Raw genomic sequence first — 70,099 nt, forward strand, 5'->3', positions numbered from 1 at the left:
AGCCTTCTCCAGCAAGCAAGTTATAATTAGGTATGGTTTGGCATTAAGGTGCTTAAAAAAAAGCTGCTTATTTTTAAAGTTTTTATGTTGAAGGTGTTTGGTAAACTAAAACAAAAGGGGATTATTTTGGAAGTTGCTGTGATTGACAGCTGAAATCATCAGCAAAACTAAAGCAGCTAAATGCTGCTTTGGAAAACTGGCTTTTTTTCAAAGCACGCAGAGCTACAGTGCATCTTTAATGAAACTTTCTAAAGTCCAATAACACCCTCGAACCAGAAACGGCTCCATCTGCCATCTTCTCTAATCACCAAACCAGAAACGGCTTCATCGATCTCCATCGTCCCTCGAACCCAACCCCTTCTTTGCTTCAAATTGATTTCTCTCTCTCCTACGAGACCCGATGGATTTGTCTCCATCATCTGACGCATGAACCCATAACTTTAATCGACTCAATCTTGTTCCTCTACACAAGAAATGGAAACACAGAAACCCACCAGACTACCAAAACCAAAACCGATAATCGCAAAAAAAAAAAAAAAAAAAAAAAAAATCATAAAACTATCATTTTTCCTCTGCTACTTCAAGAATCTGCAAACAAAAAGAACAACAACAATTCAATTTCTCCTTCTTCAAAGTTTACAACTTTGAATTTGTTTCAAATAAAAAAAATAAAAAAACGAGGAGGAGGTGGAAGAGATAACCTTAAGTCGCTGCTTGCAGAAGGAAGAGAGGTTGGACTGGAGACAGTGAGAAGCTTGTCGTTGTCATCGGTCAATCCCTCTAAAACCCTTTCATTGCCACTACAGAACTACAAGATCATTTTGCTGAGGACGTCGTCGATATGCTACATCGGTTGTTGATATATGAAGGACGAGATCGATTCGTTTGATAACCAAAAGGATGAGATTAACGAAAGCCCGCAGAGGATTGGAGGGGCGAAGCGAAGCAGCCTTGCTCTGATGGTAGTTGCCATGTCAGCTAGATGAAGGAGGAAATTAAAATAAAAAAGATGAAGAATGAGCAGAAAAAAAAAATAAAGACAGAAAATTAGGGAGTGGGGGAGAGTCGGGAGACTTCTACATAGATTATTAACAAATGAAGATGGATAAAAGAAAGATAAGAGAATTCTAGAGAGATTATTAATAAATAAAAGACATAGATTATTAATAAATGAAGATGGATAAAAGAAAGATAAAGCTGGTTTATTATTTTACATTTAACATTATACTCATTTTATACCATTTTTGGTCATTTCACACAGTTACAGCTATTTTACATAAAGATTTAGCAAATACTATAATACTGCTTTTTTTTTTTTTTCCAAAAGCACTTTTACAAAAAAAGTTTACCAAATACTCTGCTGCTTTATTTCATAGCTACTTATTCTCACAGCACAGTAAAATCATTTTTTTTTTCAAAGCAGAACAATACCTAGCTTGCCAAATATAGCAAGCCTTTTAGCCAAGGCTAAATCTTTTTAGAACCCATGTGGCCTCAGTTATACATTAAAATATGTATTTTAGAGGGCTAAATTATAATTCAGGCTATGGTTAGCCTTCTATCAACGAAGATGACTTGGGCACTCTTTTTTTTATTTTTATTTTTATTTGTTATATATTCTTTGGTAACAATATAAATATTTTTATCTTAACAAATGAAAATTAGCATATGATCGTTCATGTAAGCAGGCGTGAGCAAAGTGTCGATAGAAGCAGAGACAGGGCAGCTGGAGGTGTTGGAGATGGAGTTGATTCCATGAGATTGACCATGTCATTGAGGAAGAAGCTTGGCCATGCCACCATACTAAGTGTTGAAGAAGTTAAAGGAAAAACTGACGAGAAAAAGTCAACTACTTATCCAATAACTTGGACATCAAGCTATATCCGATATCCACAATATCCTCTACACTATCACGTAGTTCATGATCAATATCCACAAGAAGCCAATTGTTCTATTATGTAATTGTTGTTGACATTGAGTTTGATGATTAATCATCGTTCCTAACCAACATTCACGCACCTTACCTGTCAATATATATTTAAGAGAAATAATAATGTTTAAGTTTACACCACATTTGATATAAAAATATGACAAGTTAAAAATTTCAAGAGTTTATGGCACAGATCTACAACGGTGATGTTTCACCTTGATCTCACTCTCACTCATTCGTGACAGGAATATATCATCGTTATGTGTACCTGAAATACTTTCGATGTAGGTTTTTTTTCTTTTTTTTCGAGACAATTGTGCTTCTCTCTATTCCTTTGTTGACCAAATGATTTTGGGGTTTTGAGATTTTAGCTTGTGGTGGTAATGTTTCTATGATCGGTTACATAAAACTTCATCAGGTAATTTTGGGGTTGTAGTAATGTTTTTGTAAGCGATCTTGCAACCACAAAAAGCCCACCAAAAAAGCCCACCACAAATCTAAGTCTTTGCCTGGATTGACTCGCAAAGATGGCTCCTATGTCGTACGATATGTTCTTCAGCAATACCATAAGAAATAACAGGACACTTTAGTTCTTGACCAAATGCGCAGACTTGTTCCAAACCCTGGAATTATTATTATTATTTTTTTTTTTTTGTCTCAGTTATTGTGGTTGTAGAGCTTTTTAACAAAACTGTTTTTGTTATTCTGTGAGAATAAACAGCTATAAAATAAAAAAATTTAGTTGGAAAACTTTTTTCAGTAAAAGTGCTTTTAACAAAAAACAGTGTCTGAATATTTGATAAACTTTTATACAAATTGATGTGAATAAGTTGGTCAGGCATAATGTACAAGATGAAATGACAAAAATTGCGAAAGAATTTACTATTGGGGGAATATTAGCATAAATTGAAAGTTTAGGATGCTCAAAATCAAATTGAAAGTTCAGAGCAAAATGGAACAAGGTCCGAATTTCAGGAGATTCAAGGGCTCCTGCTAAGAGAAACTGCTCCTGAGACGCATCGTATAAGACAGACAATAAACTTTTATGCAACAAAAGCAGGATTCTTAGTCCTGTTAATTCGATACTCGAAATGTTACGTCCATTTCAAGGCATATCTTTCATCAATCGAAATATCCATCATGGAATACTCCTCTCCTCTGTAACGATTAACAAACCCGACATAACTTACTTAGAACGACAATACAACCTTCATGAATCTAGCGCAGCTTTCCCTTGTCATAAGTAGCTATGTTTTGGGGCTCGCACTCTGGACTAAACAATCGAACCAGCAAAGCAGTGGATGAGCTCACAGATACCGCTCCACGAGCCGCCCACCAAAGACTCCTCGGAACTGTAATTCTCGGACCTGCAAATCACAGAAACAACAACATACAAGCCCTGACTTTGTATAAATACAATAGAATGGATAGTATTTACAGCTACAACGAGGCATTCAACATGGAAAAACAAAACCATCCGAAAAAGCAAGTTTGTCTAAGGCTTAAACTTGGCATTGGATTATTATGATCAAGCACGTAACATTGAGTTGAATAGAGAAAGCATGTTGATAGAACAAACCGTAATGCAATCTGCAAAGGATCCAGAATCCCAACGATCCGCCAACAGTGAAAATACCGGCAGTCTGTTCCACAACTTTCTGCTACAATTCAGAGCTTCTTTCTCACACCTAGTAATGCTATTGGGCTTAACCCACTGAAAATTGTAACAGCCTAATTCAAAAACAAATTAAAAGTAAGCTAAAGTGAACAGCACCGGAAGCTTTTCATTTCCCTAACAAATACCATCATGCTTCAACCACTTGTATATTGCACAAAGCTTCTAACATTATGCATACTCATTAGTCACAAGCACGAAAGGCTTTGACCCAATAAAGTATAACCTGAAAATTTAAATCTATATAACAAATGTACGCTGTAATTGAAAATTATCTCATTGCGGCAATTTGTCGAACACCTTCTGTGCGCTCTTTCCCACAGGGCAGTTTAAGAAAAAGCTTGTATAACGCTAACACAACACAAATCCAATGGCATTACAGCGCAGGTGGTGTAGGGAATTACCTTTTTGGACCTTTGGGAGGAAGACAAGGCTGAAGACTGATCGACAAACAGACCACTTATCAAATACAATTCCCAAGCACAAGTTAAACCAGTGAAACCAAGAAAACTAACTTATTTTCTCAGAATCATCCTATTTTCCCAGAAAATTGAAATTTTCCATAGAAAAATCAAGAAAACGAAAAAGTAAAACCCAAACAAAAATGCAAAATCAAAGACCTACAGAGAGCAAGATCGAACCTGGAGCCTGGAACCTGGAGATGCAGAGCTTTGAGTTCCACTCCGTGGGGAAGAGAAAAGAGAGGCTACGGGAGAGGATGAGGAGGAAGGTTGCGAGAGACCTGGGAGAAAAAAGCAGCGGCAGATAAGATGGAAGAAGATGATAGAATTTTAGGGTTTGTTTTACGATGGAACGAGCTATCAACACATTTTATTTTACTTCTCACACAATCTTGATAATTTCTATCGATTGATCTTGTTTAATTCATACAGCCGAAATTACAAAAATATGTAAGAAGTAAAATAAGATGTATAAATATACCCTTTTATGATTTGGATGGTGTAAATATTAAAAAAGATAAAGAGGCATTTTTGTTCTAAAATTTTCTAATTTTGTATTCCATGAGTGGAACGAGTCGTTTCATGAGAAAAGTGAAACGGAAATTTAATCAAATTCGTTCTGTGGGACAACATGTCCCCATGTCTTTCTTTCACACATCAAACCTAGGACAAGCACGTTCCTTCCCACTTTGTTTTGTGTCGTTTTCTGTACTAAACGTAACTATGTGAATGGTGGCAGTTTTGACCATGGGACTGAAGGTATTGTCGTAATCAAAACCATGTTGCTGGCCATATCCTTTGCGTACGAGACGGGCTTTATAACGTCTACTGGAAGTCTGGAACCATCTGCGTGGTGCGTGACTTTGAACACCCAATTACAAGGCATTCTGATGAGGAGATGGAGGCACTAGAAAATCAAAGTAAACGTCAACTGGATTTTACTAAAGAATTAATTTGAGTAATCTCCGGTGTCGTTGGCTAAGCGTGTGGAAACCTAGGTTTTTAAGCTGGGGAAATAGATTGTCTCCTGTTGAGACTAGTCAACAGTAGGTAATGGTATTATTAAGCGGTTAGGCGGGATTTAGGTGGAGGCTTGAGCGGACTAAACGGATTTTAAGCAAAACTTATTATATATTATATAAATAAATGCATATTTATACTTTAAAAAAAAACATAATTGTATTGTGATCTATCAATTGTAAAATAAAATGACATACAAATTATAAAGTTTTTGAATGTATTGCAAAATAGGTAACAAGCATATATGAGTGTTCATCCAAGTATTTAACAAGTCCCTTACATTTTATTGACAAAATAAAATTCAAAAATTAAAGTTACTGACTTTCTGTCTAAATGAGAGTCGTGACGTAGGGGGCACCTAGGCAGGTTTAGGCGAGCTAGGTGGAAGCCTAAGTGGATTTAGGAGCACTTTCTTAATTTTTAAATGCCTAGAATCTAATCGGGACAGTGACTAGCCGCCTAGCACCTAGATAAGGACTAAGCGACGCAGAGATTTTTAGAATAGTGCTATAAATATAGCATAGCTTTTTGGTACTTTTTATTAACCTCTGAAGTGTTCAAGTACACGAAACAAAAATACCCAACAGAAATTCATCGATTCATAGAATATAGAGTTTCCGTACGGAAAAAAGCTAGATTTTTATACAATGGTGCAACAAAAGATAGTTATGAAAGTGCATTTGAGCTCTTGAAAAACTCAGAACCAAGGCCTTGATGATTGCTGCAGTCGCTAAAGGTATGCAAAAAATGTGCACCAGTCTTTTAAACTTAAGGCCATCGTCATCCATGATCTAAACGGATCCTTTAGTCCAGAAATATCTAAAAGCCATCTCCTGCAAGCAGGTTAGAATTAGAGAGCTAATTAAAGAGCTACCAGGCTTGCCAAATATAGCAAGTCTTTTAGCCAAAGCTAAGGGCTGGTTTGGTATTGATGTGCTTTGAAAAAAAAACTGTTTCTGCTTTGCTGTGAAAATAAGCAGCTGTAAAATAAAATAGTAGAGTGTTTGGTAAACTTTTTTGTAAAAAGTGCTTTTGAAAAGAAAAAAAAACAGTATCATAGTGTTTGATAAACTTTTATGTAAAACAGATGTGAAAAAAAGTTGGTTTTTCAAAGCTGGGTTTTGCAGCTTTTTGTTTTTGGTTTTTTTTACCCAAAACTATGAAGAAAAAAAAAACTGAAACTAAATGTTTACCAAACATAAAAAAGCTCCCAGCATTTTTTTATAGTTACTTTTTTCAGAATCACCTCAGTATCAAACTAGGACTAAATCTTTTTGGAATCCATGTGGCCTTACCTATACATTAAAATATGTATTTTAGAGGGCTAAATTATAATTCGGGCTATGGTTAGCCTTGTATCATCGGAGATGACTTGGGCACTCTTATTTTATTTTATTTTTATATATATTCTTTGGTAACAATATAAATATTTTTATCTTAACTAATGAAAATTAGCATATGATCGATCTGTAAGCAGGCGTGAGCAAAGTGTCGATAGAAACGGGGACAGAGCAGTTAGAGGTGTTGGAGATGGAGTTCATTCCATGAGATTGACCATGTCGTTGGGGAAGAAGCTTGGGCATGCCACCATACTAAGTGTTGAAGAAGTTATAGGAAGAACTGACAAGAAAAAACTAACTACTTATCCAATAACTTGGACATCAAGCTATATCCAATATCCACAACGGACTTGGATTGTCTGTCCTCCTCATCTCATACTCTTCTCATCCCCTCCTATATTATATGGTCACGGTTAAGCCACATCAACATTTTATATTGATTTTTTTTATAGAAATAATAAGACAAAAAGCACTGAGAATATAAAATGTTGACGTGGCTTAACCGTGACCACAGAAATAGGAGGGATGGGAAGGGTATGGGATGGGGAGGGCAGACAATCCAAGTCCATCCACAACATCCTCTACACTATCACATAGTTCATGATCAATATCTGCAAGAAGCCAATTGTTCTATTATGTAATTGTGGTTGACATTGAGTTTGATGATTAATCATCGTTACTAACCAACATTCACCCACCTTACCGGTCAATATATATTTAAAAGCAAGAATAATGTTTAAGTTTACACCACCTTCGATTTAAAAAAAAATACAAGTGAAAATTTTCAAGAGTTTATGGCATAGATCTACAACAACGATGTTTCACCTTGATCTCATTCTCACTCATTCATGGCGGGAGTATATCATCGTTACGTGAAATTTATGTGTACCTGAAATATTTTTAATGTAGTATTTTTTTTCAACTTGCACTTGATAAAGGCATGCATTCAAAATAGGGATAATGATCAATCAGGATAAAATGCATGAATTCAAGACAATGTACGTAACAATTGTGCTTCTCTCTATTCCTTTGTTGACCAAATGATTTTGGGGTTTTGAGATTTTAGCTTGTGGTGGTAATGTTTCAGTGATCGGTTACATAAAAACGTCATCAGGTAATTTTGGGGGAAAGCTTTAGGATTTGTTTAGTAATCTACTTAAATCCAACTTTTTAAAATCAAAAATAATTTTCAAGTTTTAAGCTTTAAAAACTTGTTTGGTATGACTATTTTAAAAAATTGAACTCATGACTAACTCAAAAATATAGTATATTCTCTAAAAACATAAAAAATGAGTATTTAAAGTTTTTAAACTTAAACTTACTCCTTTCTTTTCTCTCTCCCCTCCTCTCTCACTCCAAATCTCTCTCTCTTTCTTTTCTTCTTTATCTCTCCTCTCTTTTTTTTACCTCCAATACACTCTCTTCATTCTCTCGGTTCTTTCTCTCACTCATCTTCCTCTCTATCTCGTCTAATCCTCTCTCTTCTTTCTCTTTCTATCAATCATCTCTTACTTTCTTTCATCATCTTTCTCCCTCTCCTGCGACCCCCTCTTTTTAGATCTCTTTGTTTAGTTTAAGTCGTAGGATTAAAAATTTTAAATCGCAAACCAATCAAGTTTTTGAGTTTTAAAGAAAATTATTTTCAAGAAATATTTTTAAGAAATGATAAAAAATTTCAAATAGAAATAGACCCTTAGCTTGTGGTAATGTTTTTGTAAGCGATCTTGCAAGCACATGAGATTTTTGGAGTGTCAATAACAATTCTCTTATATAAATTGATGTGAATATGTTAAATGACTAAAAGGGACATGGTAGTTTAATATGATATAATAATTGTCAAAAGAATAATGTTGGGATAAAGATTGTAATTTTTTTTAAATGTGTGGGGGTATACTTGCTATTTAAAAATTGCATTAAATGAGCATTGATTAATATGCTTTGAAATAAAATAAAATAAAATGACATTTTCTTTTAAAAGCATGGTAAACACTGCTTCTGTTTTTTTTACTGAAAATATGAGTATACCCCTTGAAATTCAATTTTGTTTAACTAAAACCCATCATGATCTCTAACAAAAACCCAATAACTAGGCTCCAACTAAGCAATATCCATAATTAAGTTTGACTTGGCAAAATTTGTATTTTTGGATGTCTAAATTACCCCTAATAACACTTACTTTGGGTTTCTCACTTATTATCTACATTTATTGTACATTATTTCATTCAATTAAATGTCTTCAAGTACCTTATGGGGTTTGGAAAAAAAAAAATTTAAATGTCATGATTCCTATGCATTTAATAACAAAAATTTACATGATGCCAATCTTCTTATATAGTTGTTTTCACATGATGCTAACAGGTAAATTAGTATATCGTACGAATATAAAAAAGTAATTTTATTTAAAATTATCAATATTATAAATATAACATATTAAATGATTTTGCACAACATATGTATAATAATAATAATATAAATTCCTAGTAAATTATGTAATGATACATGCGAAATAATTTACCTACAAAATAAATAAATATTTTTTATTCAAAATTAATTAAAGACCAATATTGTGCAAAAAAATATATATATGTATATATATATATATATATAAAATAATTTACCTACAAAGTAAAAGAATATAATAATAACAAAATGTGGCTATTATATATGTAATATCACATGAAAAATAATTTAACTACAAAATAAATAAATGTTTTTAGCCAATTGACTCAAAATTACTTAATTAATTAATCACATTTTATTTTACATAAAAATATGAATAAATTAATTGTACACACACACACACACACACACACACACACACACACATATATATATATATATATATATATAATTTTAACAAAATGTGCCTAATACATGTGGCATCCCACGTCGCCCAGGGGAGTGATCCTTATATGTATATTCTCATCCCTACCTAGCACGAGACCTTTTAGGAGCTCATTGGCTTCGGGTTCCATGGGAACTCCGAAGTTAAGCGAGAAGGGGGCTAAAGCAATCTCATGATGGGTGACCCATTGGGAAGTTCTCGTGTGAGTTCCCAAAAACAAAACCGTGAGGGAATGGTAAGCCCAAAGCGGACAATATCGTGCTACGGTGGTGGAGCGGGCCCCGGAAGTGATCTGTCCCAGGCCGGGATGTGACAATATTGTATCAGAGCCTAACCCTGGCCTAGTGTGCCGACGAGGACATCTGGCCCCTAAGGGGGGGTGGATTGTGACATCCCACATCGTTTTGGGGAGTGATCTTTATATGTATATTTCCATCCCTACCTAGCACGAGGCCTTTTGAGAGCTCATTGGCTTCGGGTTCCATGTGAACTCTGAAGTTAAGCGAGAAGGGGGCTAGAGTAATCCCATGATGGGTGACCCATTGGGAAGTTCTTGTGTGAGTTCCCAAAAACAAAACCGTGAGGGAATGGTAAGCCCAAAGCGAACAATATCGTGCTACGGTGGTGGAGCGGGCCCAAGAAGTGATTCGTCCCGGGCCGGGATGTGACAATACATACATGCAAAATAATTTACCAACAATGATTGTCAAACAAATAAAAGAAATGAAACATATGATGATAATAGAAGTATAAAGTAGATAATTTTATAATAATGAGGCTCTTATTTCCCACAATTATGGTGGATAATTAAATTCATTAACGCAATTAAAATGTTGTGGCACAATTGTAAATAGTTTGAAAATAATAAGTATTTGTTTACATGGCAATATACTTCAAATTTGGGTTTTATTTGGATGTTTAAAATGAGATAGGTTTTTGTCAAGAAAATAAGTGTTGCATTGGCTTATATCTAAAGTACCTTTTTTTTTATGCTTTTCTACTGTCATTGACGATAGGTTTTAAAAAAGAAAAACCTTTTTTTGTTTTACCAAACATATTTGATGTTCCAGATTTTTTTAATAAGCTACTTTTTTTAATAAACTGCTTTTTTTAAAAGCACCACAATCTCAAACCAACCTTTAGTTTTATAACTAAAAGCTTTCAACTTGAAGTCCAATGTATTCTTTGTTTTGTTAACACTAAGCTTTCAAATTGCATATGAAATGTAGAATGACCCAATCATTAAGTTAGATAGCACAGCCAACTTACTTATACGATGACTTGCCAACTCAATATCTTTCTCTTATATGTTAAGCTTTGCAGCTAAAACAGAGAATTAAATGCATACCGTGTCCGTATCTGACTTGCTACTAGTGTGAAAATCTTGGTTTCCAAGCAAATGATCGTTTGTATGTATTAACAACCCTACTTCATGATACTCGTTTTCGTAGGGACATGCACACAAGTCAACAAGAAGTAATATTGTATGAAGACTAAGCTCCTATAAATACCTTATCATCGGTTTCTAAGTGGCATCCAAGTAACTCAAGGAGAAATTGAGAGTAAACATTTCATAGATTCATAAGACTACTTTTCTGTTCCCGAACATGAAGGTAAGCTTTTTCATTTGTTCATATATATATATATATATATATATATATATATAATTTATATACTTAAGTATTTCGTTTCTTTACAGAAACAATTTCTTCACACTCATGTTTTTTTCATCTCTTAATTACTCTCCTTTAAAACTTCCCAAGGAGTGTGTATGCGAGAAAAAAGTGTTGGAAAACCACTTCGTTTTCTTTATTATTTTAAAATTAACTGATACACTTAAGTATTTCATTTTTTAGAAAAACGATTTCTTTACACTCATGTTTTTTCGACTCTTAATTATTCTCCTTTAAAACTTCCCAAGGAGTGTGTATGAGAGAAAAAAGTATTCGGAAATCACTTCGTTTTCTTTATTATTTTAAAATTTTCACCTTTTTAAAGCTAAATCAAAAGGGCTTCAACTATATGTGATCTTTATATATGCAGCAAAAGATAGTCGTGAAGGTGCAGATGAACTGCGAGAAATGCAGAACCAAGGCCTTGAAGATTGCTGCAGTTGCCAAAGGTATGCATCGTAAAAATCATCAAGCAATCGGGTGATATATTGAAATGATCATTGATCATTCATATGAATTATTGAAAATTACTTAATTAATCAACTACTGATGAATCACTGATTAAGCAGGTGTGAGCACAGTGTCCATAGAAGCAGAGAAAGAGCATGTGGTGGTGATCGGAGACAGAGTTGATGCCGTTGACTTGGCTAAATCATTGAAGAAGAAGTTTGGCTTTGCCACCATAATAAGTGTTGAAGAAGTGGGAAAACCGGAAGAAGTGGAAAAACCAAAAGAAGTGGAAAAACCGGAAGAACAGCCAGCTGAGCCAATTCAGTGGCCATCAAGCTATATTCACTGTCCACAGTATCCAGCTGTGCTGTACTACTATGATGGATTCTACAGATGGTAAATTAATAGCATTTCAAAATTGATATGGCGCAGTAGTTTGAATCGGCTCCCTGCAACAGACCTTAAGAATCATGTTGCATATGGTGCAGCACTTTTGTCCTTGTTGTAATTGGAATATAATCGTCTCTATGAAAATATAAAACAAATATTGCATCACCTTTAATTGTTCTACACGTTAGCGTATTCAAAGAGCAAAGTAGTGCATTAATGGCTTCTTCTTCTTTTTTTGGCATTAGATCTGGGTCCAAAAAATCAACATGCTATTAGGTTAAATTCAGTATTACATTTTCTTCACTTTTATTTTTTATATATTAATTTTACATTTTTTTAACTATTAAAATAACTAAAATTGTCTAATTCCATGCATTTTTTGTTTGTATTTTTAAACTTTGAATATTTAAAATTGGTTTATTTTTAATCTATATAATATTTTCTTAACAAAAATACTAATATACTAGCATAAACTCACCTCAAGAACATACGACCTAACTCAAGGAACAAATATGTAAATGGATAATATACTTATTAGCGAGATATGAAACCTAATTAAAGGGTAGATAAATACAATTAACTTGTGATATAGGTTGATTATAGAAATTAAAAATAAAATATATGAACGGGGTTTGAAGGAAGAAGAAGAAGAAGAAATAATATATATGAATCAGGGTTAGAGCAGGAAGAGAAGAAGAAGAAAAAGAGGAAATAACAAAAAGAAATAAAAAGAAATAATTAAAGAGATAATTAGGAAGAGTTTTAATTCCTACAATAAATTTCATCATTAAAGAGATAATTATTGATAATAAAGTAATCCTAAACTCAAGGGATCGAACCTATATTGACAAAATGAACTATTCTTAATATTGGCTAAAAAAATTGAACTTATATCAAATTTTCTCTTTTTTAAATATTTTATATGTACAACGATATTAGCGGTGAGGTTGAGTTAATCTACACAATAATTAACAAAGTATCAAACTCACAATTCATGAAAGCTGAACCTAATACTCTATCTTAGAATAAGTAGTTCCTAGACTAACACATGAGTCAGTAAAGATAGTTCTCTTCACTCTATCAAGGCCTAGATTCGAGTCCTGATGATGGTAATATTTTTAATGAGCGATCTATAAAAAATAAAATAAAATAAAATAAAAGCCTAAGACCCTATATGTAAGTCATCAAAAAAGCTTATGATATGTCATTGCCCTAGAATGAGGTAGTGTATCTTCCCCTTAAACTTGTGTTAACAGAACAAAAATATTATAAGTGTAACGTTACTTTTGTACATTTTATCTTATCTATGGAGAAGAACACAATAATTTATGTACTCTGCATCATCTTTTAGTACCCATGATTTAAGTTTGATTATGGCTCGTTTTTACACCTAGAAGCCCAAGTTTAAGAAGTGACAGCCTATTTTAAAGGCACGAAGGACATAAAAACGGCCAACTTTATATGTGTAAATTGGGTTCAGAATTCAGATCCATAGAAAACTTAACAAGAAATGGAGTTGGCCCTAAAAAATTTATAAAAAGAGAAGAAACTTTCTAGGTGCAAGCTCATAGTGAGTTGGGATGTGTTATCCACATACCCTATTTTATCTCTCACACACCTCTTAATAATTTATGTCCGTTGATCTTCTTCAATTCATCCGATCCAACGGTTGAAAATTTAAAAAATGTGTGAGAAGTAAAATGGGATGTGTGGATATCACACCCCTAATGAGTTATAGTATTATGTACCAAAATGTTCAATAACAGTTAGGGCTAATTAGCTAGGCAATTCTGTTGGTTTTGCTACCACATGTTGATTTCTTTTCTTTTTTTTTTTTGTCAAAAGGATAAAATTTTATTAAAGTCTAACCGAGACGTTTACATCTTCAACAAGAATATCTCTCTTAATTGAGACACCACATATTGATTAGGGTTTAGTAAATCATATTTAATAGTATTATATACCAAGGTGTTCGAGTTGGGTTCACCCTCAAGATAGTATGAAGTAATTTCATAATTAATCCACTTGAACATCTTGGTACTTGATTCGGCTAAATTCATTTACAAATTATTAGCACCTGCAAAAGTAACATACTAAAAAATTGGTGTAATATACTATTTTTGCAGAGTCATGACAAACTAAAAAAGTCGGATGAGAAGGTTTGGTGTGTGTTGGTTGGTCCATATGCACTGGTTTGATGGCTTATCCTAGTGCTGAAGGTTCTCCAACCAAGCTAGCTAAAGGGCTATAAGCCAAAACATAGACCGTTTGACACAAAATTCGTCTCCAATCGAAAGATGGGCCAAAAGGCTTGCGGATAGAAACCAATACCATGGCAGTTATATATATGCCCTTTATGCAAAGGGATCCCCATTTTTTGAAAAAAAAAAAAAAATTGGGGATTAGGTGTAGGGCCCACTTCACATCGAATTTCAACAATCCGAATCTCTATTTTGTACGTCTCGATTCATAGATCATCCTTGCAAAAATTCAATTCAATCTGAAATCATTTGCCTATTTAATTATCGAGAACAAATTTCATTGTTTCTTATCTAACAAAAATATTCGTTAATTTCTTTGAACTCAATTAGATATCTTAAATATTTCCGATTTGGCTAACATTTTTCAAGGATGATTTATGAAGTACAACTTGAAAAATAGATAGTTCAGATCGTTAAAGTTCGATGTGGTGTGGACCCCACAACTAATCCCCTTTTTTCAAAAAAGAAATGTGGACATCCTCTTAACCGTTAGATTTGGCTTTAATAAAATCATGTGATTAAGATTTTGTGGCCTGTAATTTAATCTCAGCCACAGAATTTCATAGTCAAATCTAATGGTTAAAAGGGTGTCTCCATTTTTTTTTTTTTAAATGGGGATCCCTTCCCTTAAATGGTGTGTGTGTGTATATATATATATATTATGACAATTAACCACAATAAACATATTTAGACATTTTGTTACTGAAATGGTCATTGTTTATTATGTCGTCATTCTAGTATTGTTTATATGTCATTGTTGTGTCGTTGATAAATGATCGATGAAAAATGATTATTTCTGTAAATCAAGTGTCCAGTTTTCTTATATTTTACTATTCAATTTTTCTTATAATGAAGTTTTATTAGAATCATTTTCAATAAATATTACAAAAATAAGTAAATAAAATAGTATAAGGAGTTACAGGTTTACCACCACCTGCCCCCTGTGATAGTGTTAACTTTCTTCACAGCTACCATTCAAACTGTGACATACAATTGGTAGGGCGCCATGACCCAATTGTCTTTCTCAATGTTATCTTGTAGGCAAATGGCTGTTTCAGTTTCCGGTTCTTGTTTGATCATCTACATTCAATCAACGGCCAGGAAAGAAAGAAAGAACCAAGATTTTGATATTATTTTGGTCCTCTATTAGTGATGATTTAATTTAATTATGAACTCAAGCCAAACGGGTCACTAGATCTCCTTTAATAAAGTAAAGTGTTTAATTAGAACTAGAGAAACATAAACTATATTCAAATAACAAATTTATAGAATATGGATGGTTTTATTTTATATATGAATATCCAACTTTGCAAGCAACTGACGAGAACATAAATAAAAATCTGTATATAGGAACCTCAAAATTTCTTAGAACTTTGCAATCACATGGAAGCAGGTCATGGCTATACCCACCATTATATATATATACATAAACAAAAAGGCCTTATTCTATTAACTGGAGTCGGTTATATGTATCCTAGAACGCCAATGAGCTCGATTTTATATAAGTTTTCCGTTAGGTCAAAGTACTTGATATCTTTTTTTAAAGTATATTTTCAAGTCTTACTAGGTCTTCTTTTATTCATTTTCTCCTAAGTTTCTATCTCATAATCACATTATATATAGAACCAGTAAATCAAATCTTGCTTTAACGACATTTATCCCATTACCCTTTATTGGTTACTAAGCAAAATCTAGTAATTGGTTGTATAAACTTATATGTTTGACAAAAAAAATATAATACAATCAGTGCATCTATATATCATATAATAATACATGGATGGTAGGGTTTCTAGAAGATTGACTCTGCCCATCCTCACCATCAGTGCCCATACATTGAATCTTCATAGGTAATGCAAGTTGCAACAAATGTCTATGCCACTCTTAAACACACTGTTGATTGCATTTCTCGAAGATATGAGATTTACTTGCATACATAAATTTATGCGGAAAAGATCAACGATGCAGATTAAAATTCACACTGCTCAACTACGTAATTGCTTGTTTGCGGAACCTCTTTGAGGCACTTTAACAAACATTTTGTCTCTCGCCCTAGGTTATGTATCCTTACATTAACCTCGTAATCGGGCAAGTCAATGAAAACCTATTTCCTGAGGGCAACTGCCCCTCAATTTCCCAACCCCAAAAGAACCCCCCCTACCTATACATAATTTTATGTGCAGCCAATAGCTTTAATTAATCACAACTGTTAGACCAAACAAGTAAAAACAACCCAATATTTTCATTTTCTGTTTAGGGAAAGAATCATCAACCCTATAAAAGGAAATTATGGATTATGAAAGGCCCTATAATCCCACATGAGTATCCTACACATATAATTGGCTTGTGGCAGTAAGCAAGAAACTAAAATGAATCCACCAAGTGGTTTATTGCCTGCATATAAGGCTCATGATTCATCAGAATAATCTGCCCATGTCCCACTAGCATAGCTGCATGGTATGTGCTTTATTATATATAGAGGAAAGTAAGGCTATCTCCAACCGAACGAGGGTCAGAGGGTTCATTTTGGCCCTATGGTCCTCCAAGATATTAATATTTTAATGAATAGTACAAGATCATATTTGCCTTCATCTCCAACCGAGGGCCATAGGGCTCGTTTTAGTCCTGTGACAAAAAACCATCTCCAACCGAGGGCTAAAAGGTCATAGGGCCAAACATAATATATTATTTAAATTTAAAAACTACAACAACTTAAATTTAAAAAGGGTGATAATTATGTGAAGAATGGTATAGGAATGGCTTAGGTATTTATAGGGAAAAAAGGGGAATTTAAAAAAAAAATTAATTAATTTTGGCCCAAAAAAAAAAAAGGACAATACTGTCGGATATATCCGACAAAAAAATGTATTAATAATGAAAAATCCAGCCCGACCTGGGGTTAGCTAGCTGGCTGGATTGAGCCAGCCGATTGGCCCTTTTTTGTCCAGTGGGGCCCACGAGCCCTTTGGCCTAGCCCTCAGTTGGAGACGGTTTTGCTATTTTCGGCCCTTTGACCCTCTGAACTCTTCGGTTGGAGATGGTCTAAGTTACTTGTAATATTGCGGAAAGGGATCCTCTCTGGATCCCTTCCACCTAATCTTCCTCATCAAACAATTCGGACCCTTGAAATTTGATCCAGCTGCTACAAACAGGAGCCTACTCTAAAAGTTATAATAACTTTAGCCATTTGATCAAATTTCCAAGGGTCCGAATTGTTTAATGAGAATGATTAGGTGGAAGGGATCCGAATCCCTTTCCCAATATTGGGATGCTTTGTAAGGATTCTAGCTGATATGTCCCACAGAAAGATACCTTTCTTGTCGACTTATATTGTATGCCCTAGACTACAATTAAAGAATCTTCATTTGCCAATATAAGAACTACGAAGAAAAGAAAACAGTGGAGCTTGAAACAAAGTAGGCTATTAAAGATTAATTGTATTTGAATTAAGTTAAAGGGACGAGACGTTCGTTATCACCTCAATATTGAGGTCACATCAAAGACACTTCAAGCCTTCCAATTAGCCCTTGGATTAATAATGATACACCCCGATCCGGAAAGTTCACTTGAACTCCAAATCAAGTAAGTCTTATATGTATACTCTCATCTTTATGTAGCACGAGGCCTTTTGGAAGCTCACTGGCTTCGGGTTCCGTAGGAACTCTGAAGTTAAACGAGTAGCACGCAAGAGCAATCCCAAGATGGGTGACCTACTGGGAAGTCCTCGTGTAAGTTCCCAGAAACAAAACCGTGAGAATGTGGTAGGGGTTCGAAACGGACAATATCGTGCTACGATGGAGTTGAACCAGAAATGTGATGAGGGCCCGAGCCGAGATGTGACAAATAGGAACACCCACCTTTGATGGATGCGTAGCAAACAACAATTGCTGCTCATATTTTATTTTATTTTTTTTAAGAAAAGAAAAGGGGGAACAAACTAACTCAAGATTCCAATTGTTTTATTAAGTAAATCATGTTTAATTACATTAAGTGGATAGTGGATATCATAGCATGCATATGGTCCAAAAAGCTTAATGGGATGATGATACCATCAAAAAGCTTAATGGGATGATGATACCATCAAATAATTTTAAGTTTCCACATTAATGCCATTGGATTTGCCTATTAGGTTGCATGGATCAGGATCCTCTCCTGATCTAGGATCTAAGGATAAGGATCCTCTTGACCAAGGGGTGTGGACCGTTGGATAAAAATCCAACGGCTACAAAGAGGGAGGTCCCTTTAAAATTTTAATAATTATAACCGTTGGATTTTCATCCAACGGTCCATATTCTTTAGTCCGGAGGATCATCATCCTTAGATCAAGGGAGAATCCTCATCCAGGTTGCATGTCCTTTTCCTTTTTTTGCCTTTTGAATATTAATTATATTTTGAGACTACTAATCAAATACATCTAATTGTGATTAGTGACTCATGACTTTACCTTCAAAGTCACCACAAAACTAAAATACATGATGAGGTGAGCTAAACATCCTAAAAATGCATAGGCAGAAGCTTACAATATAAAATTACCAAATCATTACTATTCCTAGTTCAAGAAAATAACATGGATGACTGGTAGAAGAAAAGCAACGAGGAATTGCTTTTCAACAACTACCCTTCTGCCATTGACTGGGAAAAAGACTTCTAATTATCTTTATTCAAGGTTTATAATAACAACAATAAAGTCTTATTTCACTATATGAATTCTAGAACGTCATTGTGTTTGGTTTTGCATTAAGTTTTGCGTTAGCTCCAAGTATTCCATATCTTTTCTTAGAAGTCTATTTTGCAAGTCTTCCCAGGTCTTCCTCTATCATTTTTGTCCTGAGCTTCTGTGTCATAATCACATCTTCTAATTGAAACATTTGTAAGTTTTTGGTTCACATGTCCAAAACACCTTAACCATTTTCTTTCCAATGGTATAGATATCGAGTCAAAATGATCATCATGACAAATGGCTCACACGTAATAAAAAAAATTAAAAAAAGGGGTCATTTCCATGATATTTGCTCGTTTTAGATTGCTTATGTAATTACATAACACTTTTACTCATTAGTGTTTATGTTATAAATGTTTTTATCATAAACACGTTGAAATTAAAAAAACATTGTTGCAATCGCAAAATAGTACTCTATAATATAAAAAGGAGAACTGCTAAGGAGACTTTAAAAATAAGACTATAAATTCTCTACCATCTCATATGTTAACGTCAATTTCTATGTTAATATTACAAAATATTGTGTCAAACATGAGATGTCCATAAAAAGTCTCATTAGACATTAAACATAACAATAAATAAGCTAGGATATTACTCAAAAAGTATAGATGCTTTGCTTCAGAGCCCCAAACACCCATGCCATGATCAATTTATGTGAAACAAACCAAAAATCCAAGCTTAAATCCCCACCCCCACACGCATACATACCCCTTCATATCGTCTCCTCAAGTAGTTTGTAATCCAACAAAACTAAAATACATGATGAGGTGAGCTAAACATCCTAAAAATGCATAGGCAGAAACTTACAATATAAAACTACCAAATCATTACTATTCCTAGTTCAGGAAAGTAACGTGGATGACTGGTAGAAGAAAAGCAACGAGGAATTGCTTTTCAACAACTACCCTTCTGCCATTGACTGGGAAAAAGACTTCTAATCATCTTTATTCAAGGTTTATAATAACAACAATAAAATCTTATCTCACTATATGAATTCTAGAATGTTATTGTGTTTGATTTTGCGTTAAGTTTTTTTGTTAGTTTCAAGTATTCTTTATCTTATCTTAGAAGTATATGTCCAAGTATTTATATGTCTTCTTCTACCCCTTTTATCCTGAGCTTCTGTGTCATAATTACATCTTCTAATTGAAACATTTGTAGATTTTCGATTCACGTGTTTAAAACATCTTACCCGATATATATTCTCTTTCCAATGGTATAGATATCGAGTCAAAATCATCATCATGACAAATGACTCACACGCAATAAAAAAATTTAAAAAAAGTCATTTCCATGATATTTGCTCGTTTAAGATTCCTTCTGTCATTTCATAACACTTTTACTCATAAGTGTTTATGTTATAAGTATTGTTATCATAAACACGTTGAAATTAAAAAATCACTGTTGCAATTGCAAATAATACTCTCTGATATAAAAAGGAGAAATGCTAAGGATATGTTAAAAATGGAACTCTCTATAACTTCTCTATCATCTCATATGTTAACATCAATTTCTATGCCAATATTATAAAGGGTAAATTACACTTTCATACTTCAGGTTTGGGATCTATTTTAATTCCTTACAACATCTTTAAAACATTTCACTTTCATACCTTAAGTATTATTTTATTTCAAAATAATACCTCTGTTACATTTTCCATCTATTGATCTGTTAAATGCTGACGTGACTGCCATATATATGACATGTGGTTGCCAAATGTCTGCCACGAGGCAAATAAAATATTTTTTTAATTTTTTTTTTTAAAACCTGAATTTTCTCAAAAAAAAAAAACCCCAGTTCGTCCCACTGGAGCCACCCCTTTCTCCCATCCCCCATCACCCCTCCCAAAAATCCTCCATCACCCACAAAAATTCCACCCGAGATTAGGTGGATCTACCACAAAACTAGTCCAAAAATCATCTCAAACTCAAAGTATTTTCAAAACCCACCCATACTGAAAATCACTAGATCCTGACCCGAGGGGGGCGGGGAAGGGGGGGACGAACTAGGTTTGGGGTTTTATTTTCCTTCTTCTTCTTCTTCCTACTGATGCTGCTGCAGGTTTTTTGGGTTTTGTGTTAGGGATAGGGATGTGGGTCGTTGGGGGGGGGGGGGCGCCGGGGGAGGGATAATGGTTTCATTTTTTTTTTATTTTCTTTTTCTTGAGAAAATTCAGGTTTTTTTTAAAAAAAATTAAAAAATTATTTTATTTGCCACGTGGCAAACATTTGGCAGCCACGTGGCATATATGTGGTAGTCATGTCAGCATTTAACAGATCAATGGATAGAAAATGTAACGGAGGTATTATTTCGAAATAAAATAGTACTTAATGTATGAAAATGAAATGTTTTGAAGATGTTACAAGGAATTGAAATAGATCCCAAACCAGAGGTATAAAAGTGTAATTTACCCAATTATAAAACATTATGTCAAACATGAGGAAGAGAGTCCATAAAAAATCTTATTTTTTAGAAAATCTCTTTAGCATTTCTCTCTAAAAAGAATATGTTCATTAGACATTAGACATAACAATAAATAAGCAAGGGTATTACTCAAAAGTATAGATGCTTTGCTTCAAAGCACCAAACACCCATGCCATGACCAATTTATGAGAAACAAACCAAAAATCCAAGCTAATAAATCCCCAACCCGCGCCCGCCCAACAAACCATCCCCATACTCAAGAGACACCTCTCCCTTTTTCTCTCTACACCCTACCCCATTCCCTCCCCCTCTCTCTCTTCCAAAACAAACCTCACTATCGATGGCGTAAAGAAACAACCAAAGCAAAGCTTGCGTGCCCGAAACCATAGGAAGAATCGCAACCCAATGAGATTTAAATAACAAGGATTAAAACCCATCTCCAAAAACTTTATCTTCTTCTGAAAATTTTTAGATTTTTCACACTGATACAGTAGAACCAGAAGAAAAACAGAGTGAAACAGTGGGAAGAGAGAGAGAGAGAGAGAGAGAGAAGAACGGTGTCGTTTTGGTTCGTGTCACACGCTAATGAGAAGTAGCGAGCATTGTGCGAATTGTCAACCTGGGAAAGCCGGGAGAGTATCTGTTGGACGGTATTTTCGACTGCATCCATGAAATCACGACGGCTCTGGCTTTTTCTGCTGCTAATAGGATGAGCGATTCAGCTTACAGAGTCGAAACGACGTCGCGCCTCGCCCAATGGAGGATCGACAACTTGGCTTCCTGCACATACCGAAAGTCCGATCCTTTCAAGATTGGCAAGTGGAACTGGTCAGTCATAAAATTCTTCCTTTTTTTTTTTCTTTAAGTTTTAATTTTCTTTACCAATTTCCTTGGTTTAATTGAAATCATTGATCAAGAAGCTTAATGAAGAATTGCCCATTAATCTTTCGATCATATATATGATAATCTGATTGGTAACTGGGAATTTTGATATATATATTTTCTGGGATTGAAGGCACTTATCTGTGGAGAAGAACAGAGTGTTGTTTGTTAGATTGTATCCAGAGATATCGAATTTGACGAGAGATAATCCGCCGATTGCTTCGTTTATTATTCGAGTCGTGTGTTCTGTTGGTGATCGAAAGGCCTTAACTCATCCAGGTAATCCTCAGATTATGTTCATGATATTAAGTATTGATGTGTCGATATCATTGTCACCAACAAAACGTAGCAACATGTTACGAGTGTATCGATACAATATCGATGCATGTCCATTCCTGAGAATTTCTTTGAGGATTAACTCGAATGCCGTTGTTTAAGATATTGTTCTTTTTTTTTAATAGACTCTATCTTTGTTACATTTGTTTTAGAAGTTACAAACAAAAAGCTCAAGAGCAATGATGATTTCATTTGGGCTATTGACGTTCCCTTAACCGGAAAATTCATCATCGACATTGAATTCCTTGATTTGAAGACTGCATCCGGAGAGGTAAGCATCTTGATTTGATGAAATTTGCATAGAGCTAACAAAATCACATTGTTCGTGCGGAAATGAGATTAGGGTAAGCAAAAGTGTAAGTGCTGATTTAACCTTTCCTAGTTTGACAAGGATAATTTGCCGTTACATGTATAGGGTGGAGAACCTTGCTCCATTTGGGCTGGAGGATTGACGCAAAAGCGATCAAATGCAACTGCTCTTGCGTCCCTTAGTCGAATGTTAACAGAAGGCATCCACACGGACATCATGATTAACGTGTCTGATGGAAGCATTGGAGCTCATCGGGCGATGCTTGCTGCTCGATCAACAGTTTTCCAGAGCATGTTTTCACATGACCTCAAAGAGAGAGAACTGTCTACCATAAACATCTCCGATATGTCAATTGAGGCTTGTCAAGCTTTTCTTAATTACATTTATGGGAACATCGGGTATGAAGAATTTCTGACCCACAGGTTGGCACTTCTCCATGCTGCTGATAAGTACGACATCTCTGACCTGAAAGACGCCTGCCATGAAAGTCTTTTGGAAGATATCGATAAAAAGAATGTACTCGAGAGGCTCCAAAATGCATCTCTATACCAATTGCCGCGATTGAAAACCAGCTGCATGCGGTACCTTGTGAAGTTTGGGAAGATTTATGACATCCGAGATGATTTCAATGCTTTCTTGCTATGCGCAGACAGGGACTTGATAGCAGAAATCTTCGCCGAAGTTCTTGGTGCCTGGAAAGGGTTCTGAAGTCTGCAAAAATAAAAGAAAGTCAAAAGCGTGGCTTCGTATCTTGTTGTCATGATGATTCTTTAGTGCAGATGCAGATTGAAATTTTCTGTCTTCATGTACATATATATTGGTTCTGTCGACATAGAAGTCGCCATCCATGTTACAGAAACATATATTCTTGAATTCGACAATGAAATTTGAATGATTTTATATTTTGTTCTGTTCTTTTTTATTTCAGATAACTCGGGCCAAGTGAGTTGATATGTGTACACTGAAATTACTTTACCATCTTTTCCATCTATCCGGGATCAATTGAAAAAGAACCTAGAACAAAGATTTTATCCACTTTCTAATAAAAAGCAATCCAACTATCTGAAATGATATCGACCAATGTCAAACAATATGATCGAAAGGGTGGTCCTATCCGCACATCCATTTTTACCTCACACACCCTTCTCAATTTCCAGCCGTCAGCTCAGATTCAATGGACAAAAATTAACAAGGTGTATGAGATGTAAAAAGGGTGTGTAAATAGCACTACCCTGATCGAAACTGTATTCAATGGGGAAAAGTAAGCATATGCAATTTATGGGATCAGTCATCAGTATTAGTATTAGTTTTCACCAAAAAAAAAGAGAGAAATTTTTGTTTGCCGCATAAAACACGAACACATTCTTACTCCGATATCAGATAGTTTAGTAAACAACATCAATGTGAATTCAAATTCCAACAACTCAATCCAACTCCTCCTCAATCAAATTTCTCCTCACCCTACTACGGATTACTAATCATGTCATTAATATAATGATATGGAAAGTAACGAAGACAAAATAGTATATGAATTCTCCTTTTCACTCCAGAGTTTTAAAACTCAGCATGAGCAAAGCAACCAGAAGGGCAACTGGGCAAGTTTCAAAGCAAAGTAGCTTACCTTGGAGAGAAGCTCTCAGTTGGGGTTCTCTCTTCTTCTTTCTAACATTGATGTAACGATAGCTCTCTTCTTCTTCTTCTTTCAACTGAAATTTGAGAGACAAACCCTGATAAGGTGAAACATATTCAGACATTTTAAAGTAAGGAAGAACAACTTCTGGGAGCTGCTTTTTATATGCATTGCTGATGGAGAGAATTGGAGTGGTTAGTGGGAATACGGAAAGAATATTTTTAGAATCATTCTTTTAATTTCTTTTTGTTTTTTGGGGTTGACTACATGACAAAGTGGGCTTTGGAGCCCTCAAAAATATCTATCTACATGAACTCTTCCAACACCCAGCCCAAACTATTTTGCAGATACAGAGAGACAGAGAGAGAGTTAGGTATCAGTAGATCGCGTTCGGGTTTATTTATTTATATATACGTCGTGTTTCTATCAACTTAGCTGATCGACGACATGCATGACAATATAAAGACAATCATACAACTCATGCTATTCATAAGAAAATTGAGAAAACTATCATTTACTAATACTAATATCAGTTGGACTGTGTTGTATACATTAAATCTTATATTTTATAACGTGGTCGTGGCTTAATCTGTGACTCTTGCATCATGATTTTGTAGTTTTATGGTTGCTTTGTTTTCTTTTCCTTTTTGTTCAATTTCATTCAGGAAAATAAAATAAATTAAAAAAAAAAAAAAAGGAAGCTCAAATAGACTCAAGTATATATGTGGAAAGTGATTAGATTACAATCCGATCTCTGTTTACCTTTTTTGGTGAATGAAGGGCCTCAGCATACAAACCAGCATGTGAAATAATATGATCATTTTACTAATTGGAAAACGATAAGTTCCCACCGTAATAAATTACACTATGTTTGGATGAGGGAAATAAACTTAGAATTTTGATAAAAGTCAGAATTTATAAATTGACATGTACCAATTTTCTTATTTGGATTCATAAACATAGAAATTTAGAATTTCCACTTGAAAAATAAAAACTTGGAATTTGGGACCTCCAATTCCCAAGTTCAAATTCCATGTGAATATGTGTCATTTCCCAATTTCTATGATTGAGAGTTTAAAAATAACAAATTCCTTATTCAATTCCATTGTTATTTTAAGTTAACCAAACAAGAAATTTACAAATTCTAGAATATAAAATCTCATCATTTCAATTTCCGTCATTTTTAAATTTCTTAGTAATCTTAAATTTCTTCATCCAAAAATAGATTCCTTAGCAGCAGATAAACGTCAATTTGTTATGTTCTTCTTTGAGGGGGAAGGCTTGGAGTTATGGCCACATGTTAAAGTCAGAAGGTTGACAAAGACCAGAAAAACCTTGAAAGCATGGTTTCTACGTTCTGCCTAGTTCTAGCATCCCGCAATCCTTAAGCATTGTTTTTTATTATCTGTATATGATCTCTGTTACTTCTTACACATTGAGAAAACCTCATGTTTACTTAATTTTCTTAATCACATATTCCGTTGAATCAAATCTTCACACGACTTGCTCAATTTTCTTCAACATTGATTCTTTTGATTGACACGATTGTTTGTTCAGGGCATAGACTTTAGATTTCTAGTTTCAGAATGTTGGATAATCAATTTAATCTCGTAGATTTTAAATTCATTAAGAATCAAGGCTCTAAATAACCATTCTATACGCTATAAAAATCAACTGTGTCAATAAATAAGGAAGAAATTTGAGCAAAATGAAGTTTTCTCAAGACATATTTAAGAAAAAATGAGAGTAATTTAGTTCAACCTAAGACCCAAAAAAAGTTTAAATAAAATTAAATCAAAAGGCTAGTCTAAATTCTAATGGTCAAGAGGAGCCTTGAGTGCCTCAAAATGTGTCATGCAGCAATCATAAACTCTTATTTGTCTAAAACTGCATTGATAACTTTATCCATATTCTAGGAGTGTGATCCTCTTTAAAAAAAAATTCTTCTTTAGCCCTCTTTTTTTTTTCTTTATTTGACGGCAAAACCACATAATGGGCAGCCTAATTTGGTATCAAATTCGTCATTCACGAGATTTGAACCTAAGACCTCTCACATCCAAGTGAAGAGAAATATCATTAGACCGTAGTACTGAGTAACATTAGTCATCTCCTATTTAAATGGTCATGATTAAATCACGTTAATATTTTGTATTGACTTTGTTAAAAAAGAATAAGAAAATGAAGAAAATGAGAGAAGAAGTAATGGAAGATGAGAGAATTTAGAAGAGAGAAAATCATCCTCGATATTAACCTAGTTGAAGGTTTGCATTGCCTCCAAAGCAAAAGTTTGGCCGGTCCACGATAAATAGGCATCTCGTGTTGAGATTTTTGTTTTTATAATTTTTTAATTACTTTTTTTCTCAGATGGTCAAATTATATAGTTGCTTAAAAAAGTTGAACAAATAATCTTTTATTGCCAAATCAAATGGTCGATCAGTTGACTAAAATTCCTCAAACGAAAGGAAAATAAAAATCTCATAAAAGCAGACTAATTGATGCTAATTGTTGATTCCGTGTACTTAATTTCTTGTCAAATTCAATCAGAATCCCAAAATTAATATAAAATCCAGCATATTAATATTTGAGTAATGGAGAAAATAGCTATTTGCAAAATAGTCAAATTGTCTTTTTAAGGCCACTAATTTTTCCACCAAAATTTTCAAAATCTCATCTCAACCATACATCCAAATAAAATAAATATATAAATAAATAAATATAACTGTTTGCAATGATTTTTAAAAATTATATTTTTCCCAAAAAATTCCTCAAATTCCAACTTTCAAATTGGAAGCATCCCATCACTTTCCGTTATTGGTGCAATAGGAGGAAACAATTTTTGCTTCCAAAAACAGGCAAAAACAGCGTTTTAAAAACAGGAGAAGGAATAGCCTCTTTCCACACACTTCTTCTCTTCACAAAATATTGACAGATGGGAATTTCAACTCTCCCTCCTTTTCTTCTCATAGTTCTTCTCTTCTCTTTGTTTCAGATTCCAACATATGCTGCCAAAAATGTATGCATGCATTGCTTTCTTTCGCTTCGTCGAATTAATTTTTTGAAGTTTCGTTCTGATCAAATTTCACTAATGGCTTTGATACTATTTCTTTGCTTCAGTCTTACATTGTGTACTTAGGAGCACGTCCTCATGTTCTGGATCCTTCGTCTTCCGATCTCGATAGCGTGACAAATTCTCACTACAATCTGCTTGGAACAGTTTTAGGGAGGTATGGACACTTATATGCTTTCTGTGTAGGGTTTGAATTTTCTTTTTCCATGCTAATATGGTTGGATTTTTTCTTCTGTTCCAATTTCTTCAACAGCAATGAAAGGGCACAAGAAGCAATATTTTATTCATATACGAGAAATATCAATGGCTTTGCTGCAATTTTGGATGATGAAGAGGCTGCTCAGATTGCAAGTAAAATATATTTTTTGAAATCAATTTTGGAAGTTTTTTATTTGCAGTTTCCTCTTCCTTCCTCCGTTTTTTTTTTCACAATGCATTTTCTGTGCATCTGCAGATGATCCAAATGTTGTGTCTGTCTTTCCAAACAGAGGAAGAAAGCTACACACAACTCGTTCATGGGATTTTCTTGGATTGGAAGAAAACGGTGAAACCCGGCCCGGTTCAATTTTGAAGAAGGCACGGTTTGGTGCAAATACGATTATAGGAAACCTTGATACTGGTAATCGTAATTAGTTTGTTGCTAATTTAGGTTAAATTGTAAATTTTGGAGTGTAAAATCGGCCACATTCTTTGCTTTCCTTGATATATTTCTGCTCCAATAAATGTTGCTTAAGTGTTTTTGAAACTTGATTTCGTATTTGAAACTTGATTTGATGTGCACGCGTTTTTATCATAAAAGTATTTCTTGTAATTTCGACTGAGAATGCTGCTGCATTTTATGTTGCGATAATGCCTTTGACGTAACCACATCAGTTCAGCGTTTTTTCATATTATATAACTAATTTTATTCTAAAAAAAGGAATAACTTATGGTTTCATCACGGTTTACCCATCATTCTAGAATTCAAAAAAAACTCACATAGGCATATTGTTATATAATTTAACAAGTTCAGTAAATGATATATACGATAGTTAGATTCAAATGTTATAATTTTTGAAAACCCTACCAACCGAATATAGCACTTTGCATAATGATTTTTAGTATTTACCAACCCATATTTTATAGCCTTTGGCATGTTGATGTCAAATTCTCTGACAAACCAATTTAATCTATTTTTGTTTTACTTCACTACAAAAAGAGAATTTCATTTCTTAGAAATTAACTGCAGTAAGAAATTTAAATGTAGATCAGTCAAGACTGTGCTTCTAATTTCTGCTTCATTGGCATTTTTCGGAAATATGAACAAATTGATCTAGCTATAAATTTTTAATTAAAAATAGAAACGGAAGAATTATTAACAGACAAGAAATTGACACAATTATATAGAGTTATTGTCTATTTAATGTCCTTTGTTTTTTTTTTTTTTTCTTTTTTGAATAAGAAGTTATAACTATAGTTTTATTTGTGAATATTTCCTAACTTTCTTTGGCATGTTTTCTCCATGCGTTCTAGTAATTTTCCATTATGTATACATATCATTCTGTGGCCAACACTATTCATTTGTCAGTCATGCATGATTTTTGACATTTTCTTGTTATGTGCTATGTTTTCTTTATTGGTTTTGTAATAGGTGTTTGGCCGGAATCAAAGAGCTTTAGCGATGAAGGGATGGGACCAATCCCATCTAAATGGCGTGGAATCTGTCAGCTCACCAAAAATGGTTCTCGTTGCAATAGGTCCATTCTCTTCTCCACTTCTTGCTCCTTTCTCAAATAATTTCATTTTTTAAAGTAGGTTACATTTTTTGAATGGTACATTGGTCCCAATTTGTATCTTCAGTTGGTCCAGAATCTTGATATGTAAGGTGAAAAAACCAATAGGTGTAATTGAATCTTACTTAATTCCGTTGCTTATCCGGGCGACTTTTGCTCGCTAATGCATGTGGGTGCCCATTGCATAAACAGCCAGAAATCGCTCATTCACGCAAGCAATTATCTTTAGCGCTGTTCCATTATATACTTGCTCCAATTAATCTATGTATGTCAACGAACTTTCTTGATATTTCACTTATTAGGAACTTGCTTAAACGAATGAGTGCAAATGAATGATTGTTGTTAGTATTTCACTTATTAAACACTTGCCCAACTAATGTGGGGTAGGTTCTCACCAATATGTTAGTTTCTGCTAGTTAAGAACAACCATCATTTGTTTTGATCAGATGGTATATTATGGGATGTGATTGGGTAATTGACTTCTGAAAGTAAAATAGCATACATTGGAAATTGTTGGGTTACATCTATGATCTAAAAGGCGAACTTTAATATAAAGTTTGAATAAAAAGGCCGGGGGGTCCTTGCTACAACGTAACCTAAAGTTGTGTCTCCCACCTGTTTATCCAGTGTTGTATATATACTTTAGCAATAAGTCAACTGGATCATTGTTTATGTTGCACATTTTCAACTCATGCAGACGTAATACCACCAACTATGCTGGCAATGTTTGTGTCACGTCGTTATTTAATTTGGTTAATGCAGTTGTTTAACTAGGCGATAACGGCTGATGTTAATTCGGATTAACACTTGCGTAGGAAGCTGATCGGAGCAAGGTACTTCAGCAAAGGATACCTCGCGTATGCTTCCATGGTTAACTCCACTGCAGCCAAGTCCATCCAGCCCAACGCTCGTGACTATGCCGGTCATGGCTCACACACCCTTTCAACGGCTGGTGGTAATTTTGTTCCTAGAGCAAGTGTTTTCGGTAATGGCAATGGCACTGCAAAGGGTGGATCCCCAAAAGCTCGGGTGGCTGCGTACAAAGTATGCTGGCCGCCAATCAATGACAACGAGTGCTTTGATGCAGACATTTTGGCCGCTTTTGAAGCTGCAATTAGTGACGGTGTTGATGTGCTTTCAGTGTCTCTTGGTGGTGAAGCTGTAGAGTTTTTTAATGATGGGATTGCAATAGGGTCCTTCCATGCTGTTAAGAAGGGCATCACTGTGGTCAGCTCAGCTGGCAATTCAGGCCCTACTCCTGGGTCAGTGTCGAATGTGGCACCGTGGATGCTCACAGTTGGAGCTAGCACGATAGATCGCGAGTTCTCCAATTATGTTTCTCTTGGCAACAAGAAGCATCTCAAGGTATTTAAAACTAACACCCTAGTCCCTAGTCGCTAGTCGCGTGTTTATTGTAACGAGTAATGCAATAGGGGTAACATTAATCTATGACATGATATGGTAGTTGGTGTGCGAATAAACAGTGATATAAACAATAACCCTAATCACTATTAGTCTGTTCATCATCACGAGTAATGCTACAGATATGACATTGATTTACAACATGATATGGTAGTTGATGTCCTAATCAACAGTTTAACATCCTTAAGTAACCATATTCTTGTTACTAGGGAGCAAGTCTTTCCTCTACAGGTTTGCCAGCTGAAAAGTTCTACCCATTGATCAGTGCAAGCGATGCTAAAGCTACTAATGCGTCTGCTTCTGAAGCGTGAGTAACATCAATTTTTCAATGATATGCTTGTGCATAATGTACATTACTTAACTGTACCTTCTCCAACTTCTTCAGCCAGCTCTGCAAACCTGGTACCCTTGATAAAAAGAAGGCGGAGGGGAAAATTTTGGTTTGCGTTCGAGGGGAAAATGCAAGAGCCAACAAGGGTCAACAAGCTATTCTTGCAGGCGCTGTTGGAATGATTTTGGTCAATGATAAGCTAAGCGGGAATGAAATCATAGCTGATCCTCACTTGCTTCCGGCTTCACACGTTAATTTTTCCGATGGAGAATCTGTCTTTGCCTACATCAAGTCGACCAAGTACATATTCTGATCTTTCATTTTGTGTGTTTTTTGACCTGAAAAGTTCGTGACTAATCTTCTAGCCTCTCATTCAATGAAAATGAATCAGGATTCCTATGGCTTACATTACTCGTGTAAAGACTGAACTAGGAACAAAACCAGCTCCATTTATGGCTTCATTCTCTTCGAGGGGGCCTAACCCCGTTGAGCAGTCAATTCTTAAGGTAATGTTTGAAATTCTTGTTCATTCTTATGTGCAATGCTTCTTTAAATATTTTATCTAACCTGTTCAATGTTTGCGCATCAGCCTGATATCACAGCGCCTGGAGTGAGTATAATTGCTGCTTATACTCAAGCAACTGGGCCAACTGATGGGGAGTTCGATAAGCGGCGTGTACCTTTTAATACAGAATCCGGAACTTCCATGTCGTGCCCTCATGTATCTGGAATTGTCGGTCTTTTGAAAACCCTTCACCCGACATGGACCCCTGCAGCTATTAAATCCGCAATCATGACCACCGGTACAATTTTTCCCTTCTGGTTTAAGTCACCATAATTTTGTCACACGCATTCGAGTTGTTAATTTTCTTTATTTGGTTCCTTCTGCAGCAAGAAAACGAGATAACAACAAGGGCACAATGCTGGACTCATCCAAGGCCAGAGCAACACCATTTGCTTATGGTGCAGGACATGTTCAACCGAACCGTGCGATGGACCCTGGACTTGTTTATGACCTAACAACCGATGATTACTTGAACTTCTTATGTGCTCGTGGCTACAACGCAACGCTTCTCAAAGTGTTTTCTAAAGAGCCACATAAATGTCCCAAGGCATATAGTCTTTCTGATTTTAACTATCCTTCTATAACAGTTCCCAATCTCCGTGACATGCCGGTGACTGTGACCAGAAGGGTTAAGAATGTAGGTTCTCCAGGCACATACGTAGTTCGTGTTAAGGAACCGGTGGGAGTTTCTGTTACTGTTAAGCCTGGTACCTTGCAGTTCAAGAGCTATGGCGAAGAGAAGAAGTTCAAGGTTGTTCTGAAGGCTAGGGTTCAAGGGCCTCAAGACTATATATTTGGAGAGTTAAATTGGACGGATGGGAAGCACAATGTCAGGAGTCCTATTGTCGTCATGCACTACTAGAGATGACAAAGTAGGGCAATTCTTGTTCATCATTGTTTAAATCCTTCAAGATATGTGGATTTTAGGTTAGGCAGATGTATTTATACGTCTTTTCCGTCATTCCGAAAAGATTTATTTATCGAAAAACATTGGTGCAAAATAAGGGGAATAAAGAAGTTAAAGTATTTATTTGGTTATCATGTTACACATGGAGTAATGTTAGGAAGACTAAATTTGCAAACTAAATTATGTGTCATCTATAAGAATGAGCACGTTTATCAACGCTTAAGCAATAAACCAATCATCAACTTCTATGTCATTTAGTTTCCAACATTTAGTTTACAAATTTAATCTCCCTTGCATTTATGCCAACAACTTCTGCAAGTTTTCACTATTCTTAAAACTACCCTTATCTTTCTTCTTCCATAATTTCTTCCCCTTAAAATTGCAAGCTTGTGAGCTGTCTCTTGACTGTATTCTTAGACTGGAAAGTATCTTTTTTGTGCTTTTTGCTGAAATGCTACAGAGTTTTCTCGGCCTCTGAAAATGGTGATAACCTCAGTAGAATCAATTGTCTCCCTTTAAAAATAAAATAAAATAAAAAATTAGTCTTTGTTCGAAGACCTCGAATGTTTCTTCAACCTCAGTAGAATCATTTTTATCAAGTTTCTTAGTTCTCTCAATCACAGGCACAAAATTATCATAGATCCTAGATAGTGAGACTAATCAACAATTTTTCCACAATTCGTTTATTGCTCACTCTTCACTATACATCTTCATTTGGTTAATAAATCCAAACAGTCTAGTCAAATAAACAGATAATGATTCATCATCTCGAGCATACTCAAAGTCTCGACGAATACCTAGCAATTTCATAGCTCTAACTTGTGAATCGCCTCTCTACTCTTGCTTCAGAATATCCCCACGCCTCCTTTGCAGTCTCTTGGTTCGCAATCTTAGGTAAGATCTCATCTGAAACTGCACCTTGAATCAACCCCAACACCTTTGCGTCTCGGGCTATGGAATCCTGAACCCCAATCTTCTCCTTCTCGGTGAGTTCATCCTCAAATTCATCTAGAATCTCAAATCCTTCATCTACAAACTACCACAAGTTGTGAGACTTGAAAATCGTCTTCATTTGTATACACTAGAAGTCGTAGTTTTCTCTGGTGAACACCGAACTTTGTAGCTCAACACCAGATCCAGCCAGTTCGTTGGTTGACTCAAAATCACAGATTTATGCCTCTTGGATTCGATTCAGAGAATGAGACAATGGTCAGTGAGAGTACAAATGACCATTGCAAATCCATCACAAATGACCATTGCAAATCCACTCACAAAACCAACACGAGTAAAACTCACGTGCCTAGCACGCTAACAACTTAAACACACCAGGTGCTATGACAGTTGGCACCAATTTAGCCTCTGAGCTAGTCTGATCTTAGTCATTCTAAAAACTGGAGGTCTCAGGTTCGAGTTCATCCCTAACCATAGCGCCAAGCTTTCACTTAATGTTTCACGTTTTTGAAGTCAATTTATTTTCCTAGGAGATGCATGAACCATATAATCAAATGAAAAAGATAAGAACAAAATCAATTCATACCAAGATATCCAAAAAAAAAGTTTTCTTACTAGATGGTCCATATGATGTTACAAAAACCTCTTGCAAGCATCCTCAAAATACTCAAAACTATAACTGGCTTAGCATAACTCAAGACAAACGTCTAAGGTGACACAAAACCGAAATCAAAACCTTTCCGCCAATCTAGCAGTAACTGCTCTTAATTTCGAATACACTTTTCCGGCAGGGGACCTTAAGATAAGGCTGCAATCTAGCATTCTCGATTGCAAACTTTATTTTACCACCCTTGCCGGAAAGCCTTCCTATAGCACGAGACAAGTGCACCCTAGGAAGTGTTTTAACGTCCTTGATCTCAAAAGACTCTACATAGAGCTCATCCATCCGCAAAAGGGCAATGGCGTCTATAACATCAAAACCCAGCATGAAGGCCTGAACAAAATCAGCGCACTTCTATAGATTACTTACGGGCTGGTTTGGTATTACTGTGCTTTGAAAAAAAACTGTTTCTGCTGTATTATGTGAGAATAAGCTCATTTTTGCTGCTTCATGACAACGTATCTAAAAAACAAGAATTCATATCATAATATTGTTAGCCTATTTAATTTAATTTTAATTTTATAAATATTAGTTTTTATAAAAACTAGTAATCATAGTAAAAAAAAAAAAAAAAAGCATATTGAATAAGACTTGATGCCCTCAAAATTAAAACACAATTACACTAAACTTAATAGCATACCCGAATTGGTTTATTAGAAATCTCACAATCACAAAATATATTTTAGGATTAAGTACCTAAACCCCTCAATCTTTTAGTGTCATTCTAAGCTCGTCTTAACCTTTTTAAACATTTCAGATAAGTATCCAACCTATTAAGAATATCACATTCATTAAGCCACAGTTAATTTTTCAAACATAGATTATATAGAAAGCCCCTCAACTCAGTATAACATGGTCAACATTAATATTAGTCACCTCAAAATCTAAATTTCAAAAATAGATTATATAATGTGGAACCGGATGATCAAAGGGCATTGAATTGAATGAAAATAGATCCAAATTGAAATTACATTGTCTCCTAACAAATAAGAGGGTTAATAATTCAAAAAGGGTTCCAAGGAGCTTGTTTCTACTTATGTGATTTCTTCATCGCTGATTCTCGACTCATAAAGCTTCCAATTCTTCTTTGTGGGCAATGAAGATGATGGTGGGTACATCATGGCAGTGCGTACCATTTTAGCAACCTCCATGACCTTCTCCCCAATGTTGGCGGGAGTTGTAGGGTGGATTTGTTGCTTTTGCGTTGAGTTTAGAGTTGATAGTCTGATATGAGTGGTTGTGACCATTAATTAGTGAAGGCTATGCTTCTATGACCTTCTATTGTTCTTGGAGCCAAAGAAACCCTAATTAATTATTTCCTGAAAAAAAAAAAAACAAACAAACAAACAAACAAAACAAACCCCTAATTAATTTGACGAATTTTGAACTGGAGCTTTGATGGATGCAACATTTTCAATAAATGGAGTATTTGTTTGGAATGTTTAAAAAAATTATGACCAATTTAAAACGATACTAAAAAATTGAAAGATTTTAAGTACTTAATCCTATATTAGTATTTTAACGATCCAACAGTCCAGTAGTTACTCCACCATCGAAATTCAATCCGAAAAACGTCAATCCAGCAGGGGATAAAAAAAGCAGATTTGAAATAAAAGTAAAACTCAAGAAAATCAAATCGAAGGACGGACTGTCTATATAAATTGCAACCCTCGTTCGTGGGTCTCAATCAATAAGGTTAGATCAAGGGGTAACAAATACATAATATTTTCAACTTCCAACTTTTAGTTGTTGAGTTCCCAAACTAGGCATTAATCCAACAACGAATATGAATTTTGCAAAGGTATAAAGTTTCAAATCAGCCACCGAAAAGATACCCGGCTGCTTGTTCTTCGTTGCCATCAAAAAATTTAAGAGCTTGTATTACCGCATCTCTCCCGAACCCTAGCTCGACAAGCTTTGCAACCTTAGCTTCAAATTCAGATCCCTGCAACCACAACTTCGTCAGATGTAGAAATTTTATTCGACGATCCAACTTCTCTGTATGGTGAACCCCCGAAAGACTGAAAACCCTAGTTGATAACTTAGAGTGGAGATTAAGCAAATGTAAAACACTACAGCATAATTAAACTTCTCGATATAAATTAAAAATAGCGTAAAGCTAGAAAATTTTACCTGAGTCTGGTTTGAACGAGCACTCGCTGTGTCAAGTTTAAAAGGAAAAGGAAACGACCATCAGTTATACGTGGGGAAAATTCATACATGCACTGCTATCACAATTTGCAAGTAACCAATTTAACCGAGAAGAGCAAACAAACTAAATTTCACCTCCCTGACACAAATCATTATTAAGGTGTCCCATTAAACTCCATAATTCTCGTTAACCGATTCAACCAAACAAGAGCAAACAAACTAAATTGCACCACCCAACACAAATCATAACCAAAGCATCCGTTAACGACTATGAGTATTTTCCAAACTAACCAGAAGATTGCCCTCCTGATGGTACAGTTTTGTTCGTATCTGCTGTTCCTGCTGTAACCTAAAGAATACCATTATTAAAGCACAATGAGCAAAATGAAAGAAATATAAATCGAAAGTCAACTGCCTTGCTAAATTTGAAAACGTTTATAAGACAACATATCCTAATGAATGCTATGAACCAAAAAACTATGTTATATCTATAGATTCTACACTTAACAAGAAATTAGCAGGGGATTGGAAGATATGAAAATAAAAAGGAGCAAATACAAAGCCTCATACAAGATGATAAAACTGTTTTTACAGATAAAAACAGAATTTTGATCCTAGATTTTATTATTATTATTATGCATTTATGAACCGGAAACAGCAAACAGCAAACAGCAAGAATCCTTGACTTCAGGAAAAGCATAAACTCGAGTAGACTTACAGGAGCTCCTGAGCTGGATGCTTCCTTGGAGAACCTTTCTTCATCGAGAAAACGAGATGGGATGTCTTTTTCTGAAACAAATGCATAGTTTTAGATTTTTCTTTAGCAAAGGACCTAAATATTCCAGAATATTTTTACATACATACATAGAGATCACGGGACCTACCTTGCAAAAATGGTACAGAAACTTCTCCACCGCCAACTCTCAAAACATTTTCGTTCAAATCTATAATGCACTGAAGACATCTTTAATGTTAAAAGACTAAGTGACTAACAAATGGAGCTCCTCATTAATTACAACCATTGAGAAAGACAACTATCACAGAATTTGGAGTAGGGATTCTACCTGATGCTTACGGAGCATATCCAACCCAAAGAGAAACTCCATATTCGGAGCATCGAGAACCATGAATGAACAAGGGTAAAATATACTTCCAATCTACAGAAACAATGTTAAAAAGCCTGTCACTCAAGTAAACATTTCAGATAGAGTATAAAATAATACAGATTTGCTCAGCATAGGCAGCTACCTTGATTGGAGCTACATGTATTCGACCCAATATCTCTGATTGACCAACTCCATGAGCAATGCCCTTATAACGTTGATCTAAAAGCCTCAACAAGCTAGAGAGTTTAACGCCCAAAACAACACAACATTAGGCTTTTGTTCCTGTAACTCTCACATTATTCATAAAAATATGAAATCAAAAGAATCAAAAGAATTTCTGATAAAGAAAGCAGCAGTAATGCATTCAAAAATTGCCTTCTTTTTCATAAAAGCTTATCAGAAGGGTTGGTTGCCAAAGCAAAATTTATGTGGCTAAAGTTGTATGATATAAAGTAGTCGGTGAAAAAAAACCAACTGAGATTGTTATTGAACTACCTCCTACGGTTCTCTCATGCATCCAAATCAACATCAGTATTCATAAAAATATGGAAAAAAAATAAATCAACAGAAATTCTAATAAAGAAAACAGCAATAAAGCACTAAAAAATTCTCTCCTTTTCGCATGAACTTATCTGAGGGTTGGTCACAAGATCTTATCTAAGTGGCTAAAGTGATATGATATAAAGTAGCTAGTGAAAACAACCAACTGAGATTGTCATCCAAATCAACTTCCGTATTCATCTTAAAATCATGCATGCATATTTATTGTGTTTGGGCCACTGAATGTCCACCATGAAACACACAACCACACAACTAATAGACAGTGGACTGATATCCCAGATAATAGCACCAAACTTGCTAATCCAAAAAGGCACGAGACTCGAGTACATGATCCAAGTATATTCATCAATAGAATATTAAAAATGAGTCGCTTGTGTAAAAATACTTTCACAACCAGTAAAGAGTAGTCTAATACTTAAAATTAGTTCATACCCACAACGCTCGGCACAACTTTTTGATATAATGGTTGACTGCGCTCCACTGTCAACAAATGCCTGGATACAAGTGGAAATAAACAAAGTATGTAACTTTTGCAGTTACTTAAAGTACAGACAATCCATAAAGAACGAGAACTGATAATATTAGTTGAGATGGATAGCCTTTATTGAGTTGTACAGGAAAAATAAAGTGCAGTCGAATTAGGAAGGTAACACAGATGACAGAAAAATATTCTAGCCATCTCATATCACATTGAACTGAAGAGAAAGAAGAGTAACAGTCCTAAGCTATTAGGGAAAAATTACCTTCAACGGGACACCATTCACTTCCATGTCGACATACAACATAACCTGGAAAAGCATAGAACATCAAACAAAATACCAATTTAAAATAATAACACTGGTAGAGAAAGTTGATAATCATACATACCACTCTTGCAAAAGCTTCAGGGTTATGCTCCAGAGCAGCAGCCCAATTTTCATCAATTCCTTTCTGCAAAGGAAATAAGCAATATTAAAAAAGAAATACCCTTAGGGGTGTGTGGAAGTAAAATGGGTGTGTGGATAGCACTACCCTAAAAAAATCAAAAATGAAATAACAAAATACATATTGTGAGCAATTAAGAATTGATTTTTAAGAGTACGTTACCACTGCAAATGTTTTAGGAAAGAACAACTACAGCTCCAGGTTATTAAAGAAACTATGGAGTTGAATTATCTTCTGTGAACCTCACTCCTTTGACAAAGACAATAATCACAATACCACTAACCTGGCGAATAGCAGCTTCAATCTTCTTCTGGGCTTCCACATCAAAAGGATCTGCATAAAGAAGAGCCTGCTCACAAGATTCAGGTAACCAAAAGCTCCATCAGTTACAGGAATTATAAATCATGCCAAAATCTAGATTCAAGAGGTAACACAGGATAAACACGCATACGTACAGAAACAGACATCGCAATATTATTTACAGTTAGTTAGCATCAGTGTATTTCTCTGAAACTTCATCAATTACCATATGGCTATATGTATTTTAATCAGTATGTATGGAGACATATTACAGTGTAGGCCATATAAAGTAGCAACCATCCTACAATGACTATGGAAGAAAATGTAACTTACAAGCTCCTCATCTTGTTTCCGTTTTAGTTCAGATTTTTGGCGATGACGCTCTCGCAAAAGTTCCTGCAGTCTATTGAGATCATTTCCAAGAATAACTTGTGCCAAGTCTGGGTCACTCTGTAAGCTCCAAACAAAAGCAAAGACTATCAGAAACTCACGGGAAGTACAAAATCACACAAACTAGGGCAACGAATTACATTTTGAAAGACTCTGCAACAAACAGTTTATTACCTCAGAATAGCAATGCAAAATTTTAAAAAAGAAGGTATCATTCAACTTATTAATGTCTCTTTTCAAACACTATGTAGCAACTGTCAACAAACGCCAACCAAAACCACAAAAAGAAATTGAAGTATCAGAACATCATGCTACCTGAAACAACTGTGCTGTCAAATTAGAATCATTCCTAATGTGCTGCTGGAAAGCTTCTGGGTTTACCGCAGACCCATCTGGATTGAAGCTCAAGGCAGTGGACGGTGCACTGAGACATATCCACAGGCCCATTAAATGCATGAACATCATAAAGTGAATTGCAAAAAAGTAGAGCATTATCAAATATACCTCGGGGCGGCATTGGACACCATCATTATCAAGTCTTCATCTCTAACACCAAGAGCACTCAGCTTCTCAGAATTCCTCATCTCCCTCCCATTATATAGCAGCTGCTGCTGCTGAAGCAGCACCCGCGTCTGCTTATACGCATCGGAAAATCAAATCACGCATTCCTTATACATTACTCCATTAACTAAACAGCTAACTGGATTCAAAAAACTAGCTTTCAAATCAACAGAGTTCAGCACTTTAAATTGTGCAGATTGCAATTATATTCCAGTTCTTCACCTCTTCCTCTAAATCCCAAGTACAGAAAGATCTAAACTTCACTTCAATCCAAAAGTTTTTTCCCCAAAAAAAACAGCTTAATCCTTCAAATTAAGTATAAAAAAATGATTATTTCATGAATTAAATTAAATTAAATTAAATTAAGTTAAATTTCTCACCTCCACTTCCAGCAGAGCTTTCACATTCTCAACCTATCACAGAAAAATTAAAATTAAATAAAAAAAAATAACTTCCAAATTAAGTTAAAGAACTATCAAAGTAATTGGGGGGTTTCTGAGGTGAAAAATTAGGGTTTTACAGTCTCGTGAGGATCGACGTCTAAGGAGAGGATCTGTTCATCCGCGGTCATCACAGTGATCTTCATCTTCTTCAATCCGTCGATGCGATTGGATCTCCGGAGTGGATTGGTGAGGATTTTGTGAGATTGTATTGTGGGTTGTATCGAATCGGAGCTTCGGGATTGTGGATATGTAGGAGGATTTGTTTGACGAGTTTGGACTTCTTGTCCCACTTGGACAAGAAGGAGAGAAGGATCTTCTGTGATACGAATTAGTTGCACTCGTTGACAAAACGCTCCGTTCTGTTTGCTTTCTCTATAAGAAAGGAGTATTCTTTTACTATTATTATATATACAATAGATTAATATATGCCCACACACAAAATGTGTGGAATTTTTTATTTTGTGTTCAAATTGAAGAAGAGCGGAAGAGACTGACCATTCATCGTATATCGTGCGATAAAAAATTATTAGGTACTATTTATATTTAACTTTAATTTTAGATTTTGAAATAATTTATAACTGCATGATGTACGATGAATGATCACGATCATGGACTCCTAGGATCCCCAGAAAGGATCCATCAAGGATCCTTTTCCTTAGTTTTGGACTTTTATTTCTTCTTTTTAATTGTTTAATGATTATCCACAATTATTATTTTGATTGTTTAACATGAATATCCACAATTACTGAACCTTGTTTATAAACTCAAGTTATGAAAGTAAGGGTAGAGTTGTCTTTTTTGCGTTTTTAGTTGACAAAGACTGTTCTCTTAATAACCGTATAGATATATAATAGTATATGCCCATACATAAAGTATGTGAAATTTTTTATTTTATTTTTAAAATTGAAGGAGAGCGGAAGAGACGAGGATGAAAGATAAGGAGAGCGGAAGAGATAAGGTGTGTGATGGCTTTGGTGTGCAGCCACGAGAGATATGGAGATCGTGGAACAAGGAGGATGAAAGATAGGAAGGGACAATCATGTTTTATTTTAATTTTTTTGTTTCTTTTGTAGAATATTTATAATAAAAATCTAACTTATATACCTAATTTTTTATTCCATTCGGCACCCATTTAAAATAATGTGGGTTCCATTGTATTGCCACACAAGCACATTAACAGTAAACATAACAGAAGGATCACTGCTCTATAGTTTGACAAGTTAAATGACTATATTTAATGGATTTTTAGTTTAGGGATCAAAGTTACAATTAACTAAAAATTAAGGGACTATAACTCCAATTTACTCTTGAAGTTCCCGTATCCCCTCTGTTTGCAAAACCCAATCGTCCTTGTCATGTATCTCAACATAATTCAACTTGAATGAAACAGGGCAAAGAAATCCAATAAATCCAATTACACAGACCTCTAATAACTCTATAAACTAAATTTGCAAGTGTCCCTTAATTACAGTAGTAAAGATGAGTGTTGCTCTTGTATCATAATGTGGGTTCAAATCTTGCCGACTTTCTAATCTAACATCGAATTTAACAACTAATCTAATAAATTTATCGTTTGACAATAAAAAAAAAAACATCATCACATGGGTACGAACGATAGGTCCTCAAAATGTAGACTTTAGGTGGGCATCACAGCTTCCTCTTTTCCCATAAATGAATAAAAAAAATAGTAGGATAGATACAAAGACTTTACAATGACTTCGTAGAGTTAAGTTTCCACGTCAGATTTGCTCTTTGGTTTGGAGTAATATTCTCCCTCCTTCTGTTCTTGTCCTCTTTCCTCCTTTCCTTTCACGTTTTGTTTTTTAACTTATTATTTTTATAAAAAAAATCAATATAAGATGTTAACATGATTTAACAGTAACCATTCAAGTAGGAGGGAAGGGAATGAGAGAGAGATTAAGAGGGGAGAGAATCCTCCTCCTTTTGGTTTTGGGTTCGAGACATGACGCTAGCAGAAACACGAGAAATTTTTAGTTGTGACGGGAACACAAGTGGAACAGCACGTGTTTTAATAGAAATGGTGGGAGATTTTATTTTTTAAGTTATTAACTTTTTAACACACATATCTCACCATTTGTTTAGTGACACGTAGTGTACTATCCCGTGTACCGATCACACTGAAAAAATCTTTCCAAAATCACGAATAATTTTTTTGGTTGAAAACTTTGTAAGGACGCACGTATATCGTTTGATTGAATAAAACTACATTCGCCACAATAAGATTAGCCACTGTTAAGTATCGAAAAAATATTTATTGTCATGGTATTCATCTTTTAAATAAATCAAGTCAAACACCACACGAAAGAGTAGTTTAAAGGAAAAACGCATTATACTATTTAATAGAAAGAAGAAAGCCTTGAATTCTTAGTTGCGTCGTGGAGGCTTCTAACTCCAATCGAACGCATGTCCTAACAATCATAGCAAGAGCTCGATTCATGTTTCTAATTGTCACTACGCTCAGTTTTGTATCAACTCTTCTGTCAACTTCAAGTACTCTATGTCTTTTTTTAGAGTTTCTTTTTAAGTTTTCTTAGATCTTCCTCTACTCTTTGACGTTGAGCCTCTGTCTTATATCGTATCTTCTAACCAGAGCAATAAGCAATAAGCAAAAGCCAAAACAAACCAACATAAATTCGGAGATCAACGTCCAAGTGCTGCTACAAATTGAAACCCTTTTTTAGTCAATAAAACTTCACAAGATGAAAGACTGGAAAAATCTTATATAAACCAGAAAACTTGATTACAAATACAAACAATGAAAAATCTAACCCCAAAAAACTAAAATTTAAAATGATAACAAGGACGAGAATAAAGAAACAAAGCCCTAACTAGCTAGCTGGAAATTAAGGTGGAGGCGCCGTGTAACCCAAGAAGGGCTTTCTGTTCTTCCAACGCCTGCGTGCAGATATTCCATGAATATTATTTGGTTCACAGACAAGATCCACAGATTGCTTGATAACGAAGTGATGCTTCAGATTCATCAACGGACCGACACCGAAGAACACCGCGATGAATACCAATATCACCAACGTGCAAATGCAGCACAAGCACAGCCTGCAGCACATCTCCAGTTAACTACTTTATTGTCTTCTCTTAATTTCCCCTTTTTTCAGATCCAAAAGGTTCATTTTCTGTTTGAGACCTTGGAATTTTGTGGAATTGGGTTTTGGATTTTGAAAAATGGGAGGGGTACATTTGAGTTTCTTTTGTCGTTCCAACTTTATCAGATGTTTTTCTAGACTTCTCCATTGTCTATATTAATAAAGAGATGATGGCAAACTCTTTGATGCCATGGGTTTGCATTCGAGTTTGCATGTTTTGGTTTTGGCATAATTAGTTTATACATGTATACTATGAGAAATGTGACCATATTTTTCTCTTTTTACGATCAAAAAGTAAAGTTATGGACTAGTTTGTTCTCACATGAACCGACTACCATCGTAACATTAAATGTAATTGCAGAGAAATGGTTTAATTAGATGAACTGCAACTATTTATAGTTGAGATATATACCCGAGAATTACGATAAACGTTTCCTTCTTACCCTCGTAAAGCGGAAAACCTAATTAACTTGAGATCGCCTTTTTTTTATATATACACCAGAATACGAGAAGTTTCCGCAGTTGACAAGAAATGTTCTCTGAACAGCAAGGAAAAAGCCACCATGGTGAATCAAAATCAATTGAATACTAACTAATCTTGCCAAATTATATGTATGTATGTATCATATATGTGAAACAAAAATTAGCACAAAAGCAAATTAAGCAAAGCACTTTAATATCGTAATAAAAGGGTTTGGCGCCCTTTGGTGGAGTATGATTCTACAATCGTTGTCCAGTTGATATCACATGGTACCACTACTAATAATCATCCTATTAGTGAATTGATTCAAGTTTGTCATGCTATGTTACTACGTGACTGGGAATGTAATATTTAGCTATATCTATCGTGAGATGAATTTTATTGTTGATGAGTTGGCCAACCTGAGCCTCTCTCATCCTTTGGGACAAGACTATTTTGAGGAAGCTTCATTTTTGTGTAAGCATTTATTATAGTTTGATATTTTCGGAGTCTCTAGACCTCGTAACATTATTTTGTAATTTCGCTTTTCTCAGGCTATTAGCCCCTTTGTTTAACCAAAGAAAAAAAAACAACGTACATAAGAATATCATCAAATGGAGGATTAACACCAAATCAAGTACAAAAAAAAAAACACAGGTAAAAACAGTTTATTTAGGTTTCAAGACCACCTCAAATTCATCGGTACAACATATACGTAGCCCTAGCAAACCTGAAAAAAAATTCAAAAAAATAGGAAGAAGAGAGGAAGACACACAAATAGATTACACTGTTAGTGCAGCAACAAGAACCCTAGAATGGTGAAGGTGCTATCTCATCCAACCAGCTGGGTGAAGGTCCTAGGTTGCCAAGGAAGGGTCTTCCAGGCTTGCACAGTGACCCATAGTAGCTTGGCTCACAAGATTCCACAAAACGCATGTGTGTCTTAATAATCTTGAACCTCTTGATCGGACCCAGCCCCAACAGCAGGCAAACTATGACCGTCAGTATTATGGAGCAACAAATGCAAGTGCAAATCCTTGCAATGCACCCGATGCAACACATATTTGATTGATTTCTTTTGTTTCTCCTTCTCTTCTTTTTTCAAGATTTGGATCCAAAAAGAGAGAAGAGGGAGGGTTTCTCTCTTTCTCTCTCTTTGAGTTTTTGTATTTGGCCAAACGAAAAGCTTTTCTTGCTCGAAATCTTGGAATTCCCTTAGGTTAGGGAACGCAAATGGTTTGACAATGTGTTTTCTGTTTTAAGGGCACACCGAATGTTATAATTAGTAAATTTTTGTATAATACGCGCACGTCAACCGTGTTTTTAGAAATCGGTTGATGGGAGTACTCTCGTTGCTGATACACCTTTCAAATTATTCCATTAGAAAAAGAGACGTTCAAATTATTTCATGAGAAAAAGAGACTTTCTAATTTTGCTTGTGGCCACTATTAATATTGTAAAAAAAGAAGGTAACTTTAACTAAAAGATTACAGTACTGTTTATTTTAACGAAAAATCACATTTTTACACTAAAAAGTCAATTATGAAACTATTCACCTTACCCTTTATTTTGTTCTTATCGTTAAAATTTAAAGTTTTCAGTCTATTTTCATTAGTTCTCCTAAAAAAAAAAACATTGTCTTTTTTCTTTTCTTTCTTTTTTATTTTTATTTTTAAAGGAGAGTCAAGCAAACTCACCAGCTTAGAATATCGAACTCGAGACCTCCCATATTTTTTTCAAACTCGAGAGCTCTCACATTTTTTTTGTTTATTAAAGAGCCGCAATCCGCGTCCTTACCACTGGACCACTTGCTGTAATTTGTCTTTTGATTGTTTAACTTAACTTCAAAGTAAATTCTTCCCAAACCTAGCTAACAAACTTGACAGCTTGTTATGATTTGACTTGGTCCTTCTTCTTCTTGTGGAACAAAAAAATGATAGAAATAATTTGTGCACCATGTGGTAATCTTGTTAATGTCGTTCGTTGGTCTACTATAAAGAAGATATTGTTTGGACTTATATTTGTCATCCCTTGTTCGAATTGAAATGGACTTAAATTTGTGCACCATCAGATTGTTTATATACATAGAATATTTTAACAAATACAATACATGTTGTTTATTTTTGGCAATATATATGATATGTCACATGCTGCGTTAGCTCTACTATATTGAGTTATTGACCAAAAAAAATTTAGCTACACCATCGAAAGGTAGAGCAATGTGTTTATTATTGTAGCTAACTAAATGATTCAAATGTTAATTTGTTTAGTCATCACTTAGGAATATTTTGCTCACCATTCTATTTATCGTTAGATAAGTTTAGCTTTCAAGGTATGTCCAGTGGATATATACAAATCTTAAAATTTAAATTTCATCCAACCGTGATACATAGGATGATGAGCATTACCACCACTTGAGGGTGGTAAGCAAAAATGTACCAGCCACGACTTCCAACAATACTAGATATGTTAGGTTAAGTTAAAATATTTTAGTATTATTTTTTATAAACTTAACAAGTGACCCTTTACCACAGTAGTGGAAAAATGTTCAGCTCTTGCATGACGACGTGGGTTCAAACCCCGTCGGTGATTAATTTAACATCTATTATTTAAAATAAAGTTCAATCGGGTGAAATGAACTCTACTATGACTGTGATTTTGATTGCTCATCTCATTACTGCTTTTCAAGAGTCACTGTGGAGGGATTGGATATGTCGGTTTCACATATTTATCGTGAGAATAATGAAGTGGCTGATGATATCTTATATATAAAGCCAACGAGTTTAATGAATAGTGTTTTCTGGTGTCATAAGCTTCATAAAAACTAATTGGACAAAAATACTTATCAAATAAAAAACTTCAAAAGTAACCCAAAATAATGCATCAAATGTGGCAGGGGTATTTTCATCATTTTAACAATGGTCTTTTAATAATTAAATTTTTTTTTTAAATTAGCATATAATGTCGGTTATAAAAAAATGTATTTCACATGCACATAATAATGCGATTAAATTAGTTGTCAAATAATTATTTATTTTTTTAACAAACAATATTATCTATACTAAATGATTTTTTTCTAACATAATCTAAGGTTATTCATTTACTTACAATATTTGACTTTTTTTTTTGTCAATTCACACATTAAAACGTATAAGTGGCGTGTAGCACAACATGATTAAAAAAATGTCTTATGTATGCGCATGAACACATGCATGAAGGCTAGTGGCAGAATTAAGCCATGACTTTAACATTGGTTTTCATGTTTTTGATGACCCTCCTCCTCTTGTGTATAAGTCGATAATTGACCTGTTTTGTTAATAGTTAGTTGTTTTTCTTGAGTCTTTAGACCCCAATTTTACCCAAAAAAACATAAGAAAAATAAAATAATAAACTGAAATTGGTGCAAATACAAATCAATTTGTAAATTCCAAGAAAAACCCAAATCGGTAGTGCAATAAAAAAATCAAACCTAAAACCCTAGAAATTCAAACGTAATAACAGATGATGAAACAGATTACATTGAAAAGTAATGAGAGATAAACAACCAAACCAAACCAAACCATCTAGAAAGGTGGGGGAGCAGCATAACCCAAGAAGGGCCTACCCGACCCGGCCCCGCAGAAAGACCCTGGAACAGTCGGGTCACAGATATTCACAGTATCTTTCAGCTTTTGGAATCCGTTCTTGAAGACTCCGAAACCGAATAGCATACCCACCAGAACCACCACCAGAATCAAACAGGTGCACAGCATGCAGACCCTACCCGGACAGCACATCTTTGCCTCTGATTTGGTTTCTCTCTCTAGAAATTTCAGAACCCAGAAACTGGAATTTGAGATCTCAAAATCTGGGAATTGGGTTTTACTGGGTTTTTGATGGATGTGGGGAAATTTTAGTCTTTTAAGCTGCTGCTGCTTCTTCTTCCTCCGAGCGACCTCACCGATTTGGGTTTCTGTCTCTATCTCTAGAAATTTCAGAACCCAGAAAATGGAATTTGAGATCTTGGAATCTGGAAGGTGGGTTTTGATGGGTTTTTGATATAATGTGGGGGAATTCAATTCGGGTCGTTTTCGGAGATGGAAACGCTTTAACACGACGGGAATTGTTAGCTTATAAGGCAAGCAAATTGCGAAAGGGGGGTTCTTTTGGATTTTCCCTTTTTAATATTAGGCGGATAAAGTGGGCAAGAACAAAGGATCCGTTATTTTCCTTTTCTGCTACGAGCATGAAAGATGGTTTGCCTTTTTATTGTTTGATGACGTGGAGGGATGTGATTGGGGTAGTGTTTGATGGGAATATTCTCTAATAAGTTATCATTGTTTAAATTTGAAGTTAAAATAATTGTTTAAAAGTAAATTATAGGGGCCACTTAGTACTACAGTTTAGTATTTTTTTTTTTTACTTGTAAGTGAGTCTCGATTCTCGTCAAATGAGAATCTGAACCACATTATCATGACTAGCTAACGTGAGACTTAGCTCACTCCCTCACCTTTTAGTTAGATAATATTATTTGTTAAAAAAAAAGTAAATTATATGGTAATTTTCATTAAATTTATAGAGATTCGAATTTGAATGCAGGGAGAGCATAGTCCTCTAACTTGAGTAGTTGCGAAATGGGTGAAATCAGGCCAATGTAGTTTTATTGTATTAGTTAAACTCATTGTTTTCGTGTTAGCTCTACACATTTAAATTAAAATTTCATACTTTATGTTGTGTTATTTGTGCTAAATTTAAAATTTAGTAAGTTTTGGGCTCAACTGTTGTAGAATCAAGACTACAAAATGTGTTTATATAGCCAATAATTAGGATTCTTGAAACGCATTTGTTTTATGACTTGTTTGTAAGTGCCTTTTTAATGGTTGAAATCATTTATAGTGAAAAATATTGTTGGTATAAATTCTTACCAAAAATGAAAAAAATCTCGAAAAAAAGCACTTGAAGTGCTTCTTACAAGAAGAGTGCATAACTGGTGTTTTTTGTAGGAAGTATTTCAAGTGCTCTTGGAACTTAAAATTATTTTTTTGAATTATTTTTTTATCATTTTAAAAATACTTCCAAACGAGCCATTAATTTTTTTAAGGTATCCTAAATTATCCTAAATTATTTTTAATTCTTGTGATTCGATGAATTTTCTTGTTTAAGAAAAATGAATTTTTTTGACAAAATAGAACTAGTGCCCCACCACCTTTAATGGCCCACTACTAATGGTCACAAGCCCAAGTAACCGAGATTTTTGGATCGCCTTAAAAAGACACCTCGGCAGAGCCTCTAAATTTAAGCCCACAAATCAGGTAGTACAAGCCCAGTTCTTAATTTCATAGCACTTGCAGCCCAAAATAAAAACATTTTTTAATTAAAAGTTAAAATTCGTTTTTGACCTTCACTAAAGAATAGTAATCCAAAATTCACAGCTACTTGATCACCATGGGGTGGCTCAATTGTTACAGACGAATTTTAAATTCGTATGTCATACAATACGTTTTGAGTTCAATTTCTGTTATTGGTGAATCACATGATGACAATTAGGAGGAGATTGAAATGCCTTTATAAGTCTTCTTGATCTCCAAAAGAGTGGACAACCGCAGTGAGGCACTAGCTGATCCCGTTTTGCTAAAAAAATATCTTAGCTACTTGTGTCACATATCGTTCTATTGTATGAAAAAATCCACAATCAATGCAATCATTTGTATACCCAAAAAAAAAAAAAAAAAAAACAATCAAGTCACAAATGCATTTGGAAATTTATGAAAGAATATAACGGGGAGGAACATCCGGTTAAGAGATACCTTAAAATGCTTGCTACAAATAAACAATTATCTGTAGCAAACTATTTTTTTGAATTTCTTACTACCTTTTTATCAAAAATAAGAAGAATAAAAAGGCCACAAATACATTATAATTATACGTATGGTGGTCATGGGTATATCCCAAAAGCTTGAAGCTCCTAAATTCAATTACATTCCACCGTTAAATGATAAATATATTTAATTAATATATTTGTTGTAACGAATCTTCAAATGTAAGAGAGATTTTTAAGTGTTTTGAAAATACGGCTTAAAACACTACTAAACGACTAATACAATTGATTGTGATTTTTTTTTTATCTCTAGCCAATTATATAATGAGATTTGACGTTCCGGACCGTATTTCCACCCACTCAAAAAATTCTTCAAATGTGAGGTATTTCCAAGTCCCCACTTCTTCCACTCCAAGGTCCTTCCACCCTCTCTCTCCCCTCCCTGCTCATCACTCTCTTCGGATCCCACTCTCTCTGCAAATCCCAGATTCCCAATCCCCATCTCTCTCTCTCTCTCTCTCTCTCTCTCTCTCTCTCTCTCTCTCTCTATATATATATATATACACACACACACACACACACACAATCCATTCCGTCAGGGAATCAAAATCCCATTTCTTACATTCACATACAAAATCCACAAAAATATATTTATAGATCTGCTGCTCCTCCTCCCATGGCTTCCACCGGGCCAAATCCGCCGCCACAGCAGCAACCGCAGCCCTTCGACATGCAGAAATTCTTTAAACCCACAAACCCAGCTGCTCTCACCGCCCAAACCTCAACCCCCGCCATTTCAAACCAAAACCCTAACCCTAATTTGATTTCCTCCTCGTTCCCAGTCCCGCCCGCTTCTTTCCCTCCTCCGACGGGCCCCTACTCGTACCCGCCCCAAACGGCACCGTTTCACCACCACCAGTTTCAATACCTCCCCCAACCGCAGCAGCCCCACCCCCAAATCCAATACTCTCCGCAAGACCACCACTTGCTCCAGCAGAGGTCTCTCTCGTTCCCCACCCCGCCCCTCCAACCCCCTGGTAATTACAACATTGCCACTCCCACTTCCAACCCCAACGGCACCGGCAGTGGTAATTCCAATTCGAGCCCCAATTCCGGTGCTCGAATCATGGCGCTTCTTGGTGCTCCGTCAGGAAATCTAGAGCCTGAGTTGTCGACTCCTCCAGGTGTCTCAATGCCGCCCCCTCTCCCAATGGGGATTCAACCCACTGGTCCGATTCGAATGCCCAGCAATAAGCTACCGAAAGGCCGGCATTTGGTTGGCAATAACGTGGTTTACGATGTGGACGTTAGGTTGCAGGGTGAGGTTCAACCACAGCTCGAAGTTACACCCATAACCAAGTATGGTTCGGATCCTCAGCTTGTGCTTGGCCGCCAAATTGCGGTTAATAAGTCGTATATATGCTATGGATTGAAGCAGGGCAACATTCGGGTGTTGAATATACACACTGCATTGAGATCTTTGTTTCGAGCTCATACACAGGTTTCATTCTAATCCTGTATACTAGTTTGTATTCCCATCTTAGTGTTTGGAATGGTTATGTGCACTTTAATTTTGCTAAAATGACATTGCATTCTTTGATCGCTATCCGGGAGTTGATGCCTTGTATAGTTTGTGAATTCAAATTTAGGTTCTTTACTTTCGGATGGCTGCAGAAGTTAGTTTGACTTCATGTACTATTACTTATGTAACGAGAAATGGCGGTGGGAGTTAAATGGATAGAGATAGCGCAGTCTAGGACCAATGCTTGAAGTACTGAAGTGCAGGAAATATCACTGCTTGACAATTGATATAATTAAATTGGCTTGATTTATTGAACGCCTACTATTATATTCTGTGGCTATCCCTTGTTAGATGCGATTTTTGTAAATTGGTGTAAGCTTACAAGTTTTTAGTATCTTATTGATCTAAGTGATGTCTTGTTCTGTCAGAGGGTCACAGACATGGCTTTCTTTGCCGAGGATGTTCACCTTTTGGCTAGGTAGATGTTTTCCGCTATTCTTAATTATTTTTTGTTCATCTAGTTTGGCTTTCTGTTATTTGACATAAGTTTGTGCAGTGTTAGTGTAGAAGGACGACTCTTTGTATGGAAAATTTCAGAAGGTCCAGATGAAGAAGGTACGCCACAAATCACTGGAAAGGTTGTGATTGCTATTCAAATAGTTGGAGAGGGGGAAGCTGTTCATCCACGAGTTTGTTGGCACTGTCATAAACAAGTAATTCATCTTTCAACTTCAATATTTCATTGAACCGTTACGGCTCCTCCTTCAGTGCCTACAATCATTTTCTATACTTTTTTTGTTCTTCTTTTTGGCTTTGAATTGCCTGGATGATATGTCTCTTACTTATGAGTGTTATGAAAAATAATCTTACAGGAGGTTTTGGTGGTTGGGTTTGGAAAGCGTGTACTAAGAATTGATACTACTAAAGTTGTGAAGGGTGAACCCCCTTCTGCTGATGAGCCTCTCAAATGTCCTGTTGAAAAGCTGATTGATGGAGTCCAGTTTGTCGGTAAACATGATGGAGAAGTGACCGACTTGTCAATGTGCCAATGGATGACCACCCGTCTGGTTTCTGCTTCTATGGATGGAACAGTATGTACCTTTACGGTTTTTGAAGGCTTTGTTTCACCTTACATATTTTCTTGTAGTGTGAAACTTTATTCAGCATTTTCATTTGAAACAAATTTGAGGAAACCTGGTTGCCTGCGCCTTTGTGTGATGGTAAAAAAATCAACTTGGTTAGTTGATTTTTTAGTCATATGGATTTTGTTCAATGTTTGAGGTCAAATTTATTTTAGACACATTGACTTTCTTTGCATACTTTATACTGTTGGATTTATTTGCTCTATGGAGTTTGGTCTAGGTTTGAGGTAAAATCTTGCATACATTTTGTTTTCCTTGCATGCATTTGACTGTTTACTTTATGAGTTACGCGGCTTTTGCTCAATGTTTGAGGTCAATTTCACATGCTTTGAATTTTGTTGCATACTTTTTACTGTTGGCTTTTATAACCTCTATGGAGTTTGGTCATGATATAAGGTTTTGGTCTAGGTTGAGGTGAATTTTTTTGCTGCCCTTTTATATTTCTATTTATTTGTGCTCAAATCTTGAGTTCACCACCTTTTGGCTCATACATATTGACATTGAAAATTTGTCAACAAAATATTTTTCTGAATACAATATGGCTGGTCAAAAAGTTTATCCAGTTTCCTGACAGTGCAAATGTCTCTGAAGAAGGAATTCCTGGTTCCAAAGTGACACTGAGAGGTGTATGATTGTCATTTTCTCAAAAGATACAAAATTACTATTTTGCCCTCCTTATGTAAGTATTGTGTATCAAAAGTGAGGGCAAAATAGGGGGAAAAGGGGCAAAAGATACAAAATTACTATTGTGCCCTCCTTATGTAAGTATTGTGTGTCAAAAGTGAGGGCAAAATAGGAAAAAAGTGGCAAAAAGTTGACAAGGAGGGTTCTCTTAATAATAGTATAGATTTTTGTATTGACGGGGTAGAGAAATAATCATGGGTTATAACTTATAATTCACAGGCATCTGCTGGCATGCATGCTAACACTTTCTTAAATATTCCTGGTTCTTGTTTTGTAAGAGTATTTGCTGATTCCACACAAAATGTATGTCATGCAACAGATAAAGATCTGGGAAGATCGCAAAGCTCAACCTCTTTTAGTATTGAGACCTTACGATGGGCAACCTGTTTATTCAGCTACATTTGTGACAGCTCCTGACAGGCCAGATCATATTATACTTATCACAGTGGTAAGTGATTTTTCATTCTTTGCATGTATTATAAGGGTTCTAGTTGTGTTTCGGCTACCTAATTTAAGTATAAGAATGTTCTAATTTGTTTCGTACTTGTATAAATCGGTTTTATAGGGGCCACTAAATCGGGAAGTGAAGATCTGGTCCTCAGCGAGTGAAGAAGGCTGGCTGCTTCCCAGTGATGCTGAATCATGGAAATGTACCCAGACATTAGAGTTGAAGAGTTCTTCTGGACCCCGAGTCGAGGAGGCATTCTTTAATCAAGTCATAGCATTGTCACAAGCTGGCCTTCTCTTACTTGCAAATGCTAAGAAGAATGCTATATATGCTGTACACTTAGAATTTGGTCCTGATCCAGCAGCATCGCGTATGGATTACATTGCAGAATTTACCGTTACCATGCCTATTTTAAGTTTTACCGGGACAAGTATATCTCCTCATGGTGAACAGATTGTTCAGGTTTATTGTGTCCAGACTCTGGCCATTCAGCAGTATGCTTTGGAATTATCAAAGTGCTTGCCTCCACCACTGGATAATGTTGGATTAGAAAAGTCAGATTCCAATATCTCACGCGATGCAATTGGGGCTGAAGGATATGCTTTGAATCTATCTGGAAGTAAACCCACAGAGGTGCTGCTAGCCAATTCATCACGTAGACCAGCCGTACATGAAAGTAGTTCTGAGGGTGCAGCTGCCATGAGGTATCCTGTAAGCTCTAATTCTGTTGAGGCAAGCACTTCAAAAGATATTACCACTTCAAGTACAGAATCAAGACCTGTTTCATTGGCATCGTCAACTAGTGATTCTGCTGTTGTTTTTGTTGCATCACCATCTATTCCCTTGAGTCCTAGGTTGTCCAGGAAACTTTCTGGTATAAGAAGTCCAGCAGATAGATCTGAGCCGGGTCGCACACTTAATGACCATGTTGGAGACCAACAAGTCGATGATTACTCTGTTGACAGGCAAATGATAACTGCTCGTTCAAACGTGTCAGATGTGCCAGCAGTGGATGATGACTCGAGGAATGATGAGCCTAAAGTTGGACAAGATGATTTATCTAGTGTGCTCAATCCTCCTATCATGTTCAAACATCCAACCCATCTAATAACTCCCTCTGAGATTTTAATGGCTGCTTCATCTTCTGAAGGAGCTAATACCGTTGACTGCAAGAGTGAGGGGGAGGGAAATATCCAAGATGTTCTTGTTAACAGTGATGTAGGTAATTCTGAGGTGGAGGTTAAAGTAGTGGGTGAAATTAGATCGACTCAAATTGATGAGTTTGTCTCTCAAGGAGAACCACAAAATGCTGTCTCAGAAAATAAAGAAAAATACTTTTGCTCCCAGGCATCAGATCTTGGAATTGAAATGGCCCGAGAATGCTGTGCGATACCAGCAGAAACTTATGTTACGGATGAAGCTCGGCCAGTTGATGGTGGCAGTGTGACAGAACCACCAGGCCAATCTCATGCTGGAGACGAAGACCAGGACTCTGCTAAAGATGTTTCTGCGTCATTATCCTCCCCAACAGTTTTGCAATCGCAGACATCAAATACAAAAGTGAAAAAACAGAAGTGGAAAAATTCACAAGCATCAGGTTCATCGTTACCATCAGCAAGTATGACCAATTCCATAGATTCCACCAATGAACATGGTGGGAGTTCAAGCCTACCCTCTGCAGAAGCAGCATACCCGCAAATTATGGCCATGCAGGATACGGTTAATCAGGTAACCGCTAATTCCCATACATTAATGTTTGGCATATGAATTATTCTCCACATGACAACTGAAAATTTTCTTTTATTGTTTGAAGACTACTCATCCTGTATATTGACAAAATAATGCTACTGCCTCAGTGCCTCTTCACTGCCTCTGTTAATCTTTGTCTCTTTCACTTTGGAACATGTCCTATTTGAGATGGATTTTCTGGTCCTATTTCAGATGTTTTCTTCTTTTTTTTTGGGAAAAGTGAGAAAGTTGTAAATGGTGTAGTGTGAGTTGTGTGGTTGATATGTGGACTGGAACTGTATTTATTTCTATCAGTCTTTTCTTAACTTTTTCTACTTTTCTGTTTGTGCAGCTACTGACCATGCAGAAAGAAATGCAAAAGCAGATAACAATGATGGTCACAGCCCCCGTTACAAAGGAAGGGAGGAGATTGGAAGCTGCTCTTGGGAAAAGTATGGAGAAGGCTTTAAAGGCCAACAATGATGCTCTATGGGCTCGTTTTCAAGAAGAGAATGCAAAGAATGAGAAGTTATTGCGAGACCGTAATCAGCAAATAACCAGTTTGATAAATAACTTAATGAACAAGGACTTTCCAGTCATGTTGGAGAAAGTGGTGAAGAAGGAATCATCTGTGATTGGACCAGCCGTTGTTCGTGCTATAACTCCAGCTATTGAGAAGGCAATACCTTTGGCTATTTCTGATTCCTTCCAGGTTGGAACTTTGGATGATTTGACCCCTTCTTAATAAAGCTGGCCTAGAATTCTATATGATCTGGTATCTTTTATAATAAAGTTCCCTTGTAGTTATTTAATTGACTCTTGTGCTGCAGAGAGGAGTGGGTGACAAGACTGTTAACCAATTGGAGAAATCTGTTAGCTCAAAACTTGAAGCTACTGTTTCCAGGCAAATTCAGGCGCAGTTTCAAACTTCTGGCAAACAAGCTCTTCAGGTGTGTATTTGCCCATGTCAGCTTAATTTTCTTGTATTTGTAATCTGAATATGTAACATTTTACCTTGGTTTTGACAATTTGTTTACTGATAATATGACCTGTGCACACAGGATGCTCTTAAGTCTAGTATGGAAGCTTCAGTGGTACCTGCCTTTGAGAAGTCATGTAAGGCCATGTTTGAGCAAGTAGATGCTACGTTCCAGAAAGGAATGGTTGAACACACAACTGTGGCCCAGCAGCACTTTGACTCCACACATTCGCCATTGGCACTGGCTCTAAGGGTGCGTATGCTTTTACCAAGTTCAACCTTTTTCTTTTTGATAATTTTTTGTTGGCAAACTTCCCATCTCTTATATTTGAACGGTTATAATCCTTAGGGTCTTAGAATATATTCAGAAAACAAGTGAAATATCATGTGCTTCTTATGAAATACAGTGAGCCAAATATGATGTTTGCACGATGATTTTGTTTGATGTTTTATGTTTAACTGAATGTAAGCTGATATATCCAGCTTTGGTGTGTGTGGGCTCGTACCAATTTCCATCTATGATTAAAATTTTACAAACTACGGTTCTCCTTGCATGAGACTAGCATCCAACGTTTTGATTCTTTCCCTATTATTGTACAAGGTAAATATCATTAGAGACAAAAATATGATAGTTTGTTATGACTGAAGAGATGATTCTGTATTGTAAGAGACAATTGTTTTCTTTTGAGTAACCTCTGATATCTTTTGGGAATGAAGTTTTTTTGGTTTTCCTTTGCTTTTGCTATTCCTTCTGATATCCACTGCATGGCTTAATATGGTTTGTATTTTCATCTGTTTCTGTAGTTGATTTTATATTTTGATGATATTTGCAGGAAGCTATTAATTCTGCATCATCGGTTACTCAAACCCTAAGCGGAGAAGTGGCTGAGGGTCAACGTAAGCTCATAGCTCTTGCACGAGGAAACTCAAGTGCAGTAAATCCTCTGGTCACACAACTCACTAATGGACCTTTGGGTGGTCTCCATGAGAAGGTTTGTTGGATCTTAACCAAATGTTCAATTTTATTGAATGAGGGTTGGTTGGTTGGCTATTTTAATCATGAAAAGCAACCTATTTTTGCGTGATAGGTTGAGGTACCTTTGGATCCAAAGAATGAGCTATCAAGGCTGGTATCTGAACGCAAGTACGAGGAGGCTTTCACGGCAGCTCTGCAAAGAAGCGATGTTTCCATCGTATCATGGTTATGCCATCAGGTATGCTTTAGATGATATCCGTGGTGGTTATCAGAGATTCTGAGCTTGTAAAAGATTACCAGCCTGACACATTCTTACGATTTTTTTTTTCTTCCAGGTTGATCTGCGTGGGATATTGCTGTTGAATCCTGTTCCTCTTAGCCAAGGTGTGCTTCTTTCTCTTTTGCAACAGTTGGCATGTGATATCAGCAATGATACACCCAGAAAAGTTGCGTGGATGACGGATGTGGCGGGTGCCATAAACCCGGCTAACCAAATGATTGCGATGCATGGTCGTCCCATATTTGAGCAAGTTTATAGTATATTGCACCATCAACATGCCTTGCCCACGATCAACAGTGCCGAACACACTAGTATCCGACTTCTCATGCATGTCATCAACTCCATTATGATGGCCTGTAAATGATCATACTTCGTTCGAAAAACCTACCATTCTGCCAGACACAATTGTTATATGGACATTTTGTACAAAAATCTGCTGTGATCCCTTATGACCGAACTGTAGAGTCAGTTTTCGGCGAATTGGATGCGTAGGCTTATTAGGCATTTCGGTTTCTTTGCTTCGAGCTACTTTGTATTCATCGTCTTTTTGGTTTAGCTTTCCTCTTGCTTGTCATAGCTCCTTGTAAACGTGCAATTTTGTGTATTCTTCACTCTTGTGAATGCATCTGTGTTTTGATTTTTGTTTAAATTTTGGAGTGTGTTATCCATACATCATTTTTTATTTCTCACACACCTCTTATTAATTTATGTTATTTGATCTTATTCAATTCATCCGATCCGACGGCCGAAAAATAAAAGTATGTGTGGATCACACCTCTAAATTTTAGTTGTATCTTTCGAGGCCAGAGGGTCGAATGTGGTTTATTGCATATTTTCTTGAAGATTGTATGAGGGAATACTGTCAATTTTGCTGTTTAGCAACTGGAAAGAATAAACCTCCCATCCGGTTAGAAATTGCGATTATGAAGGAGGTTCAGGGTAAAAATGGCAAAGGAAGATCTAGAAATACTTGGAAAAAGACTTAAAGTACATGAAGTACCTGGAGTTAACGAAACATTTAGTGTAAAATTGAGGTAGTGGTGTTTTATAATTCATTTAACCGATTTCACTTAGCAGGATAAGACTGTTGCATGAAAGTAGACAATAATTTCTAGACAAGGTCCCCAATATAGTGTGATGAAAGTCAATAAAGATGACCATTACTATCATGCTTTAGGAAGTGAGGTGATATATTGTTGTACCAATACTACTTACAACTAACATATGCTTTATTCGTTCCTATGCTACCTCGCGTGGTGGTTTGTTCTTGTGGGATATTTATAATCCTGAATTTCTTTTTAATATTCTTGCTAAAGACGTAAACATTTATATTAGAATTTAATAAAATTTATCCTTTGACCAAAAAAAAAAATCTCTTTTAAATTTACTAAATTGTGTGTACAAGGCAAATAAAATGGTTACACTCAAATAATTTATGGGGCACAATTATCTACAAAGAAAAATAATTTTGTACTGTGACATCCCACATCGTCTAGGGGAGTGATCCTTAAATGTATATTCTCATCCCTACCTAACACGAGGCCTTTTGGGAGCTCACTGGCTTCAGGTTCCATGGGAACTCTGAAGTTAAGCGAGTAGCGCATGAGAGCATTCCCAAGATAGGTGATCCATCGGGAAGTTCTCGTGTGAGTTCCCAGAAACAAAACCGTGAGGGCGTGGTCGGGGCCCAAAGCGGACAATATCGTGCTACGGTGGTGGAGCGGGGCCGGGAAGTGATCCGTCTCGGGTCGGGATGTGACATGTACACTCTGTTTATTTTTGTCCATCGGTTCTTCTTTACTTATATTCGATACCAAAATTGAAAACAAAAATTGGTGTATCAACGACATTCCTCATTTACAAATTATTACATTCGTTAAACTTGTAGTTAAATCGCCAAACCACTTGTTTTCTATACAAGTAATAGTTGAGATATGAGAATTATACCTAGAATCTCGAATACAAAAGTAAATGTTTTTAACTACTCGAACTACAATCCTTTGCAATTAAATTGTGAAATTTAAAACTCTGTCAAATGATTCACGCTAATAAACGTAATATAAACTACATATTAGTACAATTATAATATCAACCCAAAAACCAAAAGAATTATTATTATCCGCTTTTATACATAACTAAAATAAAATATTAAAAACGAAAAAAATGTGATCATTAAAGTAATTTTGCACAAACAATTATTTTTCTAATCTCACAATCACATCACTCTATCAATACGCTAAACTCACTCTTTCTTCATCTTTATCTTCGCATTTGCACGCCACGTCAACTTTTCCTTCCACTTTTTCAAACCTCCCCAATTCAACTTTTCCTTCCACTTTTTCAAACCTCCCCAATTCACTAGTGTTTTAAACATATTTTGACATTAATTAAAATCTAAATCCTTCTAAAACTTTATATGTGACTTTTGAAACTTTAAATCACATATAATGTCTACTGCTCAATTTCATTTGATTTGATTGAATAATTGACCCAACTCTTTATTATTTAAATAAACCTGCTGCTTCAATTGGTATTTTTTCACGAAAAACAAACATGAGATAACAAATTCAGTCTTTCACTAGTACTAATTATACGTGAATTTAAAAAAAAAAAATAGAATTCAAAATTGACACAAACAAATAAATAAATAATTAAAGATAATAATTTCCGTTCAAAATTCATTCACTTCGTACGCCCGTCGTCATAAAAACATTTACAAAAAATTTCCCTACATTCTAATTTTTTTTCTATTTACACGTCAGATTCTAACAATTTCTTTTCTTTCTCAAGAAAGGAAAAGAAAATATTAAACACAACGAAAGGCAGCGCCTGCTGAGTCAGCGGCGAGTCTCGTGGGCCCGGATCCTATTAGCTTTACGTTTCTCTACCAGCACTGGTCCGTTTCCCACCTCCGGGTCGAGTAAAACCCGTCGGTTCGAAACCCGACCGAGCGTCTCCGCCGATTAAAATTAATGTGAGCAGCGCCCAACGACGTGTCATACACCTCCCGGGCCGCCGGATCGGACAGCGTGGCGTAGGCGTTGTGAATCTGGATGAAATCCCGGCCGTCGGACCCCGACCGCGACGCGTCCGGGTGGTATTGCTTGGCCAAGCTCCGGTACGCCGACTTGATCTCCGTTGGCGACGCGTTGGCCGTGACTCGGAGGACTTCGTAGAGACTCGCCGCGGAGGCACCGTGCCGCGGCTTGGCCTCGGCGAACGCCCGGGCGGAGTAGGCCTTGATCTGGAAACTGCGCCGCTGGGGCAGGGGCATTTTTGGAAGGGGGCTTGCGGCCGAGGGGAAGAGGGTTGTAGACATCGGGGATTTTGGCGGTCCTGCGGAGGGCAATTTGGGAATCGGAAGAGTTGGGGGAGGGGGAGGAGGAGGACGGTGTGAATACAATTTTTGAAAGGGGTATAAATATCTGTGTGCGGGTGTTGTGGGTTAAGGGGGCGCTGACATGGCACTTGTTCCAGCACAGTTTATATTTGTTGCTTCTAGAAGGAGTCCGGATCCTCGCTGGATAGTTTTTGTGTGGATTTCAAGAATCTGTGAATCGTGTTCGTTAGTCATATATCGTGCGATCATAAATTCTTTTAAATATTTTTACTTAAAAATAAACATAAACAATACTTGATAAAAATTGACCGCACGATGTATGATAAATGCACACAATTTACAGATATTCAAAATCCTTACCAAAAGGAACTGGAGAAGACCCTGTTGGTTCTAGAAGCACCAAGATTTCCCCAATTTACATGGTTTTAGTTAATAGTAAGTTGATTTTTGTTTCTAACTATTTTTACTCTCACTTGCTATGATAGTAGATTACGGTTTAGAGGTATTTTTCTATTTATAAATAATTGGTTTCAAATTGGATTGTTATTAATATCGAGTTTAATACTTTGGCATTATCGGATAAACGGTCTTCGTGGTGATAAGGTGATCGGAATATAACTCTCGTGGTAAAAAAAAATTAGGATTTAAATTAAATCCTCGTGATGCGTTAGCAAATTTAGTCTAAAAGTGATTTTTCCGTTCATTGTTCATTAAATACATGGATAAAAATATACTTTGTGGTGTGCACCTTCTTCTCATCCATGAAGATCAATTCAGTTCACGTAAGAAGCTCATCAAACACATGATTTATGAACGCCAATATCCATATTATAAAAGGGGTATGCTATTCACATACCCATTTTTGCTTCTCATACACCTCTTGGTAATTTCTGTTCATTGATCTTCTTCAATTCATCTGATCCGACGACCGAAAACCAAAAAAATATGAGAAAAGTAAAAAGGGGTGTGTGAATATCACACCCCATTATAAAACTCCAATTCCCTAACACATTCGTTACATAATTCTTCTTCAATATTACAATTTTGACAAAAGTAAAAAGGAAGTAAGTTTATATTAATAATGAAATGGTTGTAGATATTTTTGTGAAGGTATGATGATGAAGATGGGAAAGTCAAGTGACCACATTTTGTAGGGTATGCCTTGTATTTAGGCAGGACATTTCAAGTGACATCACACAAGTCACAAAAAGACATCAAGTTTTCTAATTTCTACACACTGCTCGACAGTGTGGTCCTGGACTGTAGCAAACCGAGCAAACTCTTCTCTCTGACGTGCCCTAGTTTCTAGAAGGCCAACAAATTCAAGAACCCCCACAATTTTGATTCCCCAAATTCAAGAACCCCTTGGACCAAGATCAAGCTTCAAGAAAATGACCACTCACCTTAATAGCATGGTCCTTCCCTTTTTTTAACTTGTGTATAATATTTGTGGTTAAAAGTTTATAATTCAATTGGTTCGGAATGTTTACTTTTTAAACACGAGGTTATAGGTTTTATTTGTATTACAAAATTTATAATTACGTTGATTAAGAATATTTATCTATAAAATTGAGTTATAGATTTGATCCCGCTATCTTCATTAGGTATGTCAATCTTTTACACAACTCGTTATCCCAATATAAAACGACACAAGATTAACATGTTTCGCATCAACCTGCTAATAATTCGGATCATTATTGGGTCACCTATTAAAAACTCGATAAGACATCGTTTGTCAAATCTAGACATTAGACATGCCAATTTCTTACATGACCTCTTAACTCGACACAACCTTTTAACAAATCAGGTCGTTATTGGATCACTTGTTAAGAACTCATTAAGATAACAAATTTGACACGATATAACTCGTTAAGATAACAAATATAACACGAACTATATGAACATGACAAATGCAACGTATTTCCCAACTCTACTCTCCACTATCGTCAATTGTATAAAACAAGTTTTCTTTGTCCTTCTCCTTTTGTTGGCTATACAAAGCAAGTATAGGGAGAAATTTTTTTTTGTGACGAAAATATGGATGGTATATCATATGCTTTTATGTAAGTGATGAAAAATTTTATCTTTTAAGTTATTAACTTTTTATTACAAAAATCCTATCATTTATATAATAATACGTGATATACCATATCGTGTGCCGGTCACACAAAAAATTCTCTTAAGTACAGGAAACGTGGTCCTACCGAACAGACAAGTGAAATAAGTCCTCTTTCTAACCAATACAGATGTAGTCCGGAGGGTTCGCCACGTAAAGGAGGGTTTCTAGAAACCCTTGTCTTGCTCGCTAAAATTGTACTCACTACGGCCTCTACACTCGTAATCCACACTGACAAAGGCATAAATTTATCTTTGTTATTTTGATTGGATAAATAGTTGGCACTACCCTTCTAGAATCCTTTCTTTTCTCCCAAAAAATGGAGGTAGCAAGGACATCTCCAACCAACTCGGTTAAAGGGTCATAAAGCTAAAAATAGTTAAGAATGACAAGATAACTGTCTCCAACCGAAGGCTAGGCCAAAGAGGTTGTGGGCCCCACCGAGCCCAAACCCTCAAATCAGGGTAGCCAACCAGCCAACCCTCCAGCGTCAAAATGTCAAGCTTGACATTTTGCTAGCCCTCTAGCTAGCTTAACATTTTTCCAGCCCTCAAGCTCAATCCATTTGAATGTCAACGGCAACTTGGCATCAGTATGACTCCAGCTAGCTAACGTCATGCTGCCGTTAGGTTATCGTTGGAATTTGATTTTTTTTTTGGACGAATTTAAAAAAAAAAATTCTAATTTTTTTTCCTATAAATACCTACACCATTACTACAACATTGAAAGATGAAGATAAGACGTGCCACGTAAATAAGAATCATATCTAAAATTTGCACAACCAATTACATCTCAACACGTAGCACTCGAAATCCTATCCGAAAAATTATTAAGATTACATAAAGATAAGAAATCTATAAAGTTACTCACTTTAGCGACAAGTGTCCCTCGAAATCCTATCCGAAATTTTTTTGAGATTGCATAAAGATAAGAAATCTGGAGAGTTACTCACGTTAGCGACATGTGTCACTTGAAATCATATCCAAAAAATGATTGAGATTATATAAATATAAGAAATCCAGAGGCTTATTCATTTGGCGACAAGTGACACTCAAAATATGTCTAAAAACCTTAGTTTAATATGGTAGTTTTATTTAATTAAAATAATAAATTATGTTTGGCCTATAATTCTTTGGCCTTCTTGGTTGGAGATGGTTTTTTGTTAAAGGGCTATGTTTGGCCTATGACCCTTTGACCCCTTCGGTTGAAGATGATATAAAATATGACCTAACACTGTTCATTAAAATATAAATTCTTGCAGAGCTATAGAATATCAAAAAAGTTTGATCTTTTTCATTTTTTGGGGCAGGGTGAAAACCTGTTTTTGTATAAAAGGAAAAGAAACTTGTTTATGTAATAAGTTAGAGATATTATTTTCTCATTAAAAGAAGAGAGTTTTAACGAAAAGTTCACGATACTGTTTATTTTAACGAAAAATCATATTTTTACATTAAAAAGTCAATCCTGATACTATTCACTTTACCCTTTATTTTGTCCTTATCATTAAAACTCAAAATTTTCGTTAAATTGAATTCACTTTACACTTAAAAGAAGTCTTAAATTGAATTTACTTTTAAACTTAAAAAAGTCTTAAATTGAATTCAAAATCACATAGGTAAAAACAAATTTATGTCAATCCAAATTTTATAATTTTAATTCGATACTCAAAGAGTGTTTTTGACTGAATCAGGAAGGGCCAAAAAGCAAAACTCTTTCATAATTAAAAGCACTTCAGGTTATCATATTGCTATTTTAATTCTTCCAATAGTTGGGACTTTGTAGCCTTCTTACCGTTAACTGAGAGATCTTTTCAATGTACTCGAAAATACGATTCAGTACAACAAATATTATTATACAAGTAGATGGCCACTTAAAAAAACAAATTTTTTTCTCTAATACTAGGTGTATCGTGCCGTGTTCCCCGGTAAACTGAAAAATCTTCCCATTAACTACTACTTTGAGAGTTAAGAGCTTTTTGTTTCTCTCTAATCCTTGAATCCTCCTCACGGGTCATATTCATACATGAGTAGATGAATTATGTATTCTGAAAGAAGTTCTGTATTAGTGTCTGCTTCATGTCAAAAACATCCTCCGGGATCGATCTCTGTGTCCGCCATCGTCGAAAAGTATTAAGCATGTCATAATCTCTGACTCCATAAATACATTAGGAAAGGCTACAAGTTAAACAAGAATTACATGTAGGGCTGGTTTGGTATTGCTGTGCTTTGAAAAAAAGCTGCTTCTGCTGTGCTGTGAGAATAAGCAGCTGTGAAATAAAGCAGCAGAGTGTTTGGTAAACTTTTTTGTAAAAGTGCTTTTGAAGAAAAAAAAGCAGTATTAGAGTGTTTGGTAAACTTTTATGTAAAACAAATGTGAAAAAAAGCCGGTTTTTCAAAGCTAGGTTTTGCAGCTTCTTGTTTTTGGCTTTTTTTCATCCAAAATTGTGAAAAAAAGCTGAAGATGAGTGTTTACCAAACACAAAAACAGCTCCCAGCTTTTTTTGATAGCAGCTTTTTTCAGAATCACCTCAGTACCAAACCAGGTCGTAGAGTCTCTTCAGACAAGACAGTAGTAAATCCAACAAGAAAGTTATATACCATATGAAGGGTGAAGTCTCCTTACCTTTGCTGCCCCAAGAATCCACATTGTCGTTTCAGCTGGGGGTTCGGGTATGGCAACTAAAATTCTTGCTTCAGATCGAGGGCAGCTCAAACTCAAGTAACCAGTTCTCATCCAAGAGAGGAGGGAGCCTGCCGGTGAATTACCAGTCAATCATAGAAGGGCAAGATCGCGTTAGGCATGTAACAATGCCAAGTATCACCATACTAAACACCCATTAAGCAGAACCGCAAAGCCAATAGCCAACCATTTTCGAAGCATGGGGTCCATTTACAGTGAACACTTAAGATGCAATTACCATGGAAAATGAAGTTTCTTTCAACAAAATATATTGAAATACTGGAATAAAAATGTACTTTGTCGTGTGCACTTTCGTAATCCTCGTCACTTTGCATTTCATCTATCAAAAAATATCATCCATGAAGACCAATTCAATTCACGCAAGAAGCTCATCAAACACAAGATTCATAAACGCTAATATCTGTATTATAAAACTCTAGTTTATCAACAAGTCAGTCACATAATTCTATTTTGATAAATGTAAAAAGGATGTAAGTAATTATTCATGTAATTGTTTAGTTATCTTGTAGAGGTATGATGACGAAGATGGGGAAAGTCAAGTGACTATATTTTGTAGAGCATGCCTTGTTTTTAGGCATGACATTTCAACTGACATCACACAAGTCATTAAAAGACATCCAGTTTTCTACACACTCCGCTCGACAGTGTGGTCCGAGACGGACCGGATCCTCTCCGAATCCATATATACTGAGCTTGTTGAGCAGACGATTCGGGCCGTTTAAATTTGATAAAACGACTACAATTATTATAATTTTTAGAGGGTTTTCTTTTTGTAACCGTTAGATCAAATTTCAAAGATCCGGATCGCCTACTTAGCAGACTCAGTTCTATTGGATCCCGTTCCGTCCGAGACCATAGCAAACAAAGCAAACTCTTCTCTCTCACGTGCCCTTGTTTCTAGAAGGCCAATATATAGAAAGAACACCCAAAATTTTGATACCCCAAATTCAAGAACCCCTTGGACCAAGAAAATGATCACTCACCTTAACTATAATATTTTTTGTTGGAAGTCAAATTTTGTTGGTTGAAAAAAAATTTAATTTTAAACTTGAGGTTATAGGTTTTACTTGTATTAAAAAGCTTATAACCGAGTTGATTAAAAATATTTATCTATAAAACCGAGTTATAGATTTGATCCGGCTCTCTTTATTAGGTCTGGCAATTTATTGCACAATCCGTTATCTCAACGCGAAATGACACCAAAATATCATGTTTCGCGTTAATCCTCCAATGATCCGGGTCATTATTGGGCTATCCGTTAAGAATATGTTAATAAGTCAAGTTGCTATCAGTTCACTTGTTAAGAACTCAATAAGATCTTGTTTATCAGATATAGACATTAGGCATGTCAATTTCTTGCATTACCTCTTGACCGGACACAAAGCGACACGACTTGTTAATGAATTAATTCACTATCAAGTCACTTGCTAAAAACCCGTTAAGATAACGAGTTTGACATGACACAACCAATTAAGATAACGAGTATAACATGAAAACGACAAGGGTAATGCTAAAGAGACTAAATTTACAAATTAAATAATGTGTCACCAATAGGAATGAAGACATTTATTGATGCTTAAGTAATAATCAAATCATCAACTTCCATGTCATTTAATTTACAAAATTTTATCTACAAATTAGTCTTTATAACATTACTCAAAACGACAAACACAACCTATCTCCCAAGTCCTCCCCTCAGGATCCCCTTTAGGTCCCTTTGGTGAGAATCATGAGGATCCGTAAATCGTGTCCGTTCATCGTATATCATGTGATAAGTTTTTGTCAGTTTGCATTTAATTTTAAATAAAAATATTTAAAATGATTTCTGACCGCACGATATATGATGAATGAATATGATTTACAGATTCCTGAAATCCTCACAAAGAGGATCTGGATCTGAATTCCAAGTCTTCTCTCCACCATCCTTGATTGTGTAAAACAACTTTTCTTTGTCATACTTTTGTTGGCTATAGAAAGCAAGTATAGGAAGCGTGGTCCTACCGAATTGACAAGTGAAATGAGTCCTCCTTCCAACCACTAGATGTAGTTGAGATGGTTTGCCACGTAAAGGAGGGTTTCTAGAAACCCTTGTCATGCTAACTAAAATTGTACTCATGACGACCCTCTACACTCGTAATCCACGTTGGCATTAACTTGGATGTGGGATAAAGGCATAATAGTTGTGTTTTGATATGGATATATAGTTGGCGCTAGGTCATACCGCCCTTCTAGAACCCTTTCTTTTCTCCCAAAAAATGGTAGTAAGAGAAAGAAAATGAAAATAATTAGATGGTAGTTGAAGGCTTTTCCTTGTTCTAAATCTAAATGTTTGATTAGTTTCAACATGAAGAGGAATTCTTTTTTTATTTCGGGGATATTGATATTTTAAGTTAGCGGTAGAATGAGAGAATTTGAACCCTAGACATAGTAAGTTATAATGTTAAAGAGAAAAACTCTATTTAGAAAGAGAATTGATCAGTTATAGCACAACGAAGAGTCTAATTTTTGTTACAATATCAGAAAAGTTTGATCGTTTAAATATCTTCTTTTTTTTTGTTTTGGGGGGGGGGGGGGGGGGGAGGGGGTGGGGGTTGTGTGAAGACTTGTTTTTGTATAGAAATAAAAGAAACTTGTTTACGTAATAGTTTAGTGATATTCTTCTCTCATTAAAAGAAGTTTGAATCTCAAAACTCCATTGGTAAAAACAAATTTAAGTTATTCCAAATCTCGTAATTTTGATTTGTATAAATGTCAAACCTTGTCAATCAATTGAAAGGTCTAAAATTTATGCTCAAGAATTAAAAGCACTTCAGGTTATCATGTTTGCTATTTTATTTCTTCGAAAAGAAAATGTTTGGACTTTGCAGCCTCCTTACCGTTAACTCAGAGATTTTTCAATGTATAGGAAACATGACCAGGTACATCAAATATCATTGTACTAGTAGATGGACACTTTAAAAAAAAAAAACTTCTCCCTAACAATTAGGGTAACAGGCCATGTTTCGCGGTACAGTGAAAAATCTCTCTCATTAACTACTAAATAGAGAGCCAAGAGCTTTTTGTTTCTCTCCAATCCTTTAATCCTCCTCACGGGTCGTACATGAGTAGATCCATCGATGTATTCTTAACAAGTTCCCTTTGTAGTAGTCCTGGCAACAAATGTTCCCGAGACAAAGACAGTAAGAAGTCCAACAAGTAAGTTACCTTATGAGGGTGAAATCTCTCTTCTTTTGCTGCCCCCAATAACTTACATCGTCGATTCAGCTGGTGGTTCCCGCGCATGGCAACTAAAATTTTTGCTTCAGATCGAGGCCAGCTTGTAATTGTCAAACTCAAGCAACCAGTTCTCATCCGAGAGCCGGGGGGGAGCCTGCCGGTGAACTTTCAGTCAATCATAGGAAGGCCAGATCGCGTTAGGCTTGTAGCAATGCCAAGTATCACCATACTAAACACCTATTCAGCAGAACCGCAAAGCCAACAGCCAACCATTTTCGGAGCATGAGGTCGTCCATTTACAGTGAACACTTCGATGCAGTTGTCATGGAAAATGAAGTTTCTTTCAACAAAATATATGTACTTCTACGGCCTCGTCGTAGATTGCCTGTTTTCAAATGCTCTTTTTGCATGCATCATCGTCATTAGAATGTAGGCATTCATTATTTTCACGCACGGAACGACTGTTCGTTCATAAGGAACATCCTTAACGAAAACCCAAAACTTCCCTAATACAACATTCCATATTCACCATCGATCCGATCCTAAGACTGAAGCATCGAAGTATAATAAAAAGTGCAGAGAGAGGGAGGAAGGAAAGAGATGAAGGAAGGAACCTTGAGCAAAGATCGTAACGCATCCACGCATCTAAAAGACGGTGTCATTCCCCTCAGATCGTACAGTGCCCTTTGTGATTGTTCTTCGCAAGCAACGCCTCCGAAACATCTCTCCTTCCCTGAAACTGAGATACAAATTGGATTAGAAACAGCCGCCTAGCAGACTTCCACATCACAAACATCCGGGCAAAACATCCAAGAAAACCAATATTCCATGTCAAGATTCAAACTATCGAAATAATACGGACAATAATACATTGACTAATTAAATAGAAACTTCCATTTCATTTCTCTCCGAATTTCTTGAATACAAACTACAAGCCATGACGCAGACAAATGGCAGTCTGCATTTTCCTCCCAATTTTAATTAATACGATGACAAGGTACACCATTTCCTTCTAAAGGCCTACACAACATCAATACAACAACACTCATAATTTATAATCCTTAAAACTCGATGCTGATGTTCCAAACGTGCAGTTCTTTCTCTGGCACTCTCAAATCAGTGGTGAGTAAACC

The 70,099-nt window shown here is 35.7% G+C and overlaps 9 protein-coding genes and 1 long non-coding RNA gene across 10 annotated transcripts in view; 4 read left to right on the plus strand and 6 right to left on the minus strand.

Annotated features, from left to right (window-relative positions):
• Positions 1-2,836: 2,836 nt before the first annotated feature.
• On the minus strand, positions 2,837-4,404 carry LOC137716335 (uncharacterized). The gene is made up of 3 exons (XR_011065660.1): positions 4,247-4,404; positions 3,510-3,661; positions 2,837-3,297 (listed from the first exon to the last, which is right to left on the minus strand). It is a non-coding gene; the product is annotated as an uncharacterized lncRNA (long non-coding RNA).
• Positions 4,405-10,798: 6,394 nt separating this feature from the next.
• On the plus strand, positions 10,799-13,397 carry LOC137716477 (heavy metal-associated isoprenylated plant protein 47-like). Its single transcript, XM_068455936.1, has 3 exons — positions 10,799-10,884; positions 11,315-11,393; positions 11,514-13,397. Exons 1-3 carry the CDS (start codon positions 10,879-10,881, stop codon positions 11,792-11,794), a joined length of 366 nt encoding a protein of 121 aa, XP_068312037.1. The 5' UTR covers positions 10,799-10,878; the 3' UTR covers positions 11,795-13,397.
• Positions 13,398-21,480: 8,083 nt separating this feature from the next.
• Positions 21,481-23,603, plus strand: LOC137716275 (BTB/POZ domain-containing protein At1g55760-like). Its single transcript, XM_068455702.1, has 4 exons — positions 21,481-22,014; positions 22,202-22,347; positions 22,557-22,675; positions 22,820-23,603. Exons 1-4 carry the CDS (start codon positions 21,896-21,898, stop codon positions 23,420-23,422), a joined length of 987 nt encoding a protein of 328 aa, XP_068311803.1. The 5' UTR covers positions 21,481-21,895; the 3' UTR covers positions 23,423-23,603.
• Positions 23,604-27,258: 3,655 nt separating this feature from the next.
• LOC137714168 (subtilisin-like protease SBT5.4) lies at positions 27,259-32,363 on the plus strand. Its single transcript, XM_068453445.1, has 11 exons — positions 27,259-27,357; positions 27,459-27,568; positions 27,665-27,762; positions 27,866-28,030; positions 29,042-29,147; positions 29,999-30,548; positions 30,815-30,912; positions 30,991-31,236; positions 31,328-31,442; positions 31,526-31,739; positions 31,828-32,363. Exons 1-11 carry the CDS (start codon positions 27,274-27,276, stop codon positions 32,361-32,363), a joined length of 2,322 nt encoding a protein of 773 aa, XP_068309546.1. The 5' UTR covers positions 27,259-27,273.
• Positions 32,364-33,222: 859 nt separating this feature from the next.
• On the minus strand, positions 33,223-35,267 carry LOC137715626 (pre-rRNA-processing protein pno1-like). Its single transcript, XM_068454971.1, has 3 exons — positions 35,154-35,267; positions 34,156-34,353; positions 33,223-33,444 (listed from the first exon to the last, which is right to left on the minus strand). The coding sequence occupies exons 1-3, from the start codon at positions 35,265-35,267 to the stop codon at positions 33,223-33,225; spliced, it is 534 nt and encodes a 177-aa protein (XP_068311072.1).
• Positions 35,268-35,651: 384 nt separating this feature from the next.
• Positions 35,652-40,726, minus strand: LOC137715602 (protein DNA-DAMAGE INDUCIBLE 1-like). The gene is made up of 16 exons (XM_068454940.1): positions 40,534-40,726; positions 40,394-40,426; positions 39,957-40,084; positions 39,768-39,876; positions 39,396-39,512; positions 39,046-39,111; positions 38,706-38,768; positions 38,582-38,626; positions 38,271-38,332; positions 37,420-37,513; positions 37,236-37,328; positions 37,056-37,125; positions 36,890-36,960; positions 36,463-36,520; positions 36,154-36,179; positions 35,652-35,965 (listed from the first exon to the last, which is right to left on the minus strand). Exons 1-16 carry the CDS (start codon positions 40,597-40,599, stop codon positions 35,837-35,839), a joined length of 1,230 nt encoding a protein of 409 aa, XP_068311041.1. The 5' UTR covers positions 40,600-40,726; the 3' UTR covers positions 35,652-35,836.
• Positions 40,727-47,408: 6,682 nt separating this feature from the next.
• LOC137716405 (uncharacterized) lies at positions 47,409-48,162 on the minus strand. Its single transcript, XM_068455853.1, has one exon. It carries the CDS (start codon positions 47,812-47,814, stop codon positions 47,602-47,604), a length of 213 nt encoding a protein of 70 aa, XP_068311954.1. The 5' UTR covers positions 47,815-48,162; the 3' UTR covers positions 47,409-47,601.
• Positions 48,163-50,203: 2,041 nt separating this feature from the next.
• On the plus strand, positions 50,204-58,046 carry LOC137715034 (enhancer of mRNA-decapping protein 4-like). Its single transcript, XM_068454246.1, has 12 exons — positions 50,204-51,336; positions 51,786-51,835; positions 51,914-52,070; positions 52,230-52,448; positions 53,503-53,631; positions 53,749-55,359; positions 55,712-56,071; positions 56,190-56,309; positions 56,421-56,591; positions 57,172-57,330; positions 57,427-57,552; positions 57,650-58,046. Exons 1-12 carry the CDS (start codon positions 50,512-50,514, stop codon positions 57,956-57,958), a joined length of 4,236 nt encoding a protein of 1,411 aa, XP_068310347.1. The 5' UTR covers positions 50,204-50,511; the 3' UTR covers positions 57,959-58,046.
• A 2,200-nt stretch (positions 58,047-60,246) lies between these two features.
• Positions 60,247-60,999, minus strand: LOC137716482 (chaperone protein dnaJ 11, chloroplastic). Its single transcript, XM_068455940.1, has one exon. The coding sequence runs from the start codon at positions 60,911-60,913 to the stop codon at positions 60,479-60,481; it is 435 nt and encodes a 144-aa protein (XP_068312041.1). The 5' UTR covers positions 60,914-60,999; the 3' UTR covers positions 60,247-60,478.
• An 8,838-nt stretch (positions 61,000-69,837) lies between these two features.
• Positions 69,838-70,099, minus strand: part of LOC137715468 (probable galactinol--sucrose galactosyltransferase 1) — a 4,330-nt gene continuing 4,068 nt past the window's right edge. Inside the window, exon 13 of the mRNA XM_068454809.1 lies at positions 69,838-70,099. This exon is cut by the window's right edge and continues 302 nt beyond it. Within this exon, the coding sequence (XP_068310910.1) occupies positions 70,028-70,099 (72 nt within the window). The 3' untranslated portion in view covers positions 69,838-70,027.

This window comes from Pyrus communis, chromosome 14 (assembly GCF_963583255.1).
Source record: "Pyrus communis chromosome 14, drPyrComm1.1, whole genome shotgun sequence".
NCBI classification, from domain to species: domain Eukaryota; kingdom Viridiplantae; phylum Streptophyta; class Magnoliopsida; order Rosales; family Rosaceae; genus Pyrus; species Pyrus communis.

What these genes read in the sequence shown, in the direction of transcription:
- LOC137715626 (XM_068454971.1), bottom strand. Translation starts at nt 35,267, where the DNA reads ATGGTCACAACCACTCATATCAGACTATCAACTCTAAACTCAACGCAA. An exon ending in TCATGGAGGTTGCTAAAATG is followed by an intron (nt 34,354 to 35,153) that starts GTACGCACTGCC and finishes GATTTTGTTCAG; the next exon opens with GCCTTCATGCTGGGTTTTGA. An exon ending in GATTGCAGCCTTATCTTAAG is followed by an intron (nt 33,445 to 34,155) that starts GTCCCCTGCCGG and finishes AACTTGTGGTAG; the next exon opens with TTTGTAGATGAAGGATTTGA.
- LOC137715602 (XM_068454940.1), bottom strand. Translation starts at nt 40,599, where the DNA reads ATGAAGATCACTGTGATGACCGCGGATGAACAGATCCTCTCCTTAGAC. An exon ending in AAGCTCTGCTGGAAGTGGAG is followed by an intron (nt 40,085 to 40,393) that starts GTGAGAAATTTA and finishes GCGTATAAGCAG; the next exon opens with ACGCGGGTGCTGCTTCAGCA. An exon ending in AGTTGTGCCGAGCGTTGTGG is followed by an intron (nt 37,514 to 38,270) that starts GTATGAACTAAT and finishes TAAACTCTCTAG; the next exon opens with CTTGTTGAGGCTTTTAGATC.
- LOC137716405 (XM_068455853.1), bottom strand. Translation starts at nt 47,814, where the DNA reads ATGTGCTGTCCGGGTAGGGTCTGCATGCTGTGCACCTGTTTGATTCTG.
- LOC137716477 (XM_068455936.1), top strand. An exon ending in GATTGCTGCAGTTGCCAAAG is followed by an intron (nt 11,394 to 11,513) that starts GTATGCATCGTA and finishes CTGATTAAGCAG; the next exon opens with GTGTGAGCACAGTGTCCATA.
- LOC137716275 (XM_068455702.1), top strand. Translation starts at nt 21,896, where the DNA reads ATGAGCGATTCAGCTTACAGAGTCGAAACGACGTCGCGCCTCGCCCAA. An exon ending in AAGATTGGCAAGTGGAACTG is followed by an intron (nt 22,015 to 22,201) that starts GTCAGTCATAAA and finishes CTGGGATTGAAG; the next exon opens with GCACTTATCTGTGGAGAAGA. An exon ending in AAAGGCCTTAACTCATCCAG is followed by an intron (nt 22,348 to 22,556) that starts GTAATCCTCAGA and finishes CATTTGTTTTAG; the next exon opens with AAGTTACAAACAAAAAGCTC.
- LOC137715034 (XM_068454246.1), top strand. Translation starts at nt 50,512, where the DNA reads ATGGCTTCCACCGGGCCAAATCCGCCGCCACAGCAGCAACCGCAGCCC. An exon ending in GTTGGCACTGTCATAAACAA is followed by an intron (nt 52,071 to 52,229) that starts GTAATTCATCTT and finishes ATAATCTTACAG; the next exon opens with GAGGTTTTGGTGGTTGGGTT. An exon ending in TGCAGGATACGGTTAATCAG is followed by an intron (nt 55,360 to 55,711) that starts GTAACCGCTAAT and finishes CTGTTTGTGCAG; the next exon opens with CTACTGACCATGCAGAAAGA.
- LOC137716482 (XM_068455940.1), bottom strand. Translation starts at nt 60,913, where the DNA reads ATGTCTACAACCCTCTTCCCCTCGGCCGCAAGCCCCCTTCCAAAAATG.
- LOC137714168 (XM_068453445.1), top strand. Translation starts at nt 27,274, where the DNA reads ATGGGAATTTCAACTCTCCCTCCTTTTCTTCTCATAGTTCTTCTCTTC. An exon ending in GCCTACATCAAGTCGACCAA is followed by an intron (nt 31,237 to 31,327) that starts GTACATATTCTG and finishes AAAATGAATCAG; the next exon opens with GATTCCTATGGCTTACATTA. An exon ending in ATCCGCAATCATGACCACCG is followed by an intron (nt 31,740 to 31,827) that starts GTACAATTTTTC and finishes TTCCTTCTGCAG; the next exon opens with CAAGAAAACGAGATAACAAC.